Below are 72089 nucleotides of genomic sequence, written 5' to 3' on the forward strand. Positions count from 1 at the left end.
CCGGAGTGAAACGAGTGGAGCGAAACGGATGATCTAGTGGAGAGTACTGGGCTGAAGGCCCGTGGGTTGGGGGGTGTGGGTGGCGTAGCCCCCGCAGTACGGTATGGACTGTATGGGTATTTTTGAAAAAAACTGTGTACAGAGATTAGGGTTAGAATAGAGTGAAATATATAAATACTCTGTGTAAAAACCCTACTGTAGTGATAATAAGAAAAAACAACAGCCACTCCCGTGGACGTACCCGATTTTGAAAAATCACGTATATTACGTGTGTTGATTCTTTAGTGTTTCTTATTCGTATATCGTGTGTGTGTTTCTATTCAACACACATGTTTGGATAAAGTATACAAAACTATTTTCTATTTGTGAAAACAAAATATAATAGGAAGTGCTACAATAAACACCCCTTATTTGGGTGTGTATCATATGCACCCTTATTGAAATACACTAAAATGTTATGATTCCCAAAATGTAATGAAACTATTGCTAAAAAGTTACGAATCATATTGTTGAAAAGTTACGAATTTTTAGTATAAAAATTACAATACGAAATAAAACGTTATGAATGACCAGTCCTGCAAGTAATTTTTTATGAGGTGACACAATATGAACCACACAATAGGTGCATATGGTACACACCTTAAAGGGATGTGTATTGTTTGAATTCAAGTCTGTATAATCGTTTAGCACTCAAAGTAACAGAATATAAGCTATGCTTGGACTCGTCAGAGGTGCGATAGAGAGTCTCATGCAGATGGTTGTGTGGTATTGAGAACAATGGTTTTATGACGGGTGTGGAGCATAGTCGATCTGCTTATTCAATTTGTCTACCAAACCAAACTAAGAGTTTTTAGCAATATCTCTCAGGTATCTTCTTTTGCAAAATTATAATCTTCCATGAATCTTGCGTTGAATTTGAGGTAAAAATTTAGGAGAGGTGCTATTGGACATAGATTTTATGTCACATGCATGTCGTGCACAGATTACGATGTGGGAGCTCACTATAGATTCTATAAAAACAATCCAATTCGTTCATTAAATTTAACGTATGTTTTGAAAGGCTATTGACACGGATTTTATGTGCACGTATTGTGCGGGGGCTAACTACAAGTCCCACAAAAATAATCCGAGCCGTTCATTAAATTTAAAAATATTTTTGAAAGTCTCCTCCTCTATGAAATCCGCTCAATCCGATACTTATCAGTGTTCGATCTAATTATCTAGTTTTTCATTCAGATTACAGGATCATCTAACATTTCATTTAGGTTTTAGGATCTCATATATAATCTAAATAAAAAGTTAGATGATTTGATTGATCACTTATAGGTATCGGATTAAACTAATTTTTCACGAGGGTCTTCGAAAAAATGTTTTAAATTTAATAAACTGCTCGAATTATTTTTGCGGGCCCCACATTATAATTTGTGCACAAAAAATTTGTGTGGAGACTTTTTGAAAACTTAGCTCTAATTTTCACTTTCTCTCCCCAACCGTGACCTGTAGAAATCGATATGTTTATATTAAAAATCGGAGTTGTATTGCCGAATTATATTATTGGGCATCATATAATTTTGTCACCAAAAAGTGCTTTTGCACCAACTTAAACAACTCGATCTCTGTTAGTTCTATTATTATAAAATCAAACAATTTTAAATATTAATTAACTAACTATTCCTATAACGACCCGGATTTTTTATCTAATTTTTTTTTCTTAAATATAATATTATTTAGAATTATTTTCCTTAAATGCAAATTTTTTTTAAATACAATTATGCATGTAATATATACATGTATTCTTTTTAAAATTATCCTACACACAAATTACATGCATGCACAAATACAAACTCCTTCCGTCTGTTATTCAGTCTCTACTTTCTCCCTAACCCTAAAATCAAGCCTAATTCGTCTATTCCAAATCTCATGAACCCAACCCCATTAAATTCACCATTATCCTCTTCCACCAAAATTCTCCTGTAAATACCTCACCCCATTGACCCACGAAATTTACATCACAATATTCCCCACGCCCCACTAGTCTAGAAGAGAGAGAAAAGTCAGAGAAAACGGAGCTTCAATTTATGGAGTTTTAGAGAGAGAAAGAAAGAGACAGAAAAGTGAGTTTTGTACCAAGACCCGACCGAAATCCAATTCGATCGTTCCAAACTCTTCCCACAACTCCTAGCATCACCAAGCATTGTCCAATTTGGTCCCAGAGTCTCCCGATCAAAAAAAATCCGAAGTCTTCTTCCCCAAAATTCAAGATTCGTTTTTAAATTAATTCAATCCGATTCAAGGTACTATAATCCTATCCAACCTCTTCTCCAAGTATATTAAGTGTTTATATGCTTAACCCTATGTCCCAAACGAAAAAAATATAGTTCACCGCGCGTTTTCTGCCGTATTCATCAATTTATTATTATTTTTGAGTCTGACAATTTATTTGTAATTATTTACGAAGAAGATGACCCTTATGATATTTATTTTATAATCTTTATGATATTAATATTATAACAAACTACTGACGAGATATTATTTTCTTACAATATAATATCAACTTAGTATTAAACGTATTAGTTATATCAGTTTAATTTATCTGATAGATTAAGTTGGTTTTAAACGTTTTGAAACAACTTTGCGACCTCCCGAACACCATTTTTGACTCCCGAACTATTTTTTATAAACTTTTCACACCTCAAAGATCATACCTTGTTAATTTCATAATTTATTTATTTATTTAGATATTTATTAATTATTTATTCGTTATCTTTCAAGATTTTATAAACGAAAAATATTTGCGACTTTTCAAACAATATTTTTAACACCCAAACTAGTTTTCCTAGATTCCTCACACCTCAAAGATGTTATCTTGTTAATTTCATACTTTTTTATTTAATTTACTATTTATTATTATTTTTACAGTGTTTTCCAATTAAAATTTCCTTACGACCTTATAAACCTTATTATAAATTCTCGAATAATTTTATTTAGACTTTTTACCTTTCAAAGATGAAATGTTGTTAACCTTGACCTATCTTATTTATTAAATAATTTATTATCCATTTATTTTACTTTTAACAACTTTTATTCAATATTTTTATTTAAAATAATCTCACGACCCTCCGAACCCAACTTTTGACCCTCAACTGGTTGCATAGGATCTTTAGGACTCTTATTAAGGTCATGATAAATATTTTAATATTTTTTATCTAATTAATGTATTTAATTAATTTTTAATTAATCTATTATCTTATAATTAATTAATAAGAGCCCAGAAATTTTTTCCTTTTAAATTACTTTAAAACTCTTACTTTATTATTGACATGGTGACCATACAAGATTAAGGGCAACGGCCCATCCTTTAAAAGTTACGTGATTTCATTATTTATTAATCGTTTTAATTATTATTGATTAATTGCATATTATGCCGATATTTGATTTAAATGCTAGATTGGACCCTAGAGACATGGGGTGGTATTGCGAAATAGAATTCATCTAGACGATGCTAGATAATGGATAAACTGGAAAGTTTTTATTTTTAGATTGCCTGCAGGCGTGATTTTGAGATGTGATGAAAATGAAACTGACGGGTGTCCAGTGATAAATTGATAGATTGGCGGGTGTCCAGTGATGAATTGATAAACTGTCGGGAGTCCAGTGGTGATTGTGATGTGGTTTGTGAAGTGGTACATAAGATAAGCGAACCCTGGTCGTGGTTCAAGCATAATAAGCTTTCCCCTTGTTGTAATTATTGGGATGCATACTCGGTACATAACTTAGGTGCATCTGCGACAGCAAAGGGAAGTGATCTTATGAGATCGAGCATGGCTAGCAGTTGGGGAGGAAAGATCCCGCGGAGGAGATCTTAGATTACACGACCAGTTAATAGATAGTAATAAACTGGTTTATGTGGAACAAACTCTGTCTTGCTTTTTCGCACTACTATTATCCTGCTGCTTGCTATCTGTAAAGTAAGAGGGGTGGTTGGGTTGGATTATTCTACTGGGTGATTTATCACTCACGGATACGTCTGTATCCTGGCAAATCGTTTGCTTCGGCGATCAATTTGCCAATGGGCACAGGATTCAATGGAGATGATTCAAAGATGGTGCAGTTCAACATGAAAAGAATATCAAGAACGAAGATCAAGTATGCTTCGAATTTGTATCAAGCCTAGAGTCAGGTCTGAAATTAATGTATTTTGAATTAGTAAATTTATCTTGTGATTGTAATAGCTAAACTTTATTTTGAAAAATTATATTTATTTACCAAATTTTCTTAAGATTTTATTTTATATTGCTTCCGGAAAGTCGGGGCGTTACAATTCCTCTACCTTAATTATTTTCTCCTCTCTTTTTTTTATGCCCATTCTCAACTACCATTTGGAGTGAGAATGGTTGGGAGTCATAGACAATCGGATCTTGAGTCATGAGTCATGAACAAATAGGCATTACGTCTACTAGGCTCTCCCCAGAAATGATATAGGTACCGACGGTCGGGGAGGGATTTCGTACCGACCGGCTGTGCCGGGCCTTCTCCGGCCACCGGACAGTCGATCCGAGCCATCCAAAAATTCTAAAAAAAAAACCTAGGGGCCCAACGCAGGAATCAATGGCATCCGAGGTGTGTAGGGTGCTTGATCCAAGCACCCTACACACCTCGGATGCCGTTGATTCCCGCGTCAGACCCCTCGGTTTTTTTTTTTAAATTTTTGAACGGCTCGGATCGGCCGTCCAGTGGCCGGAGACTGCCCGGCGCGGCCGATCGGTACGAAATCCCTCCCGGCCAGTCGGTACTCATAGCACAACTCAGGCTCTCCCCGTATGTATATGTATATATAAAAAGATAGTTTGAAACGTTAAAATTTTATATATTTTGTTTAACATATTCCATTTCAAATATGAATTAGTATTCAGCAATTAATGCTAAGTACACAAAATTCAACCATAACGTCATCCACAATATTCTCATATGGGGTGAAATTTATCCGTAGGCCCCACACTTATGTGAAAGTATTATGATTGGTATTGTGATTAAATGTTGTCTATACATCTTTTTTAGCAATAGGCAAGTACTATGAATAAGTATAAATTCACTTTGACCAACGTACCGTGCAGTTCGTATTGTTTCTCACATGGGGGTGGGATCTGCAGGTGGTTCCAACCCGTAGGCGTGGCACGCCTTCGTGAAAGTGTTGTAATTGAATGCCGTGTACATATTTTTACTAGTGCGTACCCATAGTTATATAATACAGGTGACTAGGAGAGATATGATGTACCGTTGGAACATTGATACTTTGATCAGTTATCATATCCCACATGCCAGTTTAATTATTATTCAAATCTCATATCATAAATAAAAAGTAATGGGTCCAAACTAATGAACATATCAAATATTAATGCAACAGTGCTGGATGATAATGTTTGATGAGCATTGAATAATATTTCAACTTTCAGTTTCTTTGGGGCCAAGGAATTGCACCTTTGCGCACGGGATAGAGTTGCACTGGAAAAATCTCATGTGGAGAGACCAGCCAAAGGATATCCCCTTCAAGCCTTAGAATGGAGCAGTTTTTTTTTTTTTTTTTATACATCAACTGATATCCAATTAGCATGAATTTTCATGTCATTAATTTTCTCGACGAGATCTAAAAGTTTAACGGCTCCGAATATCAAAACAAATCTGAAAAGGGCTCGGAAACGACCCGAACAGGGACTGGAGAGAGATCCCAGGAATCTACTTTGGTTTTTTTTTTTTTTTTTTTCCAATATTGTATACATCAGCGGGGGTTAGCGGAGTGTTAATATGTTAATCAACAGGCTGTCCATAGCCCTAAACCCCAAATTCGCCTCCCATGAGGCTCGAACCTCCACCTCTACTGTAGAGGAAGGGTGAGACAACCAACTTCTTTTTTTTTTTTCTTTTGCCAATATTGAATAGTTAGCGGGAGTTAGAGCATTCGTAGTGGAATAATCAAAATCAAAAATTTGTTAAGGTTAACAACTTTTGCTCAAAAAAGTACTCACATTGGAATAATCAAACTTAACAATTCATCAAATTTTGGCATTTGGATAATCAAAACTAGCAATATTTTGTCAATAACCAAATTTAATGGTTCCCATATTTTCTCCATCAAGACACCCATCATTACAAAAAATCTTTTCTCTCTTCTACTCTCTCTCAATAATGTTTATAAGAAAAATATTTTAAAAAATAGTTTTTATTTTTTTCAATAATTGTTTTTTTTGAAAAAAAAAACTGTGTTTTCAAAAATTGTTTTGATTTGAAAACTTTTTTTTCGAAAACCCGTTTTAAAAAATAGAAGCTTTCAAAAAACTATTTCCTATTTCTAATAACCTACTTTTATTAGTTTGAAAACTATTTTAAAAAAAGTATTTTCAATATTCACATTTTTTAGATTTTTATACTTTGAAAATGTGATATAACAAGTTTTAGTTATTCGATTTTGATTACGCCATTGTGGACCTCTACATTGCTAATCTTAACTACCCCTTAAATTAATAATCAAAAAATAATGTGAAAGTTTTGATTATTCAGTTTTGGTTAGGCCACTGCGGATGCTCTTAGTGGGATGTTAGTCAAACGATGGTCAGCTGTTTGTTTCGATAACCTCGCAACTTCTGTTTGCAGCCCACAATTTACTACATACAACATTTTGCTAAATAAAACACACACCCTTTTTTTTACTCATAACAATTTAAATACTACCCCAAAAAAAAGCCCTTGAAATTCCCAACTTACCCCTTCCTAGCTAACAAAAACCCCACATCGATCTTCTTCTTCCTCCTCCCGATTCCTGACCCCCGTTGCCATCATCGGCGACGCCACAAAATCGAGATCGAATTGAAGCCGAAAATCCAACCGGCCGGATTGTGGAGCAAAGATGTAGTAAGTTTAGCTTTCTGAAAACTCGATACAGTAAAGTTTAGCTTCCAAGGAATGTAGATGTGGGTTTGGGTTTGGTATATCCAATCTAGAAAATCAACCAAATCGAGGAAAAATCTAAAATCAAAATGAAAAATGAGGGATCCGATAGTCAGTACCGAAAACCACTGCCAAAATCGAAAGTTTGACTTCCGAATTTATCAAAGGAATTCAGACGTTGAGTTCCGATTCTTGTTCCGAAGTAAAGTTCAGAATCATAGGAAATTAATCGGAAGTTAACTTCTGAATTATTAAGTGTTATACTCGGGAGTTATATTTCTGAAATCATCTATTTTTTTGGAACTGAATATCTGACCGCGTCGAGAAAAAGATAAGAAACTTTATTTTGGTGCGAAATGATTTTCCTTAAATTTGTTTTTCAAATTTGATTTCTGGATTTCGATTTTGATGTGTTTGTTTTGGAGTTAAGAGGGAGAAATTATTCGTTGCCCTTAGGGCAACACGTCATTGCTGCCTCACACCAATCAAAAACAGCCTTGGGGAAAATTGTCAGTCGGGCAAGTGGTGTACTGACACATGCTTTTCTCTCTCCACTCTACTAAGACACAGCCTTCTCCCCTCTAAAATAGTCGTGTACACCTACTATTCAAGAGAAATACTTATTTCCGAAGCAGTCGAAAACAACTTGTTTATAACAGTAATCCATCGCGATCGTATTTTAGACGGTCCGGATTTTAATAAAACTTTTTTGAGAAAAATTTTAATTCTTCCCTGAAAAAGTTTTATTAACATTCAGACCGCCAAAACACTTTTGAACGGTCGCAATTGAGCGCTGTAAACTCTTATTTACGGCTGCTTCGGAAATAACCTTAGAGAAAACCTTGTTTGGTTTAACTTTTTGAAAGTTATTTTGATGTAATGAGTGGCAATGAGTAAATAGAGGAGAAATTATTCATTGTCCCTGGGCAACACTCAGCTCTTGCCTTCTACCAATCCAAATTTGACTTGTGGGTAAAGTAAATTGCCATTCCCCCTCTCACACCCCACCCCCGACCCCACGGCGCTTTTTCCACACTTTTTCCCCCCGGCTCTCCCCCAGTCCCTAAACCGTTGCCTTTTTATTTTTAAAAAAAAATTTCAAAACCATCCATTTGCAATCCTATGAAACAGCAACGTAATTATGAGAGCTTTAGAGCCAAAATTTAACTATGTCTCTTTAGAATATTATGATCAAAATAAAATATCTGCACATCCGTTCAAAAGGATTAAAAATTGAAGTACTTAATTTTTTAACCATATTTTTTAATATATAAACGGTCTCAAATTAATATATAAACGAAAAGTGCTTAAATTTTCACTCCGTTTAAATCAGTGCAAAGATCTTGTTATTCTGATTATATTGACAAGATCTTTGCACTGATTCAAATGGAGTAAAAATTTGAGCACTTAATTTTTTGAGACTGTTTATATATTCAAAAATATGTTTAAAAAATTAAGTGCTTCAATTTTTAATCCATTTGAATGGGTGTGAAGATCTTATTATTTTAGCGGAAAGCCTTTTTCTTTTGATTCAGAGAACTTGAGTAGGTTGTTCTGCTAAATAAGTCAAGTGATTTATTTTTTTTGTCCTTATTCAAATTTTTTTGTGACTTGACTTATTTGAAACCGTTTATATATTTATTCAAATTTTTTTGTTACTTGACTTATTTGAAACCGTTTATATATTAAAAAACCGTTTATATATTAAAAGATATGGTTAAAAAATTAAGTGCTTCAATTTTTAATCCGTTTGAACGGGTGTGCAGATATCTTTATTTTGATCATAATATTCTAAAGAGACATAGTTAAATTTTGGCTCTAAGGCTCTCATAATTATGTTTCTGTTTCATATGATTGCAAATGGATGGTTTTGAATTTTTTTTTTTAAAATAAAACGGCAACGTTTTAGGGACTGGGGGAGAGCCGGGGGAAAAAGTGTGGAAAAAGTGCTGTGGGGTCGGGGGTGGGTTGTGAGAGGGGGAATGGCAATTTACTTTACCCACAAGTCAAATTTGGATCGGTAGAAAGCAAGAGCTGAGTGTTGCCCCAGGGGCAATGAATAATTTCTCCAGCGGAGGGTATGGAAAGGTACAACTGACAGCGGCTCTGCTTTGGGATCTATTGACTTATTTGTGTAGTAATTCAAGTTGAGTTCCCCCAATATTTTTGAGCTATTATTTAAAAAAAAAATCGTGTTTGTTAGTTTTGCGTTCAATTTTTACGGTTTTTCAATTTGTCTCGTCAAGACAAATCAGAAAAGTAAAAATTATGATTTTTACCCAAATAATTTTTTAAATATTCAAGATAAAGTCCAAAACGAAAAGAAAACGCAAGAGGTTTATTGATTTGTTGTTTGGCTTATTGCTTTGTTGTTTGATATTTACCCAAAACAACAACTTGGGCGAAATAGGGTTCTACCGGGAAACCAGACCATCAACCTATAAGCAGCCTGTTATCTGCTGATCAAATCTTCTCTAGCCCCTTAGAATACCTTGTCGGTGAGTGGCGCTCTGGTGGGGTGGGGCGCGCAGAAGAGTATGCTAACAGCGTGAGCTAGGGTGTTTTGGGCTTAGACCGAGTCCAATAAAATAAAGGATGTGTTTGGAGAGGTTATTCAGCGCCACGAGGTGCCCTAAACCCCTTAATCGCCACAATTTGTATACAGTTGATCCTCGGCCCCACATCAATATCTGATGCAGAAGGAGTCAAGGCACCATGTTCAATTCCTTGGGAGTTTGCTACCTCCTAAGGTTTTAGATTCAATTTCTCTGGCCAATGACTCTTCGGGCTACTTTACCCACGCATATTAGCGTGTGAAACGACTGAGGAATGAGCTGTAGGGATCGATCTGAGGTGCACGCAAGCTGTCCGGAACACCCTGCATTACCACACACAAAAAAGGGCACTACGTAGATAATTTTTAGTGTGTACACTAGATGCCTCGCTAAGGTCATGCTTGATTTTTGTCGTGTAAAATAGGCTTAATTTTAAAAACACCCCCTCAACTATTATGTTTTTGCAATATCAACCCCTTAACTAAAAAACCCACCAACATGCCTCAACTATCAAAACTAAGCAACATCACCCTCTCCGTCCACATCTGTTAATATTTTTGACAGAAACATGCTGGAATTAAGTCTCTTCTTCTCTCTCTTTCTCCCCTATCCAACCCCCCCACCCCAAGCTTCCATAACCACATAAACCAAACTAGGTTTTTTTAACCAAAGCCAAAACTTCAGATTTCTTCTTCTTTGATCCTCTCTCTCTCTCTCTCTCTCTCTCTCTCTCTCTCTCTCTCCTCATATAATGAATACTCTAAATCCAGATTTCAAATTCCAACCCAACTAAACCCAAATTTTAAATTTCCCTGATTTCCTCCTTCATTCCAAACCTAGAACTTAAATAATAATAATAATTCTTCTTCTTCTTCTCTCTTTCATTCCAAACCCAGAACAACGGCAAAGATGTACGATTTTGAGCGAGAAGGTTTGGATGACTTTCACGATTCAGTTGGGTTGGGTTTAAGGTTTCGAATGTGCTTTGTCAATTGGAGAGATTGAAGATGTGTGTTTCAAGCATTTCGATCAGGTGGGGTTAGGGTTTTGATCACTTGGGTTTATTGTTTCCTCCATAGCAGCTTGAGTGGGAGAGAGGGAGAGAGACAAAGAGGGAGATCAGAATGATTGATCTGTTGTTCACTTGTCTGAAAATCTATTTTTGCGTCTTTACATACCTATGGGTATATTTGTCTTTTCCCTTCTTTCCATCCTAAATTTTAACACATGTGGGTAGAGGGAGTGATGTTGCTTAGTTTTGATAATTGGTGGGGTCATATTGGTGAGTTTTTTTAGTTAGGGGTGATGTTGCAAAAACATGATAGTTGAAGGGGTATTTTTAGAATTAAGCCAGTAAAATATTATGCGATAAGATAAAAAATGTTTAACTTAGAATTTATGTTTATGGATTCATATTCAATTGAAGTTACCAAAAGATTCAAAATTAATTGTATTACTAAAATTAGGGCAATCTTGCTAGTTGGTAGGACTGCGAACAATCCGATTTCTTGATGATAAAATAAAGGAAATAAACAATCCAAATTATCAAGGACATCATATCAAAATAGTTCCATATGATCTACTGAGGTTCGAATTCATATAGATTGATTCTTTACAATAGACCAAGTCAAGCTTACAAACCAAAAAAATTCAAGCTCGATTTAATCATCATGTTCTCATCTGTAAAAAAAAAATTGAGCTCAAGTAGTTTAAATTTTGTTGCTCGATTTGCACGTCTAAACTTGTCCCACGCCACTCAAGTATGTGTGTGCAAATATGGACTGGGAGATTATCCAATAGTTGTTGGGACTAGTGAGTAGATCAAAAAAAAGATCATACAATAGTTGCATGGTTAGTAGTACCTTTGCTAGAAGAGAGGAAAATAAGAGGAATAAAACTACAAAAGTAAAAGGAGAGTAGTACCTATGTGTAGAGACCCGTAAATTATTCTATTTTCTTTAATCATAATATGTGGAAGATCGTATTTTGATTAAGTTATGTGCCTATTAATGTGGTATACAGATATGCCTACAGTTGTAAAGATGTTTGGAGATGTTGGTAGCAAGCGGGGTTCGATTTGATGACCATTGGTGAAATTTCATTTTTCTCCCAGGTGGTACCGGTATTGCATTTTGCCCAGTACTGGTACCCATTGTCCAGAAGTCGGGTTATTTTGGCATTTTGGAGTGCCAATACCAGTACTGTAAATCACCAAGTACTGGTACTCACTGAGAAATTTTAGAAATTTTAGCACTTATTTCAGCCCACTATAAATACACCCATTTACCATTTTTCACACCCAAACCCGCAAAATAAACCTAGAAATACCTCCTCTCACCTACCCCACTCCAATCTCACTCAAATCCCTTGATTTCTATCTCAAATCTTCAAGATCCAAGTGATTTCTACCTCAAACTCACTTAATTCTCGCATTTGGGGAATAAGTGGTAAGTTTTGTGTTTTTGGTCTCCCTCATTGACTCTCAATCACATTTTTCTCTCTCTTCTCTCAATCACTTGTTGATCCATGCTTGTTTATCTTATTTTTGGGTTATATCCACTCTTGATCTTGTGGCAAAGCTTGAGAGGAGCTTGTCTTGAAAGATTTCGGCTTGATCAACTTAATTCTCTTAGGGTTTTGCTCAAAACCCACTTTGGTAGGGATTTCTCTCTTTCTTTACATGTTATGTGGTGAATTCGTGTGATGTTAGTGTTTGATTGCTATACACGGTTCGGGTAGAACACCTGAGGATTGCATATTCTTATGAAAGTTGTATTGTTGTCTTAATTGTTGTGACCCATGAGTTATTTGTGACGTGTTAGTTAATGTTAGAATGTGTGGATTTGCCATAACACAAGGGGTGAAAACACAGAATCGCAAGGGGTGGAAATTCGGTGGGAGGAGTGTGTGTGTGTGTGAGTGCTTTGATACTAGTAAATGGTGTTGATACGTGTAGTTATTGGATTTACCATTATGTGGCTATTCCTTGTACTCTAATGATTTAGAATCATCAATAATTTACTTCTTGCAAAGAGGACTTGCCATTTAGCTTAATTCATTGTGTTCACGCTTATCACCCCATATAGAGATTTTCCTACAGAGCTAATGTAGCTCAACCCACCATCATTTTCAGGTTCGAATGGTGGACAATAGCTTGCACGCACTGTATGCTTGGATTAAAGAATCATGTTTTGGAAGCTAACTCTGAGAGTTACTTAGCCATCTTTGTAATGACTCTTTTTGACAGAGATGTATTTGTAACTTACCTTTTTGCCCCTTTTGATTAAAACGTTTGTAACTTTCTAAACATGTTCGTACTTGTATTTAAGTTAATTTGGGCCGTAGTGCCAAGGTTATAAATCTCTTAACTTGGAGACTTAGTTTGTCAATGAACATTTGGAAACTCTCTTTTGGGTATTATTTATCTAATGCAATGTCTTATTTCAGAAAAGGATTATTTAATTATGTTGAAAATTGAGGGCGTGACACCATGCATGATTAGTACGTAGTACCTTTGATTCAGTTTTAATTGGGCTCCTTGCAAATGAGCGAGAAGATTGAGCTCCAAAGGTTCATTGAGGTGTGCGTAAACTTGCCCAAATACCTGAATTATTAAAAATAAGTGTAAAGATTAGGTTCCTCCCTAAGAGTTGTTGGAGGAAAATAAGAGGAAAACTACAAAGAATAAAAGGAGAGGGAGAAAGGTGTAAGTTCCTCCCAAGAGTTGTTGGAGGGCTCTCACAGGTTAATAACCAAAAAAGAGGTTTAAGAAAACAAGCACTCATCAATGGGTACTCATGGATATGGCCACATGGGTCATGGCATCCTAGGTTCCATAAAAACTTACAAAATCATCTGGGGTTCACAATTAATGGTGAGTTTTTCCTATTCAATTAATTGATTAAAGCTTATGTTTTTACGTATTTTTAGACAATTCTTTCTATCCGATTATTCGTATACATCAACTAAAATATCATTTAGTGAAAATAGCTTGACTATTTCCATTAGTTTGAAGACAAAATATATATTTAGTAGACAGTGGCGTAACCGGAATTAATATGAATTAGTGGGAGAACTGTACACAAACCCAACAAAAAAGTTTTCTAGGTAACGATATTAAGGCAACAAGAACATTTTTCTATTGAAAATACGAACATAACTAGCCTATTGATCATAAAACTACAAATTATGTGAGATTATATAGTATAGCGAGGCGAGTTTTCGTATTTTGAAAGTTGTGCATGATAGTTTATTGTGAATGCTTTCAAAAGTATCTACTTTCAAGTATGCAATCATGTTATCACTCATCAATTATACACCCATTAGATTGCATTGCACTTTTTAACCATGATCCATGTTTGAAAACGCCCTCTCAATAGTCAACAGTAGTAGTTTTAAGAGGTATAATTAATGTCAAATACTGAACAAATAAATTAATAGCTAAATATAATCTCTTTCAATTTCCAACTTTGCCAAGTATTTAATAAAAATAAAGTGTCATTTTAAAACTTTAAAAAAAAAAAAAACCCCTCAAAGAATGCAGTCCCCCGGTGGACATGGGCTAGCTCTGCCATTGTTAATGGATCCCACATCAACGCATAGTTGTTATTTGGTGTGTAAGTAATACTCAGACGTCATATGATCATGCTTCAGCACCCTGGGATCCCTGAATAATTACTATTTTTAATTTGATAAAAAGAACTTACAAATAGAAAAAAACTTCATTATGACGAAAGATGATTCAATTTTTGCTTTAATATATTATTGAGCCGGCCAAAAATCCATAACTTGATACCCTCATATACCAAGTGATCGATTTTCAGTCACGAGATCACGTGAGAATTTTGAGAATCTCTAAATAATCCTCTTGCACCAAAAATGGCTATAGAGGACCTTTTTTTTCGATAAATTAGATCATTCCATATATTTATATTATATATAAGAAAAATACATTATAATAAAAGAGGACAGTACCGGTTCGAAAATACAACAAACAAAAACAAAATACAAAAAAAAGAAAGAGAGAGAGAGAGAGAGTAAAGAAGACCTTGATATGCACCAATGCCATTGGACAAGATGATCTTTAGAAGTCCACATGGCCTGACACTTTTAAATTAAACTACATACACATTAACAGCTAAAGTACTATCGTGAAGTAGGACTGTGATGATTTCCGATTTATATTATATGAGCAATTATCACATGAGATGATCTTAATTTATATGAGATACTTCAAAGTAAATGGGATAACAAAAAACACATACTAAAAGCTTACGCGCTTCCAAAGCTCGAAAAGGATCTTAATTTAATACTAGGTTACGCCCTCGAAAGCGAAGACGGTTTTTTTTTTTTTATCAGCAGGAAATTGCCTAGTTCATTCAAAGCCTGAAGGCAAAGATACATCACAATAATAGGAGTGAACCAAAACTACCAACATCTAAGATACGAGCATTCTGCTGAAAGCACTATAGGCTCTTTGACGCGTGCTGACGAAGCAAACTAGCACGAGGTGCCGGTATAGGGTCCATCTTCGGCTTGGTAGTAGAGTATCCAGCAGAAAACCCAGTTCAAACTGTAGGCACGAAACACTGATGTAATCTAAGTAATTCCCACGGAACTGCTCTCTAAATACGTCGCCGACCGGTTCATGGCGTGAAGACGAGTTCATAACTTATTTCTAGAAGCACACGACTCGATTGAAGAACGGAATCTAAATTCTTTGGCATGAATGAGTTAAAAAATAAAGGAAAATGAGTAGACTTGCAGCTCAAAGAATTCAATTCCAATTGCGTTTTTCTTTTCCTAAAGGAATGCTGGGTCCAAAACCTAGTCACTGGAGAATTGCATTGCAATTTCCAATCAATTACAACCATGTAAGAGATTAGCTTTTTTCTAAAGCACAAGGAGTTGAAAGGAGTAATCCAAAGATTGAAACAACAGCGCATCTAAAAAGGCAGTAGAAAGGTGATTCTTAAGCCCCAGGGGTCAGTCTGGCTAATTTGGTGAGTTTGTTGACACACAATTAATTAGGGTTCGATTTTTGGAGTTAGTTCACAAGAAAGTAATTTCTGGTAAATTCCTTAGTCCCGGTGTGAATGAACCTGCCTTTGATTTGACCAAAGAAGAATTAGTCTAAGTACGCCTAAGTTGATCCGGACATCCCCGACTGTCGAAAAAAGAATGAGAAAAAAAGAAGAAAGCTGATTGTTTAAATATACTGTAGTAAGTATTCATCTGCTGCGTCAACAAACTACAATAGGAAAATGAGAGAAATATCATAAGCAGCTTCGCTCTGTTTCATAAAGAGAAGAAGTAGAAAAAAAAAAAAAAAAAGGGGACCAAAACTTTGGAGGAAACCCGAACGAAACAAATACTAGATTGGTATACCCAATTGCCAAAAGCAGCAAAGGAAAGGAACAGAACAGGGGTTAAGTATGTGTCTTTGGTGGTTTTTTCCTTTGTTCCCCACAAAGACAAGACTTCAACAGAACTGGAAAAAAAAAAAAAAAAAAAAGGGGGAACTTTTTTTATTTTGATCCTAAAAAATAATAATAAATAAATAAAAAAATAAAAAAGTGGAACTTGATTCAACCTTTTTCTGGTGAAAGGTTTACACAGAACAAAGAAATGTGGGAAGTGGGGTGGGGGAAGAATTGGAAACCAGCAAATGACCATTCAAAACACGGCTGTCCCGAATTTACCACAGACCCCGTCCAGCTGTCACAGATGTTGCGTAAAAATATATTCTTAGAGAAATGAGGTAAATTGAAAAAAAGGAACGGAAAATTTATTTCTCTGTATTTGTTCTGTACCAAAGAATTTCACATGAAAACTAAAATTACTTCCCTTTCGCTGAACGTACTTAGCATGGAAGTAGTACGGAGTATTTTTTAGTAGCAAAGTTAAAGTCATGAGTCCCACAACTTTCGTACAGAGTAGTAACTAGACGCTAAAAAAATCACAAGAAATTTGTTTTTTTTCCATTCTTTGTCAGAAACATTGCATTGGAAATGAATTCTCAAATAAATTGAAGGAAGATTTTTTTTTTTTTTTTGTGGGTGTGCCTATTGACAAAAGTTCCAAGAAAACAATTTTTTTGCAAGACATATTTTGCAAGAAAACCTTCCTCTAGAAAAGTGAAGTTGTAGTCCTACAACTTTCTTTTGTAACAGGAAATTCTCTCCTTTCATATCTATTTCCGTACAACTGAATTTGGGCTTGGTCATGAGTAAACGCATGAATTGAGGAGCTAACAAGAAAACATTGAAAATTTATGTGGTTCTTAGCTTTCGGACTCCGGGATTAGTTGAGATGTGCGTAAGACCCAAACACCTTGTTTCCAAAAAAGAAAAAAGGATATTGAATCCTGCACCATTCAATAGTTCTCATATCTTCACATCAAAATAATTCAGATAACTGCGAAAACAGTGATGCCAAACAGAATAATGTTTCCGAAAATGAATGCCTTAAACGAAAACATCCTAGATTCCTAACTGCATGCCTCACTACAGTCTACAGCGCACCACATTTTATGAAATGAATAGAAAACTAGCATATGATGCGGAAGAAAACCCTTCTGTTCCCTACAAAGCGAGGGAATGGTTCACCTCTACCAGAAGTACCAGAATTATGGCCTCAAAATCCCGCAACATCATCTCAGCAAATCCAAAAATAAAGAGAACGGCAACAAGGTGCAAAGGACAGACAAAGAATGCACAATTGACCTTCTCAATGAGTTCGTGGCCAAAATATCAGGTCCTTGCCTAGCCGCAAAAGGTATTCAATCACAATAAAGATTCTCAAATGACGACCAGTTTCACCACCAGTCATCCGGTCCTTGCCTAACCTAAGAAAGTTTTTTCAATAAATCCAGCAAAGGTTATCAATATTCACCAAATAATCATTCTTCTTGAGAAGACAACTTAATATACAAACCATGCCGATACAAAACACTGGCCACAAAGAACATAAAGAGCAACCCTTAAATATTACAGTGCTCAGATCAGAATATGTAACAAGAAATGAGCTTTAAACATGATATCCTCAAAAGTCAAAAGGATATGGAAAGATCGAAACAGGTTCAGAAACCAGTCTACTCTGTGCCTTGGTAGGAGGCCATCATGTGTTGAGCTTGTGACTGCAAATTCAAGAAACGAGTACATTTATTTATCGCATCTGTAAGTGAAAAAGCAGCATGATTATCTCATTCCTCTAACCAGTGAAAGGAATAGCCCAGTTTATCAGAACTACAACCTGTAGAAGCTACAAAGTAGCAAGAAACAAGAATGTTGAACTACGATCGCATGCAAAGACATGAAATTAAAGCAAACATGAAATTTCAAACATTAGCCTTTACCAACAATTGTTCGGAGAAAAAAAAAGGCTTTATGTTGTGTCAAGACCGAAACCAAACACACACACACGAAGGTTATGCTGTGGCAGGACCGAAACCAAACACACACACACACGAATCAAACACATAGAATTGTCAATTGTGAGAGAAAATTTAACTATTCACAAAATAGTTACTCCCTCCATCCATGTTTTGTTAGTCCACAAACGTACTTTTTTCGGTCCCCCAATGTTTGTCCCTGTTTGAAAGTCAATTAGAAAATTGTGTCAATAGTCAATTGTACCTGTTGGGATTTGTCCCACATTGGTTAATTATCTCCTCCAAAACTAGTATGAGCCTGGGCGGCCTCTCCACTCTTTGCCAATTGATTTGGAGTTGGATGCTTTAACATGATATCAGAGCGGGACCCGTTCCACCCCATATTTAAAAAAAAAAAAAATCACAATCCACACCCCACGATGACAGACCAGCAAAAAGGCTGCACAATAATAGGACCCAAAAAGTGAACACACGTGACAGACCTCAAAACGCGGTTGCACGTGAGGAGGGATGTTAAGGAAATGAATCTCACACTGCTTAGGAGTGGAATGGGTGATCACTTAATAACATCTGGGACCTCTCCACTCATTGCCAATTGGTTTTGAGATGGACATAAAGTTTCCACAGTACCCTTTTACCCTTGTATTCAAATATTGAATTAATTGATTGACGGGTAAACTTGGAAAGACAAGAATTGTACAAAGCAATCCTGATGTTCCCTAAAAAAGTTGGAAACTCCAAAATGGACTAACAAACACGGACGGAGGGAATACAAAAACCCCTCACCGGAGGAGGAGCACCCTCTCACCGGAGCTCTACTCTACTCCCTCTCTCACCTCTCTGGTTCTCTCTCACAGCCTCTCCACACACAGCTCACTCTCTCTCTCTCTCTCAGCTCTCACTCACTTGCCACACATCCTTACACAGAGAACACATGAACTTATAGGCTCCAAACCTTTCCAGAGCTTTCAGTCATTAAGGTAGGTGGTGGATGGCATTTATCAAGGTAGTTCGCTGTTAGGAGTTGAGGATTTGAGCCAACAAAACAACAGTTTGCACCACCAGCAAGAACAAACCCTCGAACAACACAAGGGTATGTGCAAGAGTCTAGTCAAATACAATATTAAGCTATATTAGCTAGCCATAACTTCAAAAACACTCTTCAGCAGTCTCAACAGTCAACACACTACTCAGCAATTTATGTTTGCTGAAGTGTCTCACCGGATCGAACGAGGCATTGTAGACTCAGAAGTCAGAACTAATTACTTACTATTTTAACACCGTACACCTCTCCCACCCTTCTCTCTTCCACTGCTCTGCTATCAAACCACTCCGAGCAGAACTCACCCACCACTAACTTTCCCTTTTTCCTTTCTGTCTATTTGTGTTGTATGTAGATAAACCAAAGGCATGGTGGCATCAGTAGTAATAAGGTGCTGGTGGCAATAGGAGAGACACTGGTACGGTTTTCAAATAGCATTCATGGGGAAAGAGAGGGAGAGATGTTTGATGAATTGTTTTTTGCCGTGCTAGACCAACGACCTGCAAAACAGATTGCTTGATATCGATGTGGTGTCGACCGAAACACCATGCCTAAGGTTGGAGGAAAGGAGAATAATTTTTTTGCAGCCACACATTGAAATTTCTCTCTGTAGAATAGGAAGGGTCAAGGCGATTCCCCGCTGGGGGGGGGGGGGGGGGGGGGGGGGGGGTGGCTCTTCCTCCTCCCCCCAGGCTCTCTCTCTCTACCGTTTTTCCTCTTTCCTCTCTAACATCACAGTTCTGCTCCTCCCCCATTCTGCCCTCTCCCGTTGTCGTCCTCCTTTCCTTCCTCTATTCAGCTGCCGGAATCTACATCTGGGAGTTTCTGGTTCGGTGCCTAACGGCTAGGCGCAGCGGTGGTTGGGCGTCGAGTGGGTCCTCGCCGCCGGGAACCACATCGGGGGTTTTCGGTTTTGTGCCTAATGGCTTGGCGTTTGTCCTTGCAGTGGTTGTTGAAGCAAATCTGGTGGTAGTTTGGTTCTGTTGGTTGTGGAGGTGGTGGTGGTGGTTTGTAGCAGGGCTGTTGTTCTGTTTGTTTTGTGTTTTTGTTGTAGGCGCTGGCTCGTTCATTTCCGATGGTGATTGGGGTCTTGTTCGAAGGAGAGGCTGGTCCATGGTGGCGCCATCAAGGGGCAGCGGTGGCTTCTGGCTGTGGTGGGGTTTTCGGATCTGCAGGCAGGGTGTGGGCGGTGGTTGGGATGGAAGGTATTTGCGGCTAGCGTCTCTCAGAGCGTTTTTGGGACCGGCGACATACGGCTGGTTCACGACCGTCCTCGCAGCAGTTAGGGGTGTAAACGAGCTGAGCCAAACCGAATATCGGCATGTTCGAGCTTGGCTCGATCAAAATTCGTCTGGCTCGAGCTCGAATTGAGCCGGAAAATCTCGGCTCAACAAGAATGTACAAAGCTCGAGCTCAGCTCGTTAGTATTTGGTCTGGAATAAACGAGCCAGCTTGGCTCGAATTCGAGCTCGAATTCGTCATCTTTTCAGCCTTAATATTGAAAAATTGGCTAAACGAGCCGAGTCGAACCAAATATTGGCATGTTCGAGCCGAGCCGAACATATATATTTCGAGCCAAGACGAACCTGTTCAAGCCGAGCCCTGCTAGGTTCGAGCTCGGCTCGTTTATCAAACGAGCCGCAAAATCGAGCTCGAGCTCGTTCATTTATCCTTCGAACCGAGCCGAACCGAGCCCTTACCGAGCCGAACTCGCGAGCTACTCAGCTCATTTACAGCCCTAGCAGCAGTGGCTGCGGCGTTTCAGATCCTGATGGTTGCTACAATGGTCGTTGACTATTTTAGGGTTTTGTTATGGTTTGATTTGGGCTTAATTGTATTGGGTTTCTCCAATTATCTGGGCTTTTAGGCCTTTTAGGTGTTTAGATCTTTATTGTTTGGGCTTGTCCCATTTTATTTGGGCTTTTAGGCCTTTGAGGAGTTTGGGCTTGTCCTATTGGGTTTTTCTTAGGTTGGCATCTTGTCAATCAAGGGATTGAGTCTCGGACTTGGCATATGTGTTGTTCTCCTTGTCCTGTTAGTCTTTGTATCTTGTTCAAAGATTAATAAAAATAATTCGCAGTTCAAAAAAAAAAAAAGGAAAGGAGAAAATAAAGCAGAGGTAGAGGTATTTGGAGAGTTTGGGAGTGTTTATCCGTCTGTCCCCTTCTCTTGGATGAGGTGTTTGAAAAGCCGGTGAGGCTTGCCCAGAAAAATGGGGTTCGATATCCCTGGGGAGTCTCTTAACTGCTTGGAGCCGTTTGGCATTCCAATTTGAATTCCCCAAAGGGAGTAGGAAGTTTTCATCTCTTAATCATTTGGAGATAACATCAAGTAGTTGAGTTTTGAACTCCGGAGAGTTGTAGTTGATTATCCTGGATTACATGTAAGGTGGTTACAACTGCATACTGATTAGGTTAGACAGGGTCAATGTCTATTTGCTCAGTGGAGCGAGGAGCTGCCGAGTAGAGCAGCATGGAATTGATGTTTGCGGAGCGTGGAGCTACCAAGCAGACCAATGGCCTTCCCGAGCAGGGAAGGTCAGTTCAGTCAAGTCCTGCTAAGGAGCCAATTCGGACCTATCAATGTTGATACTGATTTCTGACAAATTGAATAGGCGAATGGAAAGAGGAAGTAGCCCTTTGGGCTTTTGGTTTAGTGGCTTCGGTTAGGATAAGTCTTGATGAGAAGAAGAAAGCACTAACACACTGACTAATTAAAACTCAGAAAGTGAAGAACCGGCTGGAGGAAAAATTGGGTTTACATGTGGAATTGTAAATATATGTATACATACTCTGCATGTGTAACAATTTGAATATATTCCCTTCATCCAAAAATGGATGACCATTATAGGGATTCCATAACATTTAGGACAAACAATATTTTTAAATAATAACTGTCTAAAAAGGCCCTCCTTCAAACATTTCTGAATTGGTCTTTTGTTTTGATAACTTAATTAATTAGAGAGGTCTAAATTGGAAAATCAATCATTGGTCCTTTTTACTTTTCAACATGAACATAGAATTTGGGACAACAAAAAGCATCCAAATGGTCATCCGTCATTCATTTTGGGACAGTCGGAGTATTTAACATGGATAGAGAGGATCGTTAGAATGTGCAAGTTAAAAGTAGCTGGGTAAAAGAAATTGCACTTTTTGATTAGTTATTTTGGCTAACAGTACTGCTGTAAATGCCATCAGGTGGGTACCAAAATAGTGTCACAAAAAGCTACTCACCTTTTTGTTTCCCGGTGTCAGTGCACCCAGAATGACGAACATCAACATACAGGCATTAAGACTTGTCTTACTCTGAATTTGTTTGAAGCATTCTCTATTTAACAAAGTATCCATTTTGATTTGAGGCTTTTTTTGGAGCATCGTTTGTTCTAAAAGTAGTTTTGAATGCCTTACAACAAAAGAGCATCAAGGGGATGCAATCCTTTCAAAAAACTAAACCGCATTACACCCAAACAAAAATGGTTGAGAAACAAAAAGTCCTGTCAAGATTACAGACACATTAGATCTACTGGAACCAGTGGCACATGGCTCAGAGCAGATAATACTTGTTATAGGTCTAGGTCATGACCTCTAGCAGCCGTATTTCATGCAACCAGTATTAGCAAACAAACTCTAGCTCTAATGTTTTGATAGTCTACCATTTGATACTGGTACAAAGTGTCATCTATAGGAGCATATCCCTGTGTTCCATATTTCGTAGCACATGGCATGCTACGTTCTTGTTTCACATACCTAAATATCCGCATTCCAGAATGCAACCCCTTAGCACCTTCAATTAAATCGACAATTTTGCTTCAAGTTCTTTTTCATTTACTTCTCAGGACGCCTAAATATTCAAGCCGTAGTTGCCACTACCATTAACTTTTTGTTCTATCTCACCACAATAATATTGGGAACACTTATGTGGGCGACGTTCATACGGAAAAATGTTGGCATCCATCCAAACAATTTTCACATATCGAATACGGACATCAACCCAAACAAAAAGAAGAAGAAGAAGAAAAAAAAGATGGTTGTGTAACAGTACTGCTACAATGAGACAAAAAAAGGATAGTAAATAAGTAATAACCAAGGATTAAATATTATACATCATATAAGCCTCGCATGATGAATCAACTAGATAACACTGTTGGAACAATTTCAGTTTAAGTTCTTCCATGAAAGAGATGAGAGCATGAGGTAAAAATTTGACAGTGGTGCAGAATAAAAAGATATGATAATGATACAACATCAATGCATCTATAATTCTATATGACCAATAAAACCTAAGATTTACGTCAACTACCCAAATATCCCCGGAACTTCAATGGTGGGTTGGGTGTCTCAAGACATCTCTATAAGGCATTTCCATATTCTTTCTAGGTTGTTAGAGATGGTAATTTAGCCGGAAAAATCAAACACCCACGCCACGCCCCTAGGGCTAGACTGGATATTGTAGTGATCACATTATTTTCACTAAGATAAATTACAGACTGGCTGACTTGCTCTGACATGTGTGACTTGCGCACTACTACCACTGAGGTTCTGGAAGTTACATTCAATCCAATCCCCGAGGAATATAACCTTGTTACAGATTGCACATCCATTAGTCTTTCTTGAGAGAATTTCAGATTTTATTGGCAGCACTAACAACATTGCTGAATAAAACCCGGAGATCACAGCTCCCTTCATCTCTCTGCCACGGGCACCACCGCCACCGCATTGTTTGCCTCATCCATCTTACCATCTAGCTTTCTCCATTTCCCCTGCCATCTAGCACCATTCCACCACCACACACACACACACCCCACCCCACCCCAAACCCCCCCCCCCCCCCCCCCCAAAAAAAAATAAAAATAAAAATAAAAATAAAACTTTTTCCCTCTTCCCCCATCTCTCTTACTCACCCTCTCCCCCTCTTTCCCCAATTCATCTCTATTCACCCTTAGCACTGGAGTCCTGATCTGTCTTCCCCCTACCTCCCTCTATCTTCGTCAAGCTTCACTCTCACCAACACCAGCTACAATCCAACCCATTGTTTCCACATTCCACCCCTTCAATTCTCCACCAACTCCCACAATAACCCACACCTTTAGCTCCAAAACCAGCACCTTTGATGCCTCTGCATCACCAACACTCCACCAGCAGCCGCCACCCTCCACCACCTCCCCTCTTGCCACCGCACAGACTAAAAGAAAAGTGAGATACTGAAAAGCCCAAATTGATTTTGCAGCTGAGCATGGCAACTTTGCCCCTTCCTATGAGCCACAATCCCTTTCTCAGAAATTCAGAATCCACTTGCCCTTTAACAATTTATTCAGAAAGTAAAGAAGACTTGGCAATTGGTTTAATCAAGCAAACGTCAAGTTGGGGCTATCAATTGGTAGCAGATAAGGGAGAAGGAGATTGGGAGGGAGGGACACATTTCTAGGGTAACATCAGTTGGTTGTGGCATTATGAATGACAACAACTTCACCCTCAATTCTCAGTTAAAGACTGTCCAAAGCTCTCTAACTAGACAAGCAGAGAGAATAAAAAAGAGACGTCGATTTGAATTACCATTTCGAATCACTTAAGTTTCATTTATGTTATCCTGAGCTCATCGTCGCTAGGAGGCTTACTGGAGACATAAAAGGGCTGTATTATATGTACGCATACAATATGGGAAATCTTCTCATTCATCTTGAAAATTTAATAGAAGAGATATGAACATCTTATTATGCTTACTCAAGTATAACAGTTGATTATGTGCAAAGGGAAAGAGAGAGTATACCTGAGAATTCCCGTAATTGATGCCTTGTGAAAATGAACTCTGATGAAGAAGCTGCATGACAATGAGGGAATTGGTTGGCACAGTAAAACAGGACATGAATTCCAACTCAAGGAACAACATAATGCGTGAATCCACAAAAAGATAAGCTGAACCTTCTATAGATAGTCTATGATAGGTACCTGAGCATTTGGACCAGATTGAACCGCATCCTTTCTACCAGACCCTTCCCCACCCTTCGCTGATCCCTTAGTGTCACCCTAGCAAAATCCATCATTAGGAAAACTAAAAATTTGGCAGAAACTAGATAAACAAAACACAGAGGCACACACACAGACGTAAAATTGTACACTATCAAATAACTTAAACGAAGACCATGACATACCTCCATCTGCAACATCCCGTTCAATCCATAACAGAAACAAACAAACAAAAAAATTGTCACTTCAACTGGTACTGAAAACTGGAATACCATAATACAAGAAACACCATAATCAAACTTAAAAACATAAGAAGGAAAAAAATTGCATAAAACCACCTCTCTGAATCGAGTCAGGTACACCTTCAGCGGTTCAATATAATCTTCAAACCCTAAAGTCGCCATTGCCCATAGTAGATCGTCCCCATTAATCGTCTTCCTCTTCTCTCTCTGGCACTTATCACTCGCCCTTCACATTCAATCCCCAAAAAAACCTTAATTGATCAATTAAAGAACTTTTCTTATACAAGACCTAATAAAAAAAAGTGATGCATACATAAATTCATTTGATAACACTCGGTGAAGGGTGAACAAAAACATTCTGGAACAAGAAAGAGTATAACCAATTGGAGATAAATTGAGAGAGATTTTTTTTTTTATCAGAATTGAGAGAGATTGAGAGAGAGTATGTTAAGGTGTTGTGCTTTCTGATGCTCCGGAGTCTGGACTATGAAGAAGGAAGCATGGTAATGTGCACAAAATTTGATTTGGGTCTCTAGGCCTGCCTGCCCTCTCTAATGCCTTTCCGTTTTGATTTGGGGCATGGTTCCACAGCAAAACGTCATTTCAAAAATCCTCGATTCTTGGAGGTATAGGGGGCCCGTTGTGTCCGTGTTATTCTAAGAGCAGCCACTTTGTGCATATTTTCAAATGTTAGGTCTGTCTCCAATCCTCCCTGCCCATATCCCCAAATGATTGGGGACTAGATGAGTTCTGTAATTGTTGTTGTTGTGGAGAGTATTTTAAGGTAGTTTGGTCATGGACAATGCAGGTACACGCAGCAATTAAAAAAAGTGCTAAGATTATTATCAGAGAGGCAAGGATTGGAAATCGAAGTCATTTTTGAACTCCACTTTCTTACAAAAGCACTCCTAAATTAATTTTCTTAGCGCTCCTACATACAATTTACAAAGCACAATTCGTAAAGCAAACTAGAAGACAAATTTGGAGTGCATTAGTTTAGTTCCGTTTGACAAGCACACTAGAAGACAAAAATGTAAGGATTTAAGCCAATCTCAATTAATTGCGAAGGCCAAGTTCCGTTTGACTTATACGAGTACCTCTACATATCCAGATATATACATACAAACACAAACAGGTATACGTATATTGCATACTCGCTAGTGACGAAACTGATGAACTCAGAAACGCATTCCTGAACGGTCTCCTTGGCGTCCTTGGCGATCTTTCCGTTGGAGGGGAGCGCCTTCTTCATGATCCGGCTGATGTTCGCGATGGGGAGGAACCTGTCCTGCTCGCGCACGTTGGAGGATCGAGGGCTCTGGTCCCCGCCGCTCTCGTGGCTCCCACCGCCGGGACTCGCCGGGGCTCCGTCGGCCATCTCGAATTGAACCCTAGGTCAACAAACGGAATCAACAACCACATGTCTCGATCGCGACGAAACCCTAACTCGCGTGTAGAGAGAGAGAGAGAGGCGTAGAGAGAGAGAGAGATGAATGAAATGAAATGAAAAGAGGTTGTGTGCTTACCGAGATTGATTTTGTATTTGGGCGCGAGAATTTTAGATCGGTGGGCTATGGAGGAGGAGAGAGAGAGAGATCGGACGTTGGAGAAGAGGGGAGAGAGGAGACGACTGAGATGAGAGCTTTGTTTTATCAACACCGTTGGTTCTGCTGGGATTCCGTTTTTGTACTCTCTCTCTCTCTCTCTCTCTCTCTCTCTCCGCTTTTCTGTGTCCTGTTCTGGATAGGGTTTGTCGACCTAATTACACCACGTGTATCACATTTTAACAAGAGAGATGCTACTGGTACAGCAGCTGCTGTACAGCAGCTGCGTACAGATCACTTTTGCGCCCGTCTCGAGTCTCGCAAAGATGATCGGAGCTGCTCATTTTGTTCAAAATACTTCGTTTAAGGTCCCTGTAAAAAATCAACTCAATCCGATATCGGGAAGGGTGTTTCCGAATCATCCAACTTTGCTTCAAAACTTAGGCTAAATTTTGAAGCAAAGTTGGATGATTCGTAAACACTCTTTCCGATATCGGATTGAGTTGATTTTTTACAGGGACCTTAAACAAAGTATTTTGAACAAAATGAGTGGCCCCGATCATCTTTACGGGACCCGAGACAAGCGCAAAAGTGATCTGTACGCAGCTGCTGTACAGCAAACGGACTAAAGTGCTGGTGAGTAGCTTGAGGCTCGACTCGTTAAGAACGGATATACAGGGGTTCACTGCCCCATTCAAAACTAATTTCTTTTTGTTACTAATATTCTTATTTATTGAAATGTTGCGTACACAACTCTCGACTACAATTATGTCTGGAGTCATTCCACAGGTTTCACATGCATCAAATGACTCTGGACGCAATTGTGTAGATAAACTTTCTCCTAGCCTAATTATAGAAGCGTCCGACTATATTTACCATACACACTTGTCGACATCTCGCTCGTAAAGATACATAATTATTTCTAAGCTTCAACTTTTGTTGTATGGTTGATTTGTAAATATTGATCTATAAAGTTCTTGTCTATTTGGAACATACTCTAAAAATTTTTGTCTAGGATTTTATGCTTATTTTTAGATATTTTTATAGTTACAAAAAGTATGCATTATAAACTTCTGAAGTTAGTGCATTATAAACTTCTGAAGTTAGTAAATCATGTCCTAATTTAGTATTCCGTATGATCTTAATGTGATTGATTAGGAAAATAAGTTTTTATGATTATAATTAATAACGTGCCGCCACTAGGCTAGATTTTTGAATCTGTCCCTGCAACTCGTCAAAGGCTAAACTCGGCTCGTTCAGCATTCAAGCGGTGCTTAAACTCGAGTTTTAGGCTTGCGTAATAAATAAGCCAAGATCAACACTCTAAAGTTCGGCTTGACTCATATATATACTCAGCTTGTATAGTAAATGAATTGGGCAAGGAACGTATAATACGAGCCAAGCTTGAGCTTGAGTTTTGACTCGTTTAATAAACTAACAAAGCTCAAATACTACAAAGTTCGGCTTGTTTACACCCTTAGAAGGCACGTCCAGTACGACAACACATTCAATATATATGCTTTTCCCTAGAAAAAAAAAAAAAAAACATTCGCGAATCATGAAGATAAAGAAAGTCTAAAAACACCACAATATGCGCAACATGTCAACGTGACATTATTCCATTTGTGCTAATTAGGTATATTAATAATGGAATATTTCAATTTACAATCAAGCAAGGGTAGTGATAATGTCAAAACCGTTCTTGTTGGTGCCAAAACTCCAATGTATAAAAGTTTTGTACATTGCACATGGTACAAGCCTTTTGTGAATCAAAGTTTTGGCACCAACAAAAACAATTTTAGCATTATCATTTCCATAAAGGCAATGGCATGTTGACATGTTCTCCACAAGATTGTGCATATTTTTGTAATTGTAGCTTGCCTCTTTAAGATACTCCTATATATGCTTGCTTGGGGTTTAGTGGTTGCTACTTGGATCCACTGATATCACTCGATATTGGAAGAAGAAAAATCGAACAGTCTGACCAGGAAATCAAAATCCAAAATAAAATAAGAGTTACAAACAAGTGAGGTGATTCATGGCCCATTTTGTAATTATAAAATAAAATACTTTTGTCTGTCTTAATTTTTGAACTCCACTTTAATCAAGATTATGATCCACCGAATAACTTTATTTTGCCTTATCTTGATCTTGCCGTGCTTAAAAAATAAAAGTCCACATAAACAAGCTAAAAAGAGATGATAATCGAAATCTCGATTGACTTTTTAAGCTTCCGCGATTTTATCGTAAAAGATATTCAACTCGAACTAGAGATAACAAAAAGATAACAAGATTTTTCTCTCCCTCTCCCTTAGCAACATAATTTAGATCAAGATGAATAGCTCAACCGCCAATGGTGGTAGCCTAGATGGTAAAAGGTGTGGGGCTTAAGTGCTTTCCCTCCCATGCATGGTCTTGGATCGCATCCTGTCGCCCCTTCCCACCTTTTTACCGTTAAAAAAAAAGAAAAGATGAATAGCTCAACAATCATTACATATCAAATACGACTTACAACTTCTTGACATCATAGCTCTTTCACTTTTTACATTATCCACACCCAAAATCAAGAAATTCATACCCAATAACGGGAACCAAAAATAGAGCCCCAATATGGACGAGTAACTACCGAGGAGTTGGCCGAGCAATTGAGTCATCAATCGACAAATAATGATCGCTTGCACCTAAATCCTGAGAGCCCATATGCAAGGAAGAATGAACTGAATACCTTGATATCTCATCCGAGTTACCTTCTCTCACCGCCTCTGCGCCCCGTTCGATTGATATAGCGTCTTGAATCTCCTTTATGACTTCTGACATGGATGGTCTCATGTTCCCGTGGGGTTGGACACACATCAGAGCTTTCTCCGCTATCTTCCACATTGACTGGATGTCATATTCACCACGCAGCGAAGAGTCGATGATTCCTTGAATGTCCCCGTTTTCAATATGTAATTTTGCCTGCTTTTTAAAAGAGAGGCTGTTAACAGTTGTTCACACTCTAACAAAAACTATTAAAGGAAATCTCAAACTTATTCTCGCAAACCTAAAACTGCCTATGGTTTTGGCCAACATCAACATCATTGGTGGCAGCATTTTGAGAAATTCATACATTTGTTTATTTGGGAATTTTCTAGGGTATATTACACAATTTCATTTAAGTACGATTCTGAATCAGGTATGCATGCATCCATCAATGAATACGGTTTTGATGGAAAGACTCACGAGTAGAAGTTGGGAAGTATTGACTTATGAAAACATGGGTACAGAGACTTATATTTAGCCCTTGAAAATTTTCCACGGACTTACCCATTGGACTATGTTACGGCAGTTAACACCAAAGCTTTCATTAGATATTGCTTCTTGACCAGATATCAGCTCGAGAAGGATGACTCCAAAACTGTAAACATCACTCTTGTCGGTTAACTGTTGAGAGATATAATACCTGCATGTCACATGTAAAACAAGATATTATAACCTAATTATCTGGCAATGGGATGAAAACTGCGACAAAGCCATGTACATGCTGCAGCCCTTATGCTGCACCATACTCTGAAGTTGTCTGCTACATATTTACCCAAGCATGGCATGTGTGCTGAACAAACATTATTTTGAGTACTCAACTTTGAGGACACATTCCATTTTCTAGAGGAATCAGGGAAGGGGAAAAACAAAGGTGTCTCAGCTGTCGCCACAGGGCTACAAAATTCAATTGGATCCATTTCAAACGGTAGCTTCTTTTGAAATGCCAGGTGAAATGTCCAGAGAAACCAAATAATCAAATTTTAGATAACAGAAAATTTGTTCATGCAGCAAAAGTTAGAAATTACTAGACCTTAGTGGGGAAAAGAGAGCACGGGGTTAACCTTACAAGTGAAGAGGAGAGGTGAAGAGTATGTAGAGGTGCTTGGAACACAGCATAGACTTCTGAATCCAGTTACATTTTCATTGACTGCCCAAATTTAACGTAAATCTTACTTATCCATTCTTATTCACACGAGCACAAATATTTAAAATGAAAGCATTTCCGAACTGGAATTCTTGCAGGAAGGTTTCCACATGGGGATGTAGAACCAAACCAAACCAAGCCTTATGTCCCAATCACTTGGGGTCGGCTACATGAATCTTTTTCCTTCATTGAGCTCTGTCAAGGGCATGTGGAGATGTAGAAGTTGGTTTGAAAACCTTTATCCACAAAAAGGACACAAGCGTATGATAAAATCTCATGAAAAGCTTGATGGGAAGTGGAAACCCTTGTGTTAGGGTTACTAATAGAAAAACAAGGAGCTAAAAGTATATTTAAATGATGCTGGTGTCGACAATTAACAGCGAGATGCCCTCAAAAAGTGATGCATGAGACCAACCAAAACTGAGATTGTAGAACCAGATTAGATACACCAGCATGCACTCATGCATCTGCATATTTATAAACACATTGATAACTAAACATCGGCGTTTGAAATTTATAACTTGCTGTCCAGTTGAGAATTATGAACACAAAATCTGATATGCCTGCAGAACTAAACCATAGAAATCCAAAGACAGTTCCATAAATCAGCAATGCTGCTACCAGATTTTGAACATATGCCAAACATAGTATCCAACTTGTATCTTGAGAGAAAGAGAAGAAACTTGAAGATTTATGAAAAAAGCCTTACTCAGGATCCAAATACCCAACGGTGCCTCGAACTATGCTTGACACATGGGAAGCTCCATCCGCTGCAAGTTTTGAGAGACCAAAATCTGAAACCTTTGCACGCATGTTACTATCGAGAAGAATATTGCTGGTTTTCAAATCCCGGTGAATGATTGACGGAACACAGCCTGTATGAAGGTACTCTATCCCTAAAATAAGCAAAGAGAGCACAGGAATCCCATTAGTTCGTTTGAAGACCTTTTCAATTTAGTCAGTTGATGAGTTAGCAAGACAATTACACAGGGAAAGATCCCCCTTAGCTCACAGACCTTTTGCAGCATCTTCAGCAATCTCAAGGCGCTTGATCCAATTAATGCTTTGGTCAAGTGTTTGTGGGCCTAAGAAAATTTAGGGTTTGGTAAGGAAAGATAAAAGCATTTAGCTTCAATTTAGAATGAACAAGTAGCTTACCATAAAGATGTTCCTTGAGAGTTCCATTGTGCATGAATTCATAAACGAGGATACTTTTCCCATCTTCTTGGCAATACCCAAGAAACTGTACCAGGTTTCTGTGATGTATCCTTGAGAGAAGAATCACCTAAATCATTGGAAACATGGATCAGTTCGAAATGACCAGTTCTTCAATGAGAACAAAAAAAATAAAATTTGCATCTGATACCAAAAAGATGAAGAAAAAGAAGTAAGCTACATTAATAAGAAAAAGGAACAAGTAGCACCAAACACTACTTGTCTACTTGAGAGAGATGTTTAGCATCTTGCTCTGCCATTTTATTTTTATCGTTTCTGAACAATGCGTCATAAAACTTCTAAGGCCATAACGACAAGAAAAAGGAAACCTACCTCATTGGAAAATTCACGCTTTCCCTGGAATGAATTGCTGGTTAAAACTTTGACCGCAATCTCCTTTCCATCATTCGTTTTCCCGTAGTATACAATTCCAAAGCCTCCTGAGCCAATTTTCCTCTCAAACTGCCTCGTGGCATCCTGAATTTCGGATAATGTGAAGCAATGTGCAGCTTCTTTAGCGGCATCACCCAATGATGAAACTAGTCTTTGACTAGGCATGGTATGTTCAATCTGGTCTGAAGCAATCATATAATATCATGTCAATTCATCAAATAAACACTGATATATTATAATCAAATAGTTTCAAGGTTTGACCTTTCTTAGAATATTTCTTCTTTCCTTTCTGCATTAATATACAGGAGGCAATAGTTGCGATAAGCAGAGCAGCAGCTCCAACTGATGATCCAATGATAATTTTGCTGTTGCTCACTTTGTTACCCCCTTTATGAAGATTAACATTCCCAGTGTAGCTGAGCACAATCAATACAAAAGGCGGTATGATTTTCAGTAACATGTGGAAAAGCAAGAATTGGGTTGAAAACATTATTGTATGAGCCAAAACTGCTCAAAAAGCAGATACTGCAAGAGTACTTAACAAATCAACGTGTAGAAAATATTTTTCTCAGCATTCAACATTCTTGATTTTTAAATAAACAAGAAGGATAAATTGTTCCCAAAGATATGATATAAAACAAAGGTCTGAAGGTCACTTGGAAAAGATCGGTGATCATGGACAGCATGATTGCATATGTGTCAAACATACATTCTTTGTAATCCCGTAAAACTATATAAAGGCAAACATGAAAAAAGATCTAGATCCAACATCCCGTTCTTTAATCTAAATACGCATAGCAAAACAGAGACAAGCTCACATGTTTCCAACTTCTTCTTTTTTCATTTTTTTGATAAGTAATAAAGTTCTATTGAAAAGACATCAAGGGGATGATGCCACCATGTACAAGCGAGAAAAAATAAAAGAAAAGGTCAAAGAAAAAAAGGACCCAACTCATTTTGTGCTTGCAATGAACGAGCGAGCCCCAACTGTTCTGAACTAAGTCAGCTTCGATGACTTTTGATGCGAGGTCAACAACTAGAATCGACTTAAGTTGTTATAGAAGTTTGACCTATTTGCAGAGTCAATCACACCAGGAGTAGGCAAAATGCTGTTTAGGTTCTCTAATTTCAAATATTTCAAAATTTCATGGGTTAATTCTAAATACCCCTTAAATTATCATCCATTTTCACTTCGCACTCTTCATCTAAAAAATCCTACACCTTGCCCCATTAATATATCATTTAGTATCACTTAGCTCCTTGTGCCACTCTTCTGCCAGGTTTGAGCATTAGACTCCCATATAACATGACATGTGAGTAATTTATGGCCAAAATAGCTCTTTTTCAATGAGGTGTTGCTATATCAATCCAGGGCCGGCAGTGAGGTGAAGCCGGAGATGTGGTCGCTTTAGGCCCCGAAATTTTAGCGAAAAATAGGGCCCCTCTTCCATATAAGCCTTAAGGACATTAAATATTAACTACTGCAAACTTGGACAAATATAATGTGTTGGCTGTAGTGGTTTGTGAGTGTGTCATACTTCTAGGGTGGCCACTGGCCAGGTTCGAATCCTCTAATCTGTCTTTTGAGTAGAAGCTATTATTTTTTCCTTTCTTCATTGAAACTAATGTACGTAAACATAATTCTTGTAACAAATGTACTATGTAGACGTGTTCAATGCCTTGTTCGGATGAGAACTTGGAAAAAAAAAATTCCAAACTCCAAAAACACTCATTATCCCTACTTCCGATCATTACTCTCATTTCTCTCTCCACTCATTACCCTTATCGCCAATCATTTCTCTCTCTATCTCTCTCCACTCATTACCCTTATCTCCAATTATTACCCTAATTTCTCTCTCCACTCATTACCCCTAAAACCAAACCCAAAAACTTTTGAGTTCCCATCCGAACAAGGCATTAGTTTTTTTTGTCAAAGTTTTATTATGTTTCATGTACCTTATATTTTGTTTAACTGGAGGAAATAGTAACAAAAGGGGCTAAGTGATATTAAATGACAGACTAAGGGGACAAGGTGTGGGGTTTTTAAGATGAAGGTTGTAAAGTGAAAAAGGGTGATACTTTAAGGGGGTAATTAGTAATTAACCCAAATTTCATGATGAAAATCTTATATTCACGCCATTCACATCGTAACTATATGCTTATAGAAAATCCCCATCTTCCATGGATCGTTTATGAAGATAGGACAATTTTAAAACTAACTGGATAGAAGCACTTGTAAAATGTACTCGTCACAAGAAATCCTCTTACTTTTGTTTCTTGAACCGAGACATCCATGAATTGGGATCTTGATGCATATAGATACAAGTGGTCTAATGGGAGCAAGAATTTCCAGGAACATTATGTTTCTGAGCAGAGGAGCCATTTTCAAGTAGTGTTCAAGCATTTGCATATTAATCAATATACAATTGATTGGTCCGAGGTTATCAACAAAAAGGATTTGCTTAAGACACTTCATTACTTTTGTACAAGTTTTTTTTCTTTTTGGTCTAAATCAGTTTCTTTTATCCTAGTGAGCTGCGGTAAATATCTCTATTCATAGTCCGAGATCTACATCTACAGATTGAAAGGTCTGAATGATAAACCCTAAATCAGTTGTTCATATACAAGTCTTCAAATAGTTCATTAGAAAGAAGTTGAAAGCCTTCTTGGAGGGATTTATTGAGGGAAAGCCAAAGGTGAAGGAAAGATGATGAAGTGAAGAAGCTAACTGATTTCGATGGTTTCCTATCTCTCTGTTCATCATTGGTAAATCCTCCGCAAATTCATGATCCAGACACTAACATAACATCCCATCTCATGTGTTCCAATTCTACAATTAAAGAAATGATACTTACTTCAAAACAAGATTCTTATCCAGAAGACCTGATGGCACTTTTCCAAATAACTTATTATTCTGCACGTACCTGCAACCAATAGATTTGCCAAGGAAAAACATTCATTCATGGTAAGAGTACTGAGTGTGAGATGTCAAAACCAAAACAGTGGCAAAACATCAAGAAACAAATGTCAGGCTGATGTCCAGCACCCATGGTGTTAAGTGGGTCTAAAATCCGTATTTTGTGCATCTACTTTAATGTTACGTGGACGCTTCTAATTTCAAATGTATAAAGTAGATGTGTCAAACACTTACAACCGCAGAAGGGTATGCAATCCATGTACATGTTTGGTTGGAGACATTCACCTAGCAAGCAATATTTTGCAATTCAAATTTACAATGAGCTATTATAGAAGTCCTATATTATGCAGAAAATTCCTCAAGGCACCTTGTAAACACCATTTAGAATATCAAATAGAACAAATGTCCTACACAATATGTGAATGTTTACTAGCATATACAGTGTGCATAAAACATAGATGAACCTCATTTTTTCCTATATTTTTTTGCTTTTGGCCAAGAGAAGAGGGAGTGCAATCTATTTAGCATTAAAGAAATGAGTTATCATTTGTAGGTGCATCACTACATTTCACTCCCAAAATAGTATGTTGTACTAATTGAAATTAAAGTTCTGCGAACTTACAGTTCCCTTAGATTTGGTATTTCTGCCAAAGAGGAAGGCATATCACCAGTTAATTGATTGTTCTCGAGATGACTACAAGAAACAATAACACAGGTTAGGAAAATTTTAATTAACAACAGAAGAGAATCAAATACTTTGATTTACATTATCTCCAAATCCTTGCATCCCGAAAAATCAGGTATTGGACCATCCAGAAAATTCCCATCAAGCCACCTGCAATCAGCAGTAAAAAGAACATATATTAAGAATTCCAATTGACAAGGAAATATGTGTCGCTCACTAGCAAAATGACAATCTAAAACTTACAGCTCAACTAAGCCACTCAACTTCGTCAAGTCCTGAGGGATATTGCCTGTCAAATTCTTCCCCGATAATTTACTAAGTACCAGGACCATAGAATATGAAAAAACAGTTAGATAATTCTTCCTGTTGGATAATTTATTGCACAATAAGCAGAAGCAAGGGCATATATGCAAAAAACACATCCATACATGCATATGTATCTATATATGCATATCTTTTAGCACTTAGGGAATGTTTAATTGGGGGAATTACAAATACGAAAGGATAAGATATCCTATGAGACCGCATTTTCCGGCCTCCAAATGCAACAATTGATGGAGGGGTTACATACCCATCGGACAACGAACCAAGAAATCGTGGGATATAGAACCTCTGGGAGGTGCTATTGGCCCTTAGTCCGGTAGGATCACTCATTTTATACCCCTCTCGCCTTACACAATTGACGGACTGTGAAACTACAAGAGAGACACAAATAAATTACCAACAAATGAAAGAACATTTACATTTTAGTTATCCTGGGTTGAGGATCTGAGTTACACTGCAACCAGGACAGCGGAACTGGAAGGCATGGGTCACCACCTTCTCGTGCCCAATCTGCTGATGAGTAGAGTGAGACTACACTAGCAATTACTGATCCTGCAACTCACAGAAGCAAAGTCAGATGTGCATTGTTAAGTCTTAGAAAACTTGAATCACAGAAACCAAATCAAGAAGCAAAAAGTGCGACCTTTTTACTGTACAAACTAGCAAGCTTAAGAAAAGATAAATAAAGGTTTTAAAGTATTATAACGTAAAAAACATCCTTCAAATTCAAGAAACCTGCAGTTGAAAAAAATACCACGAATATACAGAGCTGAGCATGCATGAAAGAAGCAAAATGATGCTTACCATCTAGAGAACCATCGTTTTTCTTAAGATATTTATTTATCTCCATTGCATTCAGGAGGGGCCCCATGGAAGAGTCGATTGTTTTCGCAAATTTAAAAGACAGAACAAAAGGAAGAGAAATGTTGGGGTATCCAGGCTCGTACAGACGATCTTTTCCTTGAGCATTTTCTTGGATATTAACAACAGCTTTGCTGAGCTCAGGCATTCCTGGGAGCACAAGCCTAAATTTTCTGCTTTCCTTTGGACCCAAATCTTCTATTTCTGCGAAGTAGGTGAAAGCCCAACCAAAACCCGGAAACCCATCTAAATTCAGGCGGTAAGTTAACGATCCATTTCTACCGACTACAGCTGTCTGCATCACTTTCTGGGGTGGTCTTTCATCAGCGCTTACATCAATTGGCATTCGGGTTGATACTTTCTCAGTTCCCGCGGCAACGTCAACAAGGTAATTTGCTTTCTTAAGAGAATCAGATTCCCATATTCTATCAAATGGATCATCAGGATACCTGGATTAATAAAAAGAGAGAAATGATGTATACATAGTTAGTTATTATGTGGTTAATCCAGGAACATTGAAACAACAAAATAGATGCCCACCAACTGAACCATCCGTATGTGTCTCAGAATACCTACACTAATTTCATCTATTTTGATTTTCCAAGTTTTGTTGCCCAGTGTCATAAACTAGAAGCACAGCACGTACAAGTCTACCGGCCTCACTATGTTTGGGACATGGCACATTCAGACACACTCTGGATACACCCCGATGTGAGTTCGGATTTTTTACTATACTTTCATCTGGTTTTCTGGGGACACGTTGGTGACATGCTGCGGTCACCTTATAGAGTGACTTTGGGCAGGGTCAAAAGTGTCATTGATGCTTGCTCACTACTTTTTTAGTGACTCTACTTTTATATATACGAAATCTTAGTTCATGCTTCAATGAGACTATTTGTATAATCATCAAAATAGCATCTTTGTTTGTTACAGGTAACCCTAATGTTTACCTGTATTTTATGTTTTCAATGCCCCCACGTGTCGGTGTTCAATCTTATTTACATCCATGTTGTGTCATGTCAGTATGCCTATCCATGCTTCTTATGTAACAAGCATTAGATCAATGTGGGGTCTGAAAGACCAAGCAACTCAAATTAGATATATAATGGCATACCTGACCGGAGCTTCACTCTCTGCACCAAAATTTATTCTTGCGGACACACTGAGATAGAACTGACTTTCATACTGTGTAAAGTAGACTGAACCATTGAATTGTCGGAGTTCAAGGGTAGAGATAAAAGGCTGCCCAGTTGTAGCATTGGATAAACACACACTTATGGTGGGATCCGAAGCCAGAATTATTAACTCTTGGACCTCGATCGTATCAGCATCCGAAATGACAATGGTAGCCCAGTGAGTCGCCCCAAGGGAGATGTCAAACTTTGGATAAACATTATTTTTGTCAAAATCACCATACAAGAAGGTTGCTCTTACAAGGTACCTAGTTCTACTTATGACTTTGAGCGTGTAACAGTACTTCCTGTTATCAGCAGGGAAGTATCTCAGGGTCTGATATTGCTTCCTTGTCTCGTTTGCAACAGATACATTAGTTGTTTCTCCATACATAAGCTGATCATCAGGAGTCCACAAAATACCAAGCTCGTCAGAGAAATTGGATGCACCACCGCAGTCTAAACTTATAAAACCTGCTTCACATGATAGAATTTGTCAGTGTAGAGGGAAAGGATATTAGTACGTTCTCTCTAATTTCAAGATTATTGCATGCCACTTTTACCAAGGCTTTAAAACTCAGCAATGCAAAGAACTCAAAAACCCTGTGGCTATTGCCTCTCAATTTAAGTTTTTCAAACTTAAGTCTATGAGTATGAAGGCATGTGCCCATGGAAAAGCCGATGGCACCCTAACTTATCCCTTCATTCACCAAAACGACAACTTCCTCACACGCTAAAAAAGTAAAAACCGACATGGTAAGAGAAATGGTACTGGTCCTAAAGACAACATCAAAGAACTATTGGCAAATGTTGCAGTGCTAGCATTTGATGTGGTGGGCCTGGAGGCACATAATCAGGTGGGGGTAGGAGAAAATGAAGAATCATCCATCACCTAACACTTTTCCTCGTTTAACTTGACATCAAAGGAAATGAAAAATAAGTTAGGTGCTGTCTGCATAAAGCATTGCAAGAATCAAAGACATTTAAGCCAAAGCACAATCAATTGGCAGTTGGCACTAATGCCGTGAAGAAAAAGTAGAAAAGATGGAAGATCAGATTGGTTGGTGTTTTTGAGCTCATTACATCTAAACCAAACAAGAGTCCTCACTTTTCAAAGTGTACCACACAAAAAAAAAAAAAAAAAAAACCTGACAAATCTAGTAGACAAAACTTAGCCTCAGATGAAGAACTGTTGAGGAAGATTTCCCAGTGAAGCAGGACCGTCAAGGATAGAATCCGGGCCGGAAAGGGACCTGGGTAACACGATCATTTTGTGAACTAGCTCTGAATTGGCCCAAATTTGGTGGGCATATCAGAAACAATCCACTGAAAAGTCATCAACACACAACGTGTGATTTAGCACATATTTCAGGTAAGTTCCATCGTCTTGGGGTTCAAGTATGTGTTCCTTTCATTCAAGTGGAGTTTGGTTCATCAATTTCTTGGCCTAGAAGGCTCAGAATTTGGTTAGGTTCTTTCCAGAGTGATTCTTCAGTATTCTAGATTATGAATTCGAGCCTAACTCGATTTTTCTATTTTCGGAAAATTTTGTGTTTCATTGTAATAATGTTACTTCTACAGTAGAGCGTAAGTAACTGTCATTCAGAGTGTGTCTCCTCCTTTTGTTTCTAGGTGTTCTTGTGAATTCAAGAGACCCTCGTCAAGAATGAGATCTAGCCAAGTTCTATGCCAGAACGATATCTAGCCTCATTCTAACATCACCATAAGACTATTCATTTAGTCTCCGACTTGTAAATCATTGTCTATTCATCAACTAATAGTATTTAGTGGCTCCGATAAAAAAAGGGGGCGTTTGCCAAGATTTCCTTACGAGTGGATTTGAGAGAATGGCGTCACAGCATTCTTAACCCATCTTCAAGGGTCCATAATAATTTTTGTATACATGAAATGAAAGTATTGTGTTAGTCAAATTGCAGAAATTACCAAGAAGCGGGCGTTTTAAGCCAAAATGCTTAATTGTTAGTAAGGATGGAGAGAACACGGATGGCAGAAAAACACATAGATTACAATTGGATCAAGTGGCTGAGAGATTCAGGAGTGTTGAGCGACCGCAGGATATCCACAAAATTGAAGGGAAAATTCTTTCGTACTCCTATAAGGCCAGTCATGTTACACCGCACTAAGTGTTGAGCTACTAAGAAACAACATATGAGTAAAATGAGTGTAGATGAAATGAGAATGTTAAGATGTATGTGTGATAAGACCATGCGAGATAGAATTAGAAACAAAAACCTCTATGGATATGATAGGAGTAGCACCGATAGAAGATAATATAGGCTAGAGCCACTAGACTATCTTAGCAACAAGGAAACCCTTTATGTGTGCATAATATGTCTCCAAATATTTTGCAGAAAAACATCAATAGCAAGGTCAAGAGGAAATAGCTTAAGATGGTTTAGACATGTCTATCGTAGATCGATAGATGCAATCGTTAGGAGGAGTGATATCGTTATGATAGATGGTAGAACTAAGGGGAGGGGTAAACCGAAATTATTTTAGATGTCATACTTCGAAAGGATCTAGGTTTGTTGGATATCAGAGAACACGATGCCATCGAAAACTTAATGGAGAAAAAGGATTCCTCTAGCCGAACCCAATTGATTGGAACTTGAGGCTCTCGGTTTAGTTTTGTTTCGTTTGTTATGTTAAAGGCTCCAATGCAAAACTCATTAATCGTTCTTCAAAATTTCTATGGTGTCTAATACCTCGAAGCCATTGTGACAGAACATTAAAAATATAATAGCTTGAGTATTTTTTGCATGAATCATAACCTCTATCAAACAAGCCAAATGTAGTGTATTCAGAACTAAATAAGAAGAACTAAGCACAGAAGAAGCACAAGATCCACTTGGTTCCATAATTGCCTATGCCCACAGGTAAAGTGAAATCAAATCCCCTATAAAATGATGGATTACAAGAGACCCTCTCAGCCAGGACTCTTACGTGCAGCGCTCCACCTCGTACTTACCCATGCATCTACCCACCATATTCACAAAAAGAAAAAAGCTATTCATATCTGTCATCCATGAGATAACACATCCAGAGGAATACACTCACATTTTCTTTGGAACGATGTATATAAAAACAAGACACCTGACAATAATCTCAACCTTCACTGTTTAGCAAGAGATGAGATGAGTCTAAGTCCAAGCAGTACTTGAACTTGCACATTGCGGCTGGCCTAGTTAACATCACTGTTGCATTCACCTTGTATGATGTTTCAAACAGCACGTAGGCATATAGTTGAGCTTCAAGCACGTCTTTTAATGAGTACACCAATGCATATGTAACATTCTACAAGTAGCAACCAGTAAATCTGTTTCCAAATAAACTAGGTGAAGTGAATCAGGCAACAGAAGAGCTTATGGAACTTGCGTGATATTAAGTTGAATGAACTCTCGACTATGTTACGTTACACACTCACATCGACTCTCCTAAATATGTCTTAGTACCTGTGTCGGGTACTTGGCACTGGAGTGAAGGTACGGGATAATGGCCTAAATGTGTAACTAACAGTCTCCCACAACCATATGCATAAAACTTCCATACAAAGCACGGACTGCTTAATGATACATTTTAAACGCCTGTTATCTTAGAACATAAAAGAATGCTATTACCAAAATGTGAATATTTTTGGCGTGTCCATGTTTCCTTTGTAATAAGAATTAATGAATCCAATGCTTAGTTCTTGAATTATTTTGAACTTTCAGTCTTCGGTACTGGGGGTCCTAATTCCTGGGTATATGGAGTACCCGGCCCCTGCATACTGCGCTCGGGTTGCAACTTGGCTAACTCTTGTGGTTAGGCATTAATATATTCCAAAGGTATGACCAGGCGAGTTGATTTTTTACTCCCCAAACAAACAACAGAAAATCTGAGTCATCCGCTGTCAAGATGAGATGTGGACCACTGATTCTAGTTCGTCTGAGATGCCACACTACACCCTATAGCGCACCCCCGGGCGCACTATAGGATCCCCGTGTCTGGAAAATCGTGTCCTCTAGGGGCCTAGGGCTAATAAATGGCTTTCATTGTTGACCTCACATATAGGCAATGTTCCTTCAGTAAGTCATAGTACTCAATTAGACTCAAACAAACATGGAAGCAGATATGTACCCACAAGCACAATTAAAACTTCAATCCAGGTAATACAGAGCAAATCAAAAAATGAATACTAAGGAGAAGAAAGTAAACTTCTTGCAATTTATGAACAAAAGACGTTAGGCACCCGCTAGATTTCAATAAAAGAGTTAGTTCAAAACTTCAAATAGTGCCCAAATTAATTTAAACCAGCAATTGCAAATGATAGAAATGAGTATAATCAAGAACATTTAGTACTCATCAGTTTCACAACTTAAAGTACTTAATTGCAGCAGCAATTGGGGAAAAAAACAAAAAGAATTCAAAATTACACAGAAAAATGTTACGTACACATATGCATACATACCAATATATCTACATACACATACAGACAAATACATATGGAGAGAGAGAGAGAGAGAGAGAGAGAGAGAGACCTGGCATCTGGGCTGTGGAGGCACCCATGAGAAGAAGAAGAGAGAGGATGAGAAGACTAGCCTTCATTTCTCCACTTGGGCGAAGTGAAGAGAGAGAGACAGAGGACGAGAACATAAATATGTTGGGAAATTAAGAGAGAGAGAGAAAAAGAACAGGTAGTGTTTGTACTACAGCACAAAGAAATAAACAAATGAGGAAAAAAAAAAAAAAGTTCGATCAAAACCCAGAAAATTTTTGGAGTGTTTTGTTCCACTTTCATAATTTGAGAGGGAGAGAGAGAGAGATGGGTTTTCTTTTGTTTGTTTGGGCAGTCAGTTGTGGAGAGACATTTCAAAGGGTCTGGCGATGGATTCCTACTTTTTGGGTGTTTGTTATAGACTGCGGTTGAATTCAAAAGTACGGATGGGTTCGTTTTATTTGTCTATCATCAAACTACTACTACTTGAAAATAAAACTTGCATATATAGGTTTATCAAAAATTCTAAAATCAGCTCAATAGGCTGACAATAATAAATGTGTGAATGTATATTAAAGGGTGTAAAAAGTACACAGAAATATATTTTTTTCTTGTCTTCTAGTGTACTTATTGTCAGCCCAATTAGCTGACAATAGCAAAATCGAGATTTTTTCAAATTAGTAATAAACTGTGAATTAACCACCACAGTGAAATCCTTGTAACTTGAGATTGCTTTTAAGAAAGTATGTATGTTCATGCCTTTTACTGGTCATTACATTTTTTTAGCTAGGTACTTATCATTGACAAAGTTTTATACGAACGGACCCAATGCAGAAATTAATAGCACGTACGAGATGACAGTTCAAATTCAAATTGAAAACTTTTAATCAATGCTCTTGTTACTATTTGTACAATTAAGTTTAGGGACAAATTAATTGACAAAGTTTTATACAAACGGACCCAATGCAGGAATTAATAGCACGTATGAGGTGACAGTTCGAACTGAAACAATTTTTTTTAATCATAAGACAGATTATTTTTTCATAATACATTACCTTTAATTTAAAAAATCGGTCTTGCTATTGTCAGCCTACTGGGTTGACGATAAGCACACTAGAAGACAAGAAAAACATGTATTTCTGTGTACTTTTTATACCCTTTAATACACATTCACATATTCATTATTGTCAGCCCACTGGGCTGATTTTAGAATTTTCTTTTTAATTGAAAAGTTTAGGAACAAAGTAACACAAGGGAAAAACCTGTTTAGTTACTGATAACAGATTCTGTGACGTATTTACCAACTCATAGAAGAACTTAAACTATTCTCTGTTTTTTTTTTTTTTTATCAGAAAAAATATTCTCTGTTTGAAAACGAATAATTTTGGGGTTTTGAACCCCGTTGTTGGTTATAAAAAAAAACCCTGTGGTTGGGTTGTGGGAGTGTCCGCACCGAATAGTTTTTCTCCAGGCATGTGGAACCCAGAAGCGTGGAGACGACCGACTTCTGACTTGAAGTGGGACGAGATTCTTCCACACCGGTCCCCTTCCTGGGTCCCACATTTGAGGTCCAAACGGCCCCCACCTCATTCTCTTTCGCCCACCATTTTCCTCCTGGCAAAGAAGATTTATAAGAATCACGGAAAGAAAAGTATGTTTGGGCTCTTTTGGATCTCATAAAAAATTTAAAAATTTTTTATAAATTTTTTAATATTATTTAATGGGATTTTATAAAAAAAATCAATTTCAACGGATATCGCTAAGTATTACTTTTGGATTCATAGAGGCGAACCGAGCAGTTTCGCCCTACAAATCCAAAAGTAATACTTACCAATGTCCGTTAGAACTGATTTTTTACTGGTCTCCATAAAAAAATATTCAAAAATCTATGGATTTTTTGTGGGACCTGGAATGTGCCCAAATACATTTTTCTTTACATGGTTCTCTGTACATGGTTCTCTGTAAATCTTCCTTGCGATTAATTTTTTTTTTTTTCAATACTCAATATTGTATATATTAACGACAGTTAATGGGGGAAGTTAGTAAGTTAGTCCACGTGGGGTTCAAAGGCTATCCATAGCCCTGAATCCACAAACCGCCCCACAACGTGACTCGAATCCTGATCTCCCACAAGAGAAAGCCAGGAGTTACCAACTGGGTTACAAGCCAATTGGTCTCTTTCGCCCACCATCGAATCGTAAAACTACGCCCATCAAAATGTCTAGTACTAGTATATTTTTTTTTTAGAGACCACAATTCTCCGTATTGGCTATGAAGGGAGATTTTGTAATTTATTCTTTTTTTTTCAATTATTTGTATTTTCTTCATTTCAATTTAATAGTCTCTCGTTCTATTCTAATCGAATAAAAAAAACTAGTTATAATTTTAAATTGGTAATAAATTTTATATCCAATATGAATCTTGTTTGATAAATCTCGATTACTTCTATAATACAACTGGAACATTATAAATAATAAGATATACTCCCTCCGTCCCAATTTGTTGGTCCTCTATGAGAGTGCGTGTAATTTTTTAATTGATTGTATCTCACAATCTATAATCTTTTAGGTGATTTTAAAAATTTTGTATAAAATAGCTCATTGAGATTTATCAAAACAAGATCCATATTTAATATAAAAAATATTATAAATTAAGAGATATAGCAAATTGTTTGAGACTTCCAAAAAAAGGAAAGAGGATCAAGAATTTGAAACGGAGGGAGTAATTAATTTAAAAGTGGCATGAACATCATTAAATTGGGATAGAGGAAGTACTTTATTAGAAAATCTTGGAGGGATCAATCGTTCATTTTAGTTTTGGAGACCAAATTTCTAAAAAGACAATAACTGTGTTTGGTTTGTAATTTTGAGATTTATTTTTGAAATAAAAATGTTCTATAGATTTGCGTATTTTTTCGTCTTTAGTTAAAATTTTTAACATTTTGACAAACTCTTTTACTTTTTGAATAGAGGTCCGTTATGTACATCTAAAAAGTATACAATAAGTAAAAAAATTGACAAAAAACACCCAAGACGAAAGAACACAGATAATGAATCAGTCAAAAGTTTTGGAGAGATTATTTATGAGAAGAGAACCAAACAAAATCCCTCTAAAATTTCCCCATATAATGCAAAAAGTTGAAGAAAAGGAAGAAAATTACAAAATCTCCCTTTAATGTGGAGATTTTGTCTCCAAAATAGATGCTCTTACTTTTAGAGTCCTAATAATTCTGAAACAGCTCTTACAGATATCAGATTGTGCTAATTTATTTTCAGGAAATCATAAAAAAATATTTTAAGAATAATTTACGGTTTGAATCATCTTTGTAGGACTTGTAATGATCTCAAAAAAAAAAATTCATTAATTTCTTGCCTATTTAATGGGTACCAAACATGGCATATATAGAAGCATAAGAGGGTGGAAGGAGAGTGGACAGTAAAACAGCATAGTTTTGAGGTCAATACACCTCTGCGGTGAGTTCGGTCAACACGGGCTCCCCACTCCCCAGCCCACATAGGACTCGGATCATCTGTGCGCGTGCCGTCCGTATGCACAATTGGTGTGCCCGATCAGTTTTGATAGACCTTTCGAGTAAGAATGGAGAGGATTGTTCAACAATTCACGCACATTGGGCATATTACACTATACTGACCTCGCCTAAGGCTTCTGAAATACAAGAACCTATCATCTGGTTCTTTAAATTACACTATACTTCCATTTGTTTTGAGGGAACAACACGTCATAGTGAAAGTCATGGTTCATGCTAATGTTCTGAACCGTTTGTTTCGTACGAGTCTGAAAGACAGACTGGATTATAAAGAATGGAATCCGATATCGACAATCAATTGAATAAGTTGTATCTCGTTAAGGAAAATGGACGGTTTAAATGTAGAAATATATCCGTCATCCATTTTACACAACTAAAATTGAACACGTTCAAGCGTCTATCAATGTCGGATCAAATCAATTTTCAAATTTATGTTCTTTGCAGGTTCCGTGGCAAGAACGATTCATATGATTTTTGCAATCCTGAAGTGAGAATAAAAGTGATCAAGAGGAGTATAGATGGATGGGATATGGAGAGAACTAATCCCCCCGGCTATTTGGTTATTCTTTTGTATAGGTAATTTAAACAACAATAAAGTGAAATCCCACAATATTCAACGGGAAATGATTTCGTTATTTTCTTTTTTTTGTTAACGCTACTCCCCTACAAGTGTATTTTTGTACAAAAAATATAATTACAGAAAAATAGCGTTAACAAAAAAAAATGTGACAAAAGCTGCGGCCTATTCAATTTCTTTATTTACTTGTTATACAGTAGATGATAGAAATGTTATTGACCCCACCAAATAAGCAACCTACCCCACCAAATAAGTGAAGCAGCCCATAGTGGCATAGAGGCCCAATTCAAATTCGGCCGCTAGCTCTACCTCAACTCATGATTTGACTGAAATTATGACTCAGCCCCTGACTATCATGAACATACTATTAACACACATTTGTACATTTACCAGTGCAACGAGGTTATGGGTTCAACTCATATTGAGAAGATCTTCAAACTCTTATTGATGGATTGGGTTGGAGACGGTTGGAGTTAGAGTAATGTATTTTTATGTAACACATGGGAAAAAAAAAATTTCACATCAGATACACAAGTCTTGCATATCCATGTTGATATCTATAAAGGGAGACTGTATACATTTAATTGTACAAGTGGGCATAAGTAAGGAGATGCCAAACGGATCCGGCTTCAGTGGTTGGATTAAAAAATTGGACCATCCCGTTTTTTCTTCTTTTAGACGCTTTTAGAGCTCGTCGAGAAATTTAAATAGATTTGAAACCGATAAAAAACAATTTCGAAGCACATTCATTTTATAAGAAGAAAAAAAAAAAACAGCCTGATACATTGAATCAAAATTCATTTATTTCACATTAATATGTTTTGACCAATAGCTTATGGTATTCGATTAACTTGGTTTTTCACATGGTTGAACTTCTCGATGAACTTTACATACAGAGGCGAAAGGAAGGCCATGGGGTCACCTCCCCTCTTTGCAAATCATCTTAAGGTTAAATTTCGTTAACACCCCCTCTATTCCATTAGAATCACACAGCACACTCCTAAAATTTTCAAATCATACGGCATACCCATATAAGAGCACGTGACAAGTTAGTAGATTACCTTTACCAAGTTAGGAACTGAGGACATTACATTTGCAAAATTAATCTTTCATTTGTATACTCTTTCACACTTAAAAGAACAACATGACAAATTCACATCACATGCAAGAGGAGAAAAAAAGGAAGTGCAGTGATAAAAAAAAAGGAGAGAAATTCACATCGGCAATAGGTATTTCATACATACACACACACACACACACATATATATATATATATATATATATGTGTGTGTGTGTGTGTGTACATATACACATGTATACATACTGTGCCCATAATTTATTAAGGCTTAGTTTTTTTAAAAGTGCTAAAGGGGCTAAAGAGACATATCTAATAATAAGTTCAATAGCACTTTTAGTACTTTTGGCACTTTTGAAAAACTAAACCTTAATTTGAAGGGAGTTGAAAATGAGACACAAAACGAATAGGTTAATCGTCTCAGTTTCAACACCCTCTATTGTTCTAAATCCCTCCACCCAAGAATTCAAGTACTTAGATGGCGTTTTCGCTATATTATTGAACTACAAGTTAATGATGATATTCATGTTATTTCCGGTAAATGGTATTTTAGTGATGTATACAAGAAGAGAGATCTTGCTAAAAATTCGTAAAAACATGCACTTCAATCCATTTAGTCTACTTAGTTGAGCAGAGAAAACGGCTCTTGTAAGTAAAGTTGGCCATTCTTTATAGGATTGTTTACTGCATTCCCTTTATTAAAGTGTGTGATCTAACATTGTTTTCATGACTTTACAGAAAGATAACTCATTTCTGCTTTCTTTATGCATACCCCTTTGCCTTTTCTTTTCCTGTTGGAATTCTATGTGGAATCAAATGCTTCAATTCAGTCTGCATACTTTATGTTAGGGTTTTTACTTCCTTCGTGTGTAAGTTATAAAGTACTTACAGATACGACAATTTCTGTCCCAATCTTCACAAAAAATTAGGCTTGAGTCCTGCCAAGCATTTAAGGGCCTACTTGGATGCATTATAAGGTGGGGGATAACTTTTCACCCCAGTCCAAGACCCTGGGCCCCTCTATTTACCTTCGTTTGGGAAGGCAAAAATCAGAGGTTTTCTTTTCTCCTGTTTCTTGGCTAAGACCGGTAAACGGGGGAATCGACGGTATTATCTTCTCCTAGGGTTTGAGTTCCTCGTAAGTTATACCCCTAATCCCCCTTGAAACTTGATGATTTCATCCCTCCTTATCCTCCTTCTCTCACCCCCAGCTTTCCATTTTTGCCGCCCATCATTTCTGGTTGTGTTCGACGATTTGGTGAGTGCAACGGATTTGAGCTTCGATTAACTCAGATATGACATTCGATTAACCGATTTAATGAGTTTTTTGTTGATTTTCGAGTTGAATAAAGTGTGGGTTTTTTCTTGTACCTGCGATTTGGTGTGTTCTCCGTGGATTTGTGGGTCTGAACATGTAACATAGATAAACCCCTGTCTCTCTCTCTCGCTCTCCATTGTTCCAATTGAACCCAGAACCACATGGGTGTGGCAGGATTGAACCCAATTTGTTTTTTGTATGCGTAGAAAACAAAACGTTAGGATGATGATTTGCTGTATGTTGAAAACCAGTTCATAAAATGGTGAAAAATATAGAGTGGGTAAGTTTGGAGAATATACTGTAGAAACTACTTCAATCGTGTTCACAAGGATGAGTTTTACTTTACTTTTTTGTTTGAAATTTTGGGAGAACAATGGTTAAAGATTGGCTTCAAATAATATCAAAAAAGGCAGTTCATTATTTGGACACATGAGAATTCACCCAACAAAATTGTTGGACACATTTTTAATTATCAAACAATGTATTTTTTCAAAAAAAAAATGAATTTTATCAAATTAAAGTTGATTTTCTTTATTTTCTAATATTATTAAATTAGTAAATTTGTTAGTAAAATTAAATATCACTACGGCTTAAAGTGTGAAAGATTAATTATATTTGAATTATATATATAACATAATACATAATTAATAAGGGACTACACAACGGCAAAACGGTTATTTGATAATTTTTTACATCATCCACATTTCCTTATACCCCCCTATTTATCCGCTATCCAAATTAAGTACTATTTAATTCATTTTTCTCTAATACCTCATTCAAACCAACTAATGCTATTTAATTCCTCCTCCATAAACATCATATTAATATGAGTCATCTCTTCTTAACCAATACCATCTATTATCTTATCTCCCTTATTAATTAATACTCAAAATTCTTTTTTGCATCCAATCGGACCCTAAGAGTTAAGGACAAGGGATGATAGTTGTCACCTACAACTTTAAAAGACTTTTTTTAGGGTACAATAATGCCAAAACTGTTTTATCTTTGCATCACTTCATATTACGTAATTATTTGCTATCAAACTACATAAGCACTACGCCACACGCGGGTCAAAATCATGGTCACATCATAGTCGTTGAGAAGTTGACATTTTATCACTCAAGATAATTGGAAATTGCTTTTTGGACCCAAGTTAAATATTATTATTTTAATCAACTGAGACTAGTTCAGTTGATCAAAATTCTTACATTTTACTTAGAGGTTAGAAGTTTGACTCTTTTCACCTGCGTGTGGATGATCTTTACTTTGTATTTGTTGGGATTATTTCTCCTCTTAATAAGGCTTGTAGTTGAGTAGGGTTTATAGTGATTGTGATCCATTTGATGAGGTTATTTATCCGTTGGTTTAGTTGTTGGGTTTAATTATCTCATAAATTCTGACAAAATAATTACTTTGTATTTCATACATGATGTAATAATTTTTTTCTGTCAATTGACAAAGAAGAAGAAGTACTAGTACTACTTTTCAAAGGGGAATCTCATGTAACGACTGAGATGTTTCCCTTGGCCGTAGGTAAATTTGTAAGGCAAACATCTCTTTATGTCTCGGCATTGAAGTGACATATTTATGGAGCATTCGATCTATGCTAATCATACGTAAGTAGAGTGAAATGCAGTTGGTATCTCCCTTATACTTTTATGCACATGGATAGAGTTCGATTCCCGTAAGTACTCATTCCCTCCCCAAGACTCCTAGGATAGAGTAGATTAGGTTTAACGAATAGAAAACAAAAAACAAAAAAAACAACCATGCATGCTAACCAAGTTTTGTTAAACACAGGCCATAGTGCCATACTATACAGGCCCAGCCCACTACATTTGGGCTCAATCCCAGCCCCCTATTCCCGTCCCACATGCAAATTTGATTGTTTTCCACCAAAATTTCTCCACGTAACATATTACCTGCGTTCGTCTTTCCTAATTGGTGAAAGTCGGTAATATTAGAATAGTTATGGATTGTTTGATAAAACTAAAAACTGAATGCTGAAATTTTTAAGTTGAAAAACTGTTTGATAAATATATTAAGTACTGAATTAAAAAAATGATGAATTAATTTTGTTCAAATCCTCTTTTAATTTACTAACAATCATAATATACTTATGGTAATGGTGGAGGTGGAGCGGTGGTGGCGATGGTGGTGGTGATGGTGGCGAAGGTGGTGGAGTGGTGGTAGGAGCGGTGGTGGTGGTGTAGTGATGGTGGTAGTGGTGGTGGTGGTGGAGTGGTGGAACTGTGTGGGCACGCGCCCCGAAAATCGCTCGATCTTTGGGTGCCCTTTTTAAAGACTGGGCGCGGCCCTCTTTTGGAAATGCGCGGCGAAACGCCTCGATTCAGAGTCGCCACTCGGGTTTTAGCGGTGAAAGCACCCAAGGAACCGAACTCGAAAAACATTTGCCACGTTTGTTTGATTTTGAAAAGGCTTGTAGACTGGACCGTCGTCACCTTCGATATCTGAGGTTCGGGAGCCATGTTACAAGAGGGAAAGAGTTTTATGGCACCCCTCTCGCCCGATCTGGAGATCGGTCTCTACTCGGGCATTTTATAAAACGTTTGCATTTCTCTCTCATTTGATCATTTTTTAGCCAGTTAGGGCGGGGAAACAGTTAATGGGGACGAAAGCGGTAACAAATTGCAGTTTATGTGACAAAATGCTTATGGATGATTTGATTGCGATGCTAAGTATAGATTGAGAACAAGCACTGAGCATCCCGAGCAAACTGCAGTACGCCGTCACAAGGTGACGTGAGCAGATTCTGCCAGCATGCACTGGTCGAGCCACTGCATGGTGATACAACCTGCGCACGCCACATATAAACTGGCGTACTCCACTTGTTGGATCTCTCAGTCTTTGTTTGCAACCCTCTGGGCTCTAGAAAAGGACCAGCGCACACCCAGGGCGAACCACGCAGTTTAATATAGCAGAATATACACAGTCACAGGCAAAATGAATGGCTTTAGACCATGAAAGAAAGCAGAACACCCCAAAACAATGTGGGACAGAAGATAGGCCTAGCTCACGCTTCAGATGCAAGGGCCAGTCACTGGACCCAGAAGCCTACTGCCGTACGCCAGTATATTACTGCCGTACGCCACTTTGCCTTTGATTCCAGTGTTTGGCTTTGCATCATCTGGGTTCTGGAACATGACCAGAAGGATCCCAGAGGCCTTTACATGACAGAAATGAACAAGATAGGATGCCACCACTAAACAGCTCTAAATATGGAAAGCGGTAAACTGGTTGTTAGCATGCTAAGGTGGTCGACAGAAAGATAAAACAAAAGGAATGACGATCCATGATCCCCACGCCGGTTATGCCCATACTGCCATGACTGGCGTACGGCTATTGTAAACTGGCGTGCGCCATGTGTCAACACACACGATAGCTGTATTTTATCCATTTAAGGCCAGGACTAGTATTATCTACTAGCCTGGACCTTACTAACCCCCCTCAGGAGTTGAAAACGAAAAAGAACACAAATGTGGTATACCTCTTAGTATTGTGGTTTGGTGGTTGTTTTTGAACTTGAGGGTTGAAGATGGTGGCTTATATGATGACTGGGTTCCAGCAGGATGTGTGGAAGTGTGTGACCTTTTCTTCTCCTTCAATGGATGAAAGGAGATAGAAGGCTTGAAGAAAGGAGAAGAAGAGAGATGACACCTTCTTAATGTGGCTAACCCCTTTGTGAACTTGGTAACCCTTTGCAAGAGTGTGAGAGGGGAGTATATATAGAGGGGAAATGGACTGAGATCAGTTAAGGTCAGGCCTTGTTTGGCTGGTCTTAGGAACAAAAGAGGCCTTCCATGCATTAAATGCATGGGACTAGTTGATGGGGGGTGTAGGAGAGAGAGGGGACGCCCCTACCGAAAGCTATCATCAGGGACACTGTGGCCGACGTCAGGGTGGCACAAAAGTCCCGCCCAAGTGGCTGAATAAAGTTGATTTGACTGGGTTTGACTGGCGTGCGCCATTTCTTACTGGCGTGCGCCAGTATAAGCTGGACCACTGGTCGATGACTGACACGTGGCAGCTTACTGGCGTACGTCACCAAGACACTGGCGTATGCCAGTTGGGTTTTGCTGGGGCCGTTTGGCTCTGGTTTGAAAGGTTTGAAATGGGTTTTGGACGCTCAAGGCTTAAGCACACCCTTGTCCTTGATCTGTTTTCGACTATAATCATCATTGGGGAAATAAAAGATCGACAAATAACGTTATCTGGACAGTCCAGAATGGGGTGTCTACAGAAGCCCCCCTTTGACGGCACTTGAAGCACCATTGATTGGAGACAAGTAACGTCAAAGGTTTTCTAGACACCCTCTTCAAGGCTATCCAGAATACGTAAATTTTTAAAGAACCTGTTTGATTTGAAGTTGGGGCGGACAGACCGCTGCTTTGTTGTCTTTGACGGATAGATCACACAATGCGGACTCTCCTGGGGAACAATCTTTTTTGCAACAGCATCGACTCTGTTGGGGAAAAAGACTGTGGGACGGATAGATCGTCGTTGATTTGAAATTGGACGGGTGGACCGTCGTTGATCTGAATTTGGACGAGTGGATTGTCATTGATTTGAATTTGGACAGGTGGATCGTCGTTGATTTGAATTTGGACAGGTGGATCGTCGTTGATTTGAATTTGGACGGATGGACCGTCGTTGATTTGGATTTGGACGAGTGGATCGTCGTTGATTTGATTTTGGACGGATGGACCGTCGTTGATTCGGATTTGGACGGGTGGACCGTCGTTGATTTGAAGTTGGACGGGCAAACCGTCGCTCGTTTGATTTGAAAGTGGACGGGCGAACCGTCGTTGAGTTGAGAGTTGGACGGGCAGACCGTCGTTGATTTGACTCTGCTTGGGGAAATGGTTTAATCGCGGAATGATGAACGTTGTTGGGGACCAAACCTTATCCGGCACACAAAGAACTCCAACAATCACAGGTAGGTCGCGTCAGGGAGGTTAAATTCCATCTGTTGGGAATCAGAGCCAATCTCCTTATCAAGGACCATCCGAGACAGAGCAATAGGACTGCTGGAAAATGTGCTCTAAGCTGGTCTGAAATAGAGGTAGTCATACAGAATGGATGGACCATCGTTGAACATGGATGATGGATCATCGTTGAGGATGACTCGGGAACTATCGTTGATTTGAGACGGTGGGTCATCGTTGAGGACGACTCGTTGAACCATCGTTGATTTGAGACGGTGGATCATCGTTGAAGGACGACTCGTTGAACCATCGTTGATTTGAGACGGTGGGTCATCACTGAACCATCGTTGATTTGAGACGGTGGGTCATCGGTGAGGACGACTCGTTGAACCATCGTTGATTTGAGACGGTGGGTCATCGGTGAGGACGACTTGTTGAACCATCGTTGATTTGAGACGGTGGGTCATCGGTGAGGACGACTCGTTGAACCATCGTTGATTTGAGACGGTGGGTCATCCCTGAAGGACGACTCGTTGAACCATCGTTGATTTGAGACGGTGGGTCATCACTGAAGGACGACTCGTTAAACCATCGTTGATTTGAGACGGTGGGTCATCACTGAAGGACGACTCGTTAAACCATCGTTGATTTGAGACGGTGGGTCATCACTGAAGGATGACTCGTTGAACCATCGTTGATTTGAGACGGTGGGTCATCGGTGAGGACGACTCGTTGAACCATCGTTGATTTGAGACGGTGGGTCATCGGTGAGGACGACTCGTTGAACCATCGTTGATTTGAGACTCGTTGAACCATCGTTGATTTGAGACGGTGGGTCATCGGTGAGGACGACTCGTTGAACCATCGTTGATTTGAGACGGTGGGTCATCACTGAAGGACGACTCGTTGAACCATCGTTGATTTGAGACGGTGGGTCATCACTGGAGGACGACTCGTTGAACCATCGTTGATTTGAGACGGTGGGTCATCACTGAAGGACGACTCGTTGAACCATCGTTGATTTGAGACGGTGGGTCATCACTGAAGGACGACTCGTTAAACCATCGTTGATTTGAGACGGTGGGTCATCACTGAAGGACGACTCGTTGAACCATCGTTGATTTGAGACGGTGGGTCATCGTTGAGGACGACTCGTTAAACCATCGTTGATTTGAGACGGTGGGTCATCGTTGAAGGACGACTCGTTAAACCATCGTTGATTTGAGACGGTGGGTCATCACTGAAGACGACTCGTTGAACCATCGTTGATTTGAGACGGTGGGTCATCACGGAAGGACGACTCGTTGAACCATCGTTGATTGATTGAAAAGACGATATTCTGATCATTGTTGATTGATTGAAAAGACGATAGGACGACATGGCTGATCGTCGTTGATTTGATTGAGAGGGACGACATGGCTGATCGTCATTGATTTGATTGAGAGGGACGACATGGCTGATCATCGTTGATTTGATTGAGAAGGACGACATGGCTGATCGCCGTTGATTTGATTGAGAGGGACGACATGGTTAATCGTCGTTGATTCGATTGAGAGGGACGACATGGCTGATCGTCGTTGATTTGATTGAGAAGGACGACATGGCTGATCGTTGTTGATTTGATTGAGAATGACGACATGGCTGATCGTCGTTGATTTGATTGAGAAGGACGACATGGCTGATCGTCGTTGATTTGATTTGGGAAGGGACGACATGGCTGATCGTCATTGATTTGATTTGAGAGGGACGACATGGCTGATCGTCGTTGATTTGATTGAAATGGGTAGCACAAGCCATTGCTGCTTTGAATTGTATTCTGATTGCCAAAGTGTGCTCCAAGTGCTAGTGGAGTGGGACAGTGAGGCTGTGTGCTTGACATTTGCCATGGAGAAATGGATAGGGAGAACAACATGTGGCACCCCCCTTACAATTGCACTTTCCTAGAGCAGCAGCTTCGGCTCCAGTTCCAGTAGTGACTAGATCCCAGGTATGAACCCCCAAAATCCTGATTACTTGCTGCTTTCGATACTGGACAGGCATGCTTTGACGCTGGATAGATTTTCCCTGTTTTCAACAGTTGATATACAATATGCAATGATATGTACGAAATTGAATGCATAAATTGAAAATGCAAGGGCAGACTAGGGCGGCCTCTAGAGGATTGATGGCCTAGGATGGCCACATAAACAAGAGTTATAGAAAGTGGTACTGTCACCTTAGCCACAGCTCAGAGACACGAGAGCAATAGATAACCAGTGGCTAGAGGTGTGCAGTTGAAAGAAAGGCCCATAGAAAGGGTGGCTCGCGCCAAAGAGTTTTTTAGAGGCCCAGAGAGAGAAGTCTGAGAGATTAAGAGAGAGTGAGAGAGAAATAGTCCATCAGCGAAAGCCTCCTCAAAAGAGGCGGATGGGATAGGAGCCCCAGGTACTTCAAAGAGATCAAGAGTGACGACAACGACGAGAACGAGGCTGAGCTCTACCACTGAGGACTACCATTGAGCCTCTTTACTTCACTGTCCTTTGCTTCTGAGACGTGCTTCTAGATAGACGTTGAGCGGGCCAGCATGCCTCAGTTGACATTTAGGAGTGGCATTGGGTCGACGTACCCCTTTTCTTTGATGCTGGGGCGGATGAGCCCCATAGATAAGCTTTACTTGGCCTTGAGCCGACATGCCCTCGCTGCTCACAAGACTCCACTGCTTGTGGACCACAGATGGTAGAGTAGCAATGTAAATTGCATTTTTCAGTTTATTTGACTCTCTTTTGAGAATGTCTAAAAGAATGCATAAACCAATCACTAATATCTAATTTGCATTGACAAGCGAACTGAATCGACAAACACACACATATGTACAGACTCGCCTAGCTCAAATGAGAAAGGAAGAAGAGCCCCGGATATGTCACGGACTCCTAAACATATGGAAAACAATGAAATTTTGGGCATTAATGTGCCAAAATTCACAGTATCCCTTAGACAGGTGAAACTGACACTTGCATAAGATCCAATAAATGTACATTGACCCGTACAAATCGGTAAAATTAGAAAAAACATCCTGACATGACAATGGATTGAGAGACTTGAAAAGTGTCGCAAAGATGGACAAAAGACACAAATGATGACTCATATAGGCCCGGACTGACACCGACACCCCTGTGCAGCCACATTAGGACCATATGACTCGCACAGCATGACAAGACTTGGTAAAAGCCCCTTCAACGAGATTTGAGGTGCTTTGAATTTGAAATGTGCCCCCGAGCGGCCAAAAATCTTTGTTAGGCGTGATGGCTGCCTACTGCTGTCTGATGCAGGAAATGAAGAAGCGCGCGCATGCTTGAGATCAACGCGCATCACTTTTGTACGAGTGCGTGTGAGCCTCAAACTAGCGCGCGGATTGCAAAGCTGCTGCAGCCGCTTAAAATAAACGTTTGCTGAACTTAGAATAAACTGTGAGCCGTTAGGCCTCATAAGCATTTCGTTCTGTTTTTGATGCTTCAAAATATTTTAAGGCTTTTGCTCAGCTTTAAAATTGAAAACAGCAGTTTGCATTAAACTTGAAAGACGAATGGCATCCCCCTTCTGATTCTCCAATGAATCAATGGACTTCAGCCTACCAGTCAGCACTTCGGCTTGTCTTGTTCTCGACCTTTCTTGACCCTTGATGTGCACCAAAACGCCAACCTTGGATCCAATTGATAGAGTATGACCGAGCCTCGAAGAGAGACTGCCTACGTATCCCTTTCTGGGAATCAGGTCAAAACGTAGTTCAGGCAAAGGTTCACTCGTGTGTTCTACCTCTCCTTTTATGCTCTAACTTTTGCCTAGTACCGCATTTTCAGGTTTTCGGTCTAGCGAGCTTTCGACTTTTTGCCAACTTTTGCCTAGACCGCCTTCATAGGTTTTCGGTCTAGCAGGCTGCTCTAACTTTTGCTTGGAACTGCCCACCCTTGGGGTTTTCAGTCCAACGAGCTTCTCTCAGGAAAAAGCAACACTTGTGTTGATCTATGTTGACCGAGGTATTGATGTGCTACCGTCGAGGTCGATGATCTTTGATTGTAGCCCCAGATAGAACGGCTTTGATAGTGAAAGGGTCCTGACTGCTACAATTGGGAATGCCTCGCTCCAGGCCACTTTTGTACCTCTTTAATGTGTGTTTGATGGAACACTGTTGTTATTGTTTTGAGCATGGTACGAGGCCTGGAGCCTTCTGAGCTTCTGCTTTCTGGCTTGGCATCCGGCGGCAGGGGACTTGATACTTCTTTATCCCACGATCAACGCCAAGCGTGGCTTTGTGAGACCATGCCAAGATATTGTTGAATTCTTTGAACAAGTCTCAACGGGCGCAATACTCCTATGGGGACAGCGCTGAACCAATTTGAACCATCCGGGGGTCTGCCCCATCTTTCAAGTTTATTTGAAATTACCTCTTATTTTTAGAGGCTAAGCATGCCTTTCGTCTTCCCTTTCGGCGAGGGGACACATTTCCTTGGGGATGATCCCATCGAGATCTATCCCTTCGTCGTCGGGGTCGACACGGTTTATTCAAAAGCCAGCAAAGTATTTAAAAGCGGGATAATGCATATCATAAGAACCCTCGGGATTGCCAAGTACAGCAAAAAGACTCAATTTGAGAATAAAAGCTACGACATGGAGGGCCAAGAAGCACAAACTCCGACTCAGAGCTAGATTTAGACGACTTGACAGACACTATGTCAGACTCATACTCAACAGTGTCAATGCAAAAGAGACGCGATTTTGAAAATGCAACTTTTATAGTTACCCTTGACTTCCTCGCAGAGAGGTGGGAGCTAGAGGACAACAGGCTCAAGCAACAGCACTTCGGCTTCTTCAGCTTCTTCGTCCAAACCCACTTGAGAGAACTCCTTGAACAACAGCCCTAAATTCTCATGTTTGAAGGATCCGAGCCAGTCCGTTTTCTCCTTTGATTGATTAAGCTTCCTCTTGAGTTCCTCCTTTGTAGACTGCTCATCACTGTCAACCCAGATATCAGCGGTAAGGACCTCGACCGCACCTATGGCCATCAGGTTAACCTCAGGTTCGGATGGGAGAGACAAAATTGGCTTGGTTTGATTTTCTGGGCTAATGAAAAGGGTTGGGCTGAATATGGTGGAGCTAGGTTTGATTTGAGTGGAGCTTGAGTTGATTTGAGTAGAGTTGATGGATATCTGGCTAACACATGGGTTGGAACCGTGTTGGAGCATGAAGTTGGATATGACGCTGGGCTTTGATGGGAGTGGAGCTTGAATAGTGCCATTGTCAATGAGATTTTGAATTTCATGTCGAAGGCGGAAGCAGGCATCGGTGAGATGGCCGGGCATTTGATGGAAAGCACAATAGGCGTTTGGGTTGTAGTATGCTGGGAATGTTCGAGGCGAAGGAGTTGGAAGGAGTGGCTTGAGGAAGCCAGCTTCGAGGAGCTTCTCATAAACCGAGGACAAAGGTGTGAAGAAGCGGGAAAAGGTCCTTGGTGGGTTCCGACGACCAGATTGAGGAACATGATGCACTCTTTTGCCTTTGGGATTGATTTCTTTGCCGCGCATATCCTCCCTTTCGGCGTTGGCTTCGAACAAGGATCTAACATTCTCCTTCGGGTGAGTCCTGGCTTCATGAAACTTAACAAGGTCTTTGAACATGTCCTTCGAGCACTGCTTGGTTCCGACCGCAGGAGTGTGGTGGGCCTGAAGAGGTTCTTTGACTAGCCCCAGATCTGTCTTTGAAATGACAGAGGTAAAAAGGTCAACCAGTCCCTGGACCATAGCCATTTGCTTGTCCATTTTCTGGTTCATTTCTTGAACAGCCCTCTTCAGCTCAGTCAGCTCTGTTTGTGCTGCCATTTTGGATTAATGGTTGAGGAGGGTGATATGGCTTTGGAAGTGACAGTGAAACGCCCCTGGCAGACGCTCTCGAGTAGGCTTGGCTCTTTCTTTCGGTGAAATGGCCTAGAGCTCTTGACAGCAAAGTAAATGAGAACTCAGTGGCGTTCCTGCAGCAAGCTTTTTGAAAGAATTTGAAGGAATGCAAAGCGCATGTCATCGTCATCGTCGTCGGTGTCCTCCTAGACTCTATGACTAAAGAGTGTCTATCTCATGACATTTGGACGTTGCCATGAATCCTCGGATATTCTTTTCGAGGGTGTATCCTTGATTGAATCGACTGTCACTAAGAGATGCCAAAACAGCCTAAGTCTTTGACTTTTCCCTTCTCGAAGTTTCAACTTCGGAGTTTTCTGTTTGAAACCTCGATCGGGCGTTTAGACAAGGACTTAGAAAGTCTTGATTTCCCAAAGTCTCGTTGATCCAAGGACTTTGAAAATTGAAAACATGCACCATCGAGATGCATGACTCGTCATCGGGCCAAGGCAACGCCGAACGGGCGCAAGACAGACTCGACAAAAGATATCCTAGAAGCCGCCCTAGCATGCTCCTACGCAAAAATGGTCACGAATGAATGTACAAGCATGCGATAAGGAAAGCGGTAACACATAGACAGGATATGGGGTTAGAAACAAGTAATCCTACCCTGCGGGTTCCTGTCTTATGTTGAAAGGTTCTAGTGCTTTGTAAACGCTGTAGAGGCCGGTTTTGGCTTAAAGGGGTTCCTCTGACTAGAACCGTGATATACCTCCCATTGCAACGCGTGGAGCAAAGCAATGGTCGAACGGTAGTACGACTCATCATCGTCCAAGGTTGTTGGGCGTTCGAGGACCCCGGGCTCCAGTAAACTGTGCCGGTTACCCAAAACACCTCAACGGGGCTGACCAACCATCGATACGAACGGAGAATGCCGAAGAATGATTCAATGAGAGAAAATGCAATGCTTTTGAAAACAAATGCCTTTTGAAGCTTGGCTCACTTTTGTTAATTGATACTTGGAGAAAACTACACAAGAGAACAATAGCAAACAGCCCCAGTTCGGATTGGTCGGATGCTGAGATCCTGTTACGTTACCATTCCGTTCTTCAGCAGCGCGAAGCGTGCTGTTTTGACAAGCTTTTGAGAATTGTTCAATTATGTTTTAATTGCCAAACATCAACCAACGCAATGTCCCCAGCAGAGTCGCCACTGTGGGCACGCGCCCCGAAAATCGCTCGATCTTTGGGTGCCCTTTTTAAAGACTGGGCGCGGCCCTCTTTTGGAAATGCGCGGCGAAACGCCTCGATTCAGAGTCGCCACTCGGGTTTTAGCGGTGAAAGCACCCAAGGAACCGAACTCGAAAAACATTTGCCACGTTTGTTTGATTTTGAAAAGGCTTGTAGACTGGACCGTCGTCACCTTCGATATCTGAGGTTCGGGAGCCATGTTACAAGAGGGGAAGGGTTTTATGGCACCCCTCTCGCCCGATCCGGAGATCGGTCTCTACTCGGGCATTTTATAAAACGTTTGCATTTCTCTCTCATTTGATCATTTTTTAGCCAGTTAGGGCGGGGAAACAGTTAATGGGGACGAAAGCGGTAACAAATTGCAGTTTATGTGACAAAATGCTTATGGATGATTTGATTGCGATGCTAAGTATAGATTGAGAACAAGCACTGAGCATCCCGAGCAAACTGCAGTACGCCGTCACAAGGTGACGTGAGCAGATTCTGCTAGCATGCACTGGTCGAGCCACTGCATGGTGATACAACCTGCGCACGCCACATATAAACTAGCGTACTCCACTTGTTGGATCTCTCAGTCTTTGTTTGCAACCCTCTGGGCTCTGGAAAAGGACCAGCGCACACCCAGGGCGAACCACGCAGTTTAATATAGCAGAATATACACAGTCACAGGCAAAATGAATGGCTTTAGACCATGAAAGAAAGCAGAACACCCCAAAACAGTGTGGGACAGAAGATAGGCCTAGCTCACGCTTCATATGCAAGGGCCAGTCACTGGACCCAGAAGCCTACTGCCGTACGCCACTTTGCCTTTGATTCCAGTGTTTGGCTTTGCATCATCTGGGTTCTGGAACATGACCAGAAGGATCCCAGAGGCCTTTACATGACAGAAATGAACAAGATAGGATGCCACCACTAAACAGCTCTAAATATGGAAAGCGGTAAACTGGTTGTTAGCATGCTAAGGTGGTCGACAGAAAGATAAAACAAAAGGAATGACGATCCATGATCCCCACGCCGGTTATGCCCATACTGCCATGACTGGCGTACGGCTATTGTAAACTGGCGTGCGCCATGTGTCAACACACACGATAGCTGTATTTTATCCATTTAAGGCCAGGACTAGTATTATCTACTAGCCTGGACCTTACTGACCTCCCTCAGGAGTTGAAAATGAAAAAGAACACAAAGGTGGTATACCTCTTAGTATTGTGGTTTGGTGGTTGTTTTTGAACTTGAGGGTTGAAGATGGTGGCTTATATGATGACTGGGTTCCAGCAGGATGTGTGGAAGTGTGTGACCTTTTCTTCTCCTTCAATGGATGAAAGGAGATAGAAGGCTTGAAGAAAGGAGAAGAAGAGAGATGGCACCTTCTTAATGTGGCTAACCCCTTTGTGAACTTGGTAACCCTTTGCAAGAGTGTGAGAGGGGAGTATATAGAGGGGAAATGGACTGAGATCAGTTAAGGTCAGGCCTTGTTTGGCTGGTTTTAGGAACAAAAGAGGCCTTCCATGCATTAAATGCATGGGACTAGTTGATGGGGGGTGTAGGAGAGAGAGGGGACGCCCCTACCGAAAGCTATCATCAAGGACACTGTAGCCGACGTCAGGGTGGCACAAAAGTCCCGCCCAAGTGGCTGAATAAAGTTGATTTGACTGGGTTTGACTGGCGTGCGCCATTTCTTACTGGCGTGCGCCAGTATAAGCTGGACCACTGGTCGATGACTAACACGTGGCAGCTTACTGGCGTACGTCACCAAGACACTGGCGTATGCCAGTTGGGTTTTGCTGGGGCCGTTTGGCTCTGGTTTGAAAGGTTTGAAATGGGTTTTGGACGCTCAAGGCTTAAGCACACCCTTGTCCTTGATCTGTTTTCGACTATAATCATCATTGGGGAAATAAAAGATCGACAAATAACGTTATCTGGACAGTCCAGAATGGGGTGTCTACAAACTGGTGGTGGTGGTGGTTGTGGTGGAGTGGTGATGGTGGAGAGGTGGAGTTGGTGGTGGTGATGTGGTGGTGGTGGTGGTGGAGTGGTGTAGGTGGTGGAAGTGGTGGTAGGAGCGGTGGTGGTGGTGGTGGTGGTGGTGGTGGTAGTGGTGGAGTTGTGGTGGTGGTGGAGTGGTGGTGGAGGTGGTTGTGGTGGTGGTATGATGGTTGAATGTAAGTACACAAAAATTCAGCCAAATTTAGTAGCTCAAAGCTACTTAATTTTTTTCAACTTTTTAGCCTATATTTTAAGTGGTACTTAATTTGTTAAGTAATGTAAAATATAGTTATCAAACCTACTGAATCACTTATTACTTAATTGATTCAGGTTTAAGTGCTGAATTTAATTTATCAAACAAGCCCTTAGATTAACGCTTTAGAAGTGGAATTGAACTCTTGACCTCCTCTCTTCTTGTACAAAAGTGCACTACTGATGCCGCTGAGCCAAAAACCTTTTGGCGTATTACCTACATTCATGCATGCATAAGGCCGACCTTACCAAGACTTAAAAGACAACTTTAAAAGACGTGACCCTCAATATTTTTTCCGTGAACAACATGATAAAAGAATCAATCTAACTTCAACGAGTTAAATTGCGAGTATTCAACGAGAAATTTACCACGACCCCTTAAAGATCATTCTAGCTTCTTGTATCTGCAATGACAAAAAAAAAAAAGTTACTTGATGGAATTTGTTTTTTGTATACCTAATTAATGAAGAGTACCCTTCGTTCACATTTGTTGATTTCTTTTGGAGATTTTGATTTAGGGCGCCGCTATTCGCAGCCCTCTATTTTCTCCCATAACCCGTTAAAAAATTTCAATTATACTCAATAGTTAGTTACCGAAATTGAGATATATTTTCAGCATCCAATTACCGAAATATAATATTTTTTTCAACAGTTATTTACCGAAAATGCATGTTCGGCAATTGTTTACCGAAAGTTAAACATATTTTCGACATGTAGTTATCGAAATATAATTTTGTTTTCAACAGCAATTTACCGAAATGTTATTTATGATTTTCAACAACCATTTACCGAAATGTAGTGGACTATGGAAGAAAATAAAGAATTGCGAATAACGGCGCCCTTGATTTATTATGGAATAATCATCATTGCAGCTGTCATATTTTCATTTTCTCTTCTTACCCTTCAAGTTTTTAAGAATATCATCATTACATTTTCTTTTTGATGGTAATTAATTTCAAAAAGGAAAGGTAAAAGTCTAAACTCATCAACTTGCCTATTACATTTGAACACAATAATTTTGGGACATCAAAAAGTACCAAAAGGAACAATATGGGGACAAAGAGAGTATTAGACAAGTTTTTGAAGTCGCTAGGGCTCAAGGCAAAGGCTTGTTCGTTTATTTTAGTAGCACCCAAAAAGAAATAAAAATGACGATACTGTGTACATTCACACATTTCAAAAATGCGTATATTTATACAACCATTTGTCTTGTTCACAAAATTAAGGACGCAAGTGGAGTGGTAGTCCAATGATAAAAAAAAAAACATGTACTGCCATGCGTAAGGCTTGGGTTCAACCTTACTAACAACAACTAACTAATTAACCCTTCTTACCCTGCCATCAAAAAACTAAAATAAATCAAGGACTGCCACCTTTCAATAACTGATATGTAATCCTGGAGAAACTATGTTTGTTTTGTAAAATGCTTTGTCTCTCTCAACTCTCAAACAACGAATAACAAGATAACTTGGTTTGCCACGAGAAGGCATAAAATGTACATCAAAGAGAAAGGGAAGCAAAAGAATACAAGGAAATCAAAAACATTACTCCTCTCTCCCTTGCACTATTTGAGTTATTTCTCAGGAAAACTGAGCTAAAAGATGTGATGGGAAAGGTTTTCCTGCTTAAACACTCTCATGGACTACAAGTCATATATAGTTTTTGGAGCAAGCTCTCCTCTTCTAAAAAAACACTGCCTAGAAATGCATTTCCTAACCAACAATTTTAATGGCCCAGGAACCAGCTTTACACTTTCTTTTTAAACTGTTTTCAGAATGGAGATAAATCAGACACTTCAATTTAACTACTAAGGTACACAATCGAAAAAGTAATTCAAGGCAAGACGCGAACTCGTAGAAGTACATGTGTACAACTCAAGACCTTTTATAAATATCAACATTTCGGACATGTTATCCATTAATTACTAGGATTACAACATCAGAAAATGTTACAAATCAGATTTATTTATACACATACATGCATACGTCTAAATACTTGTATTTCAGTAACTTATACTAAACAATGACGAGAAAGACAGCCTGTGAACTCACTATCACCAACTTTAAAGCCAAGTTTACAAGGAGAAAACGTGAGAAGTAGGTACAGGCATGGACACCGAAGGATGGATAGCATCTGAAAATCGATCTTTTTACCTGTGGCCATTTGCTCAAGCATCCGCAAATCTACATTAAGTGGGGAACACATTAACATCAGAATTATTGAACCAGTCGATGAAAATCGAAATGCAATGAAAAAGAAAGGAAAGAAGATGACACTCTTTACTAACCCAAGCTCAGAGAGCTTCAAATGAGCTTCAGCATAATCTGCGAAAAATGCATCCTCATCCTAAAGCAAAAATACCAGCAGTCAGCTAGTATTTATTACATTTCAATCTGTAAAATGAATCAATAAACTGGAAAAACAAATTAAACATAATACAGACCGCAGCATATTTCTCAACTAAAGGGCGGAAGACTGGATCCTCCAGAAGAGCTTTGTCCGATGGCAGCTGGAGAAGACCTTCCTTCTCTCCAAGAAGAAGCTCCCTATAAAAAAGGTGAAAAAGATGCGAAAAAGCATAGAATGCTAATCCAAGTAGAATTTGTAAATTGATATATAGCAGCACAAGGTAAAGAAAAAGTAACAGAGACCATAACATCAGAATGAACATGAACACTATCTCCTAATATAACAACGCTAATCCAATAGGGATACGAATAAGCATACTTGAAGTAGGAATTGTCGAAGATGAGAGGATTGGTGGTCCATGGCCCCTCAAATCCAGAGCGCTCTTTGTGACACCTTCCCTATTAGAAATTCCACCGAAAAGAAAAACATTGTTCAGCATCCTAGGTAACAAGTTTTAGAACTTTCAACCAGAGCAAAAATTCCATTGCACCCAAGTAAGAAAATTTTCATTACAATGAGGAGGAGAAAACATTCGAATGAACCTACCAGGGTATGGCCACCAGATAGGGCAACAATGTCTTTGTCACTGAGACCCATGTGGCTGAATACATCTCTCAAATGGTCAGCGCCTGACATTAGGAAAAAAAAAAGCAAAAGGAAGACAATTGATAATCTCAATCATGAGAGCTTAGAAAAGTACCACACAAATAAGAACAAGAGACTTACTTTTTTTGGCATCAGGCAAGCGGCCTTCCGGAGGTGGTTCAGATTTGTCCTGAGATCAATAAATATTTTTAGTTAATATGAATGCAATACCATCTCAAATCATGACACAAGCATTGCTACACGAAATTTTCTTGGTTCAAAACTGTAGTCGAAGTTGTCGGACACAAGGACTAGGCAAGAGTGGCAAAGATGGTTTCATGAATCAAAGTCACCAAAATTGTTGATGCTCAAGTACTTTTTCTCAGGCTGTCCAGCCACAAATGACATGCACGGTGCCTTTCGGTCATTGTATTAATAAGTTGAAGTAGTGCATGCAAACTATTAACATAGTTAACATCAGCATTGGATCTCTGTCACCAGATCAAATAGGTCTAAATTAAGCTTAACAAAAAATATCAGAAGCAACTAGATTCTAACTTAATTACTAAACCAAAAGGAAAAAGCCACACCTAGACTCTAACTCAGGCTGTTATTTGTATCTTAGTTCTAAAGGATCAATCAAAGCCTACCACATGAATCTGCTAACTTTGCTCAGTAAAGTTTCTGATTCAAAGAAGCCTAAACAATTTTGTTCAACAGTTGAAACTTTTAACGAAAAAAATCAAATTAGTGTCTGCCTACTTCCATTTCAGCCATTTATTATTGCGTCATTACATCAGAATTTGGCACAGTTCCAGCGAATAGACCCCAAACTACCTCTGCGTGAAGGGCAAAGCCAGCATCGGCCCTATTATATCCTTACAATCACTCGGCCAAAGTTGTAATTCTCATTTTTCCTTTTTTCTTTCTTTCTATTTTCCACCCTTGTGACAGAAAAAGGAAGAACCAAGTGAGTTTTACATATTACGATAAGAAGAAAAGAAAGAAATAGCAAGTCTCACTAACCGGTCTGCCTGGGTGGAAAGGAATCTCAGGGCCTCCTGTGACTTCAACAGCAACAATTCCAGCCAACTTCAATTGAGAATCACATAACAAAGAGGAACATGTCATCTTGGATGTTAGAGTACGCAAATAATGGACTAATACGCCAACAACATATGTTGAGCATAAAAATCAAATTGCTAACCATTATATCCTATCAACCGCAACAGGTTACCTGGTAGAAGTCTGCGTAAGACAGGATCGGAAACTGCTCCTTGATTGGCTCCAACAGCCTGACGGCTATGTCAAGGCCGTTGTTTGCTTCGTGAGCCAGCTCTGCTGGGTGCTTTATCGTCCCGAAAGGCCCTCCTGTTTTTGTTTTCACATCGTAGGTCCCAGCAGAGTGCCATCTGATGCCAAGCAGTACAAATAACAACCAAGGCAAAAGTGAGATTCCAGCACAATACACAACAAAACCAAGTACTAATCAGCAATCTTGAATCCAACCATAACTATTACTCATGTAAGAGTCAATCATCAAATGGATGTATCAAACAAAAGCATAATTATGCATTATTTATAAAGAATTAATCTCTCCGAGAGAAGTACACTCATACTCCAACTCATCTCAGGGGTTTAAAACCACAAGCTCCATTTCTCCTCCCCTAGGCCAGGCTAGATTACACAAATAGAAAAGGAGAGTGAAAATGTTGCTAGCATGAAACGAGTCCGTAAAAATAGAGCAACTAAACAAATACACAAAAACATACATGGCTCGGGTAAAAACCCAACTGCACAAGCGAAAGGCAACGGGAAATTTTCACTATGAAAAGGAGAACACAGTAATTAGCGAAATTTGTGTCCAAATAGCCCTTGACTTGCTTGCATAACGGGTCGTCTCAAAATACCCAATACTTACAAAATTGGTCAAAAACCCCCCCTATTTCATACTCCCTCCGTCCCTTTTTAAATGTCCTACTTCGTAACTCCAACTTATTAAAAAAACATCATCATTATACCTTTCACATCAATTTTTTCCTTCACTTTCCCTACTTACCCATCATCATTACACTTTTTACTCACTAACTTTTCAAAATGGAATCTACTTTTAGGGACAAAATAGACAATGTACCAACTTTTACCCACTAACTTTACCAAATGGACACTTATTAAGGGACAGCCCAAAATGGAATACTGGACCATAATAAAGGGACGGAGGGAGTAGTAACTTTGCTGTATATCCTACCAAATCAAGGTTTTCAAGCTAAACTGGAAAACATTTTATAGCAAATAGAAAGCTGACAATGTGGCCAGACAACTCATCATAACTTAACCAAAGGGGTCGCACCGACCAAGCTTAAGTTAGTGATGCTATGCGAAATCGTGTGTGTAGTTCAGAATGATTAAGAAACTTATCAGTTATGTCAGAGTTTTCTCACCAGAAAACACCAGCAATCGACGATGGAGCCGACGATGGAGCCGATGGGGACAACAATGGCTGTCCTCGCCCCAACGATTTCGAAAAACTTTCCTTCTCAGACTAGTATTTTTTTAACATCAAGCCGTATAGACCCGTCACCTCTAGATATTTAATCTAAGAAACTAAAGAGAAACTCTTCAATTGGAATGAGTTACGAACTACGAATCTATATTTAATTACGATTCCTTTGGCCTGTTACGTATCTATTTTGTTAAAATTATTTTGTGTTTATTTTCATTATATGTTAGAAGTTAGTGGGATAGGTTAGTGTTCCTAATTTATAAGGTAGTCGGTTAGTGAAATGTTGTCCTTGGTTGAGTATAACATTTGTATATCAACTCAAGGGAAGTTGAATATCGATAAAAGTCTTCTATTTTGAAGAAGAGGTCGGGCTCTCCTGAATTGGAGCCAATCGGAGGTCTTCTTCCCCTCGAAGTGGGACTTTTCTGTCATCTCATTCTCTTTTAAATTTGTCACGAAAAAGTTCATAACATGGCCTTATAATAAGATTATTACCAGAGTGAATAATTAGTGCTTATTTTCATACTCCAATATCACAAAACTTTTTAAGGTTAAATGAACACAAAATTTAGACTCAGAATATGAAGTTGGACTGTAGTCAAGGCTGAGAGAGAGAGAGAGAGTACGCCAAACGGAGGATCAAAGGAGCACAGTGCTTCTCAGCGATGAATCCCCTGAGCTTCCTCTTGCATTTATCAACCGCCTTCTTGTACTCCTCGCTCACACTTGGATAACACTTTCCCATGCCAAAAACTCACTGATCAATATAAGCCAAAAAGAAAAAAGAAAAAACACCGAATGAAATCAAATTGTTCAAAAATCACCGTAACAGCCATGAATCGAAATCGGACCGATGAAACCGATACGCGTGCGATATCATATTATAACTGTATCGGAAGGTCGAAAAACCGAAATGTATCGACCAACTTTTAAAATCCTTAGATAGGCAGAGAATTAAAATATACCTGTGGAACAGAGAGCTAGAGTAAATTCAGAAAGTTAAAATAGCAAGACTCAAGTATGAAGTAACGTGATCAGACAAAAGGGAGCAGAAAGAACGTACGTATTTTATAGGGGGGAGGGAGGGGCGTAAGAGGAACGAGAACGTTCTGGATGTGGGCCCAGGTGAGGCCATGATCGAGATTGTTGGTTCGGGGGGCCCGCAGGAAATGAGAGGGCCCGTGAGATGTTGACACGCGTAGGAAACGTTGTGGTGGGAAGCTTGACTTGGGATTGTTGGAGTGACGTGGCTTCTTGTGTGGATTGTTCGAGGAGCAATATAAGAGCATGCGCGCAACTTCGGCACAAGCCTCTCTATGTTTTGGAGCATGGGTTGGTATTCTGCTTTCTAGACTTAAATCTATTAATATCAATAATTTTAGGGAGCATGATACCAATTTATGCTCTAAAACATAATGACGGGATGGGCCTGATGTCAACAATTAAAAAAAAAGAAAAACTAAATTTGGTTCTCTCTCCTCCCTCTTCACCAATCCTCCCATGGACGCCCCTCCACCTTCTGTCGGACCCCTTCCACTCGCCCACCCACCCATAACCCAATCCCGCATACCACCGTCGCCGATTCCACCCAAACGACCTCTATTGAGGACCCAATCACCCAAGGAAAAGTGTAAAGTTGGTGTTTTGATTGTTCGATATGTGTTGTTCTACTTTCTCTTCTTAAAAATAAGTATGTATTTTTAATTTTCAAATTTAAAAATAATATATTTATGAAAATAATTTTTTAATTTTTTTACATCATTCAAAAGATCTCGTCGAGATCTATCAAACTCTATCAGACAAGATTCATATTGCATAATTTTTTATTTCAATAAACTCAATTATTTTTAAGCTTAAAAATAAATTCTTAAAAAATAAGACGGGCTATAGTTATTGAGTGAAGCTGCATCCTTCTAATCTTACTTCGAGTGAAGCTGCATCCTTCTAATAGTACAAAAATGTTTTTAAAAACTATTTTTGTTAAAAAATAAAATATATTTTTTTTAAAACTTTCATGTAGTAGACAGAGTATATTTTACATTTCGTAATGAACTAGTCCTTTTCAAACTAATAAATTAGTCCAGTATATTTTACATTTCATAAAATTTGTAGAATAATGAATAAAAAGATGAAAAATTGAGAAAATTTCATGCAGCAGACAGAGAAGAGAGTTTCCTTTTATTTTAAATAACTACATTCTTATAGTATATAGTAGTGCTAGCGGATGTCCGTGCCTAAAAGTACGTCAAACGGAGGATATTGGTTGTTTGGGAAATTACATATGTTTTGCTAAGAATATTAGCATTTATAAACAACCCCATGCATGCTACCAAACGTCTGGAGTTTCCACCACTACTCACGGTACTATGTTACCTTGGTATGCAAATGTCAGGTGTGTGTATTGAAAAAAGAAGCAGCAGAGACCGTACACAAAAGGTGAGTGACATTGACCGACGAAGAAATTGTCGAATTTTGGATGCTTTACCCGTAGCTGCTCTGTAATTTTAATTAAATATTTTGAAATTGTACGGGAAAGTACTTTGGTAGAATACATTTGAAGTTAATATGTTGTAATGTGACTCGAATTGGCGAGGCTTTTGGAACTTTAATGTCTCGAAATAGAAAATCAATTTAGAAATCTTTCCAATGTTCAAGTAACGTCTCCGAAAATCAGGGGTTACAGTAAACTTTCCATTTTACCATTTTCTTTTGGGCACAAAATTTCAAATCCAAATCTTCAAGTACTAGTCAAAGTGCACTAGAAGAGTAAGATTGGACAATCGGTGATTGCACAATACTGCAGTATTATATTACACACAACACATTACACATTGTTTATTCAAGTCACTTGGATTTAGTAAACAAGAAGAAGATAGTAAAATACACCCTGAAAACACAGTCACCAAATTACAAGCCAAGTTACACGGAGAGTCGCGGAGAAACTAAAACAGAAAACTCAGAGAAATCTTGTACAGTAGCATCCAAATGTTGATCATTTCCAGGCCGCCCCTTTTAATCAGAATTAGCAAATTTAATGCGATTCCTTATACCACCCAAGCTCAGAGAGATGCAAATGAGCATCAGCA

General features: G+C 38.9%; 4 protein-coding genes and 1 non-coding gene across 9 annotated transcripts in view; 1 reads left to right on the forward strand and 4 right to left on the reverse strand.

Annotated features, from left to right (window-relative positions):
* Positions 1-17200: 17200 nt before the first annotated feature.
* LOC131323157 (nuclear transcription factor Y subunit B-8-like) lies at positions 17201-26877 on the reverse strand. The gene is made up of 6 exons (XM_058354829.1): positions 26663-26877; positions 26291-26527; positions 25080-25362; positions 24877-24954; positions 24698-24748; positions 17201-17634 (listed from the first exon to the last, which is right to left on the reverse strand). The coding sequence occupies exons 2-6, from the start codon at positions 26512-26514 to the stop codon at positions 17590-17592; spliced, it is 681 nt and encodes a 226-aa protein (XP_058210812.1). The 5' UTR covers positions 26515-26527; positions 26663-26877; the 3' UTR covers positions 17201-17589.
* Positions 25624-25734, forward strand: LOC131324967 (small nucleolar RNA snoR100). Its single transcript, XR_009199545.1, has one exon. It is a non-coding gene; the product is annotated as a small nucleolar RNA snoR100 (small nucleolar RNA).
* A 2279-nt stretch (positions 26878-29156) lies between the features above and the next one.
* On the reverse strand, positions 29157-43071 carry LOC131322208 (probable LRR receptor-like serine/threonine-protein kinase At1g67720). Of its 3 annotated transcripts, none has more exons than XM_058353447.1 (15): positions 42732-43071; positions 38136-38667; positions 36965-37470; positions 36580-36712; positions 36080-36151; positions 35918-35986; positions 35774-35845; positions 35090-35158; positions 32496-32650; positions 32175-32416; positions 31785-31911; positions 31643-31711; positions 31336-31522; positions 29987-30122; positions 29157-29638 (listed from the first exon to the last, which is right to left on the reverse strand). In XM_058353447.1, the coding sequence occupies exons 1-15, from the start codon at positions 42844-42846 to the stop codon at positions 29303-29305; spliced, it is 2820 nt and encodes a 939-aa protein (XP_058209430.1). In that variant the 5' UTR covers positions 42847-43071; the 3' UTR covers positions 29157-29302. The 3 variants fall into 3 exon arrangements, 1 of the variants encoding a protein (XP_058209430.1); XR_009198743.1 differs by lacking the exon at positions 29157-29638 and adding an exon at positions 30549-30629 and having other exon boundaries at positions 29986-30122; XR_009198744.1 differs by lacking the exon at positions 29157-29638 and adding an exon at positions 30544-30629 and having other exon boundaries at positions 29986-30122.
* Positions 43072-65372: 22301 nt separating this feature from the next.
* On the reverse strand, positions 65373-70043 carry LOC131323291 (L-ascorbate peroxidase, cytosolic-like). Of its 3 annotated transcripts, XM_058355003.1 has the most exons (10): positions 69969-70043; positions 69630-69760; positions 67738-67912; positions 67527-67592; positions 66642-66690; positions 66462-66544; positions 66234-66313; positions 65950-66052; positions 65794-65852; positions 65373-65689 (listed from the first exon to the last, which is right to left on the reverse strand). In XM_058355003.1, exons 2-10 carry the CDS (start codon positions 69746-69748, stop codon positions 65674-65676), a joined length of 750 nt encoding a protein of 249 aa, XP_058210986.1. In that variant the 5' UTR covers positions 69749-69760; positions 69969-70043; the 3' UTR covers positions 65373-65673. The 3 variants fall into 3 exon arrangements, with proteins under 3 accessions (XP_058210986.1, XP_058210985.1, XP_058210984.1); XM_058355002.1 differs by having other exon boundaries at positions 65373-65852; XM_058355001.1 differs by lacking the exon at positions 69969-70043 and having other exon boundaries at positions 65373-65852; positions 69630-69962.
* Positions 70044-71790: 1747 nt separating this feature from the next.
* The window catches only part of LOC131324643 (L-ascorbate peroxidase, cytosolic-like), a 4643-nt gene continuing 4344 nt past the window's right edge, over positions 71791-72089 (reverse strand). The window contains exon 8 of the mRNA XM_058356685.1: positions 71791-72089. This exon is cut by the window's right edge and continues 26 nt beyond it. Within this exon, the coding sequence (XP_058212668.1) occupies positions 72035-72089 (55 nt within the window). The 3' untranslated portion in view covers positions 71791-72034.

This window comes from Rhododendron vialii, chromosome 4a (assembly GCF_030253575.1).
Source record: "Rhododendron vialii isolate Sample 1 chromosome 4a, ASM3025357v1".
NCBI classification, from domain to species: Eukaryota; Viridiplantae; Streptophyta; class Magnoliopsida; order Ericales; family Ericaceae; genus Rhododendron; species Rhododendron vialii.

Coding starts and splice junctions, on each gene's coding strand:
- LOC131323157 (XM_058354829.1), bottom strand. CDS start 26,514: ATGGCCGACGGAGCCCCGGCGAGTCCCGGCGGTGGGAGCCACGAGAGC. Junction 24,955..25,079: donor ACGGGATGTTGCAGATGGAG/GTATGTCATGGT, acceptor GGATTTTGCTAG/GGTGACACTAAGGGATCAGC. Junction 17,635..24,697: donor TCAATTACGGGAATTCTCAG/GTATACTCTCTC, acceptor TTGAATTTGCAG/TCACAAGCTCAACACATGAT.
- LOC131322208 (XM_058353447.1), bottom strand. CDS start 42,846: ATGTTCTCGTCCTCTGTCTCTCTCTCTTCACTTCGCCCAAGTGGAGAA. Junction 38,668..42,731: donor CTCCACAGCCCAGATGCCAG/GTCTCTCTCTCT, acceptor CATGTGAAGCAG/GTTTTATAAGTTTAGACTGC. Junction 31,523..31,642: donor TGCTGAAGATGCTGCAAAAG/GTCTGTGAGCTA, acceptor TGCTTATTTTAG/GGATAGAGTACCTTCATACA.
- LOC131323291 (XM_058355002.1), bottom strand. CDS start 69,748: ATGGGAAAGTGTTATCCAAGTGTGAGCGAGGAGTACAAGAAGGCGGTT. Junction 66,314..66,461: donor TATCTGGTGGCCATACCCTG/GTAGGTTCATTC, acceptor AATTTCTAATAG/GGAAGGTGTCACAAAGAGCG. Junction 65,853..65,949: donor TAGTTGAGAAATATGCTGCG/GTCTGTATTATG, acceptor TTTTTGCTTTAG/GATGAGGATGCATTTTTCGC.